Source organism: Arachis hypogaea, chromosome 9 (genome assembly GCF_003086295.3).
Source record: "Arachis hypogaea cultivar Tifrunner chromosome 9, arahy.Tifrunner.gnm2.J5K5, whole genome shotgun sequence".
Taxonomy (NCBI): Eukaryota; Viridiplantae; Streptophyta; class Magnoliopsida; order Fabales; family Fabaceae; genus Arachis; species Arachis hypogaea.
In genome coordinates, this window is record NC_092044.1 from 109,801,807 (window position 1) to 109,873,485 (window position 71,679).

Sequence of the window (71,679 nt, forward strand, 5' to 3'; positions counted from 1 at the left end):
TACCAAATCTTACCCCATTTTTGTGAAGATCTCAGCCACAGCATACTTTTTGTTTTCTTTTTCTTGCCATAATTACAATGGTCTTGTTACTAGCTTCTTCTTCTTTCTGGTAGCTTGTAAAAGCTTCCATATTTTTCTGAGAAGTGACCAAAGAGAAGAGAGAGTAAAGAAAAAAAATTTGAACAATAATCAATGTAGCAAAGAAAGAGAATTAAAATGAATTAAGTTTCCCACTTCCCTTTGCTGAGTAGCGTGCCTCATTAAAACAATTCATTAAATCAATTGCTATTTCCCTCTCATGGTTCCAATGCAATTAATGTTAGTCAAAGAAATTTGAAATCCACCACATGATAGAAATGAGATCCCTTGAAAGCATGAAGCAAAACATTTATTTTCTCTCTTTTCTTCATTTTGGACCAAGCTAGTTGATTTCCAACCAAAATTTAAATTGGGCTAATAATAATGATTAAAGAATCTGGCCCAATAACAAAATATTGATTCAGTCATAACACTTAAACATTTTAAACAAGGCTGAATGTTTATATTTACATTGGGCTTGCAATTTTTCTTTTCTTTTCGGCCCAATAGCAAAATCTGCACAGCAAAATTATTTTAATTAACATATATGAATTGAAATTAAATTAATAATTTTTTAATTAATTGTTTTAATAATATTTGTTCATCATTATATTAAATTAAAATTTTCCAAACTCATTATATATATAAATTAGAATTTTCCAAACTCATTATATATATTTATATATATATATTGTCTATAAAATCATTCTCTTTTTATATTTTTAAGAAGTGTTCTAAATCCTATGATCGATCATGACATATATCGCTACTCTAGGTTTGGGAATATATAGTTGAATAATCGCAAATATTAATGGTTTTAAAAAAAAAACTTTGCAAAATTGAAATTTTAAAAAATAGATTGTTCTTAACAACATTTGTTAATAATGGTATAAAGGCACTATTTAAAAAAAAAAAGTTAATACATTTATATTATACAAAAATTCAAAATTCATTTAATAAGCTAAATATTTTAAGTGAATCCTTTTATATTGATTGACCTTACACTGTATACAACTATATATGTTGGTAGGGGTCACACAAGGAGCATCCAACGATTCCTGTATGTTTCGATTTCGTCCTTCTTCAATTCCAAGCTTCGTCTAAAAGTAGGTGAAAAAATCTTTCAAGAGATAGTGATACCATTAGGACCTCTAAGAATCAAAACCTAGTGATGAGAACAATTATCAACCCAACTTTTCCTTATTTTTATTTCCATATATATAAAAGAAAAGGAATTGCTTTAGATGAGTATATCCAAGGCATAATCCAAGATGCCGTTTTCTTTTGTGGTTAGCCCTAAGGTTGCATTGGTGCCTATAAAACTTTGGAGGTGTGTGTATATATAACTGACTAACCAAGAGCGAGCATGCATTGGCATGTTTGAAGAAGTGCCATTAATTATTATATTAAGCAATTCACTCGTAGGGCAAATCTCTATTGGCAGGTTATATATTATATATTGCTGCTGATAATTAATTTTATCTCAGTAATTAATTATTTTGCCAAAGGAGAGCTGCCCTGTGAGTGTTTAGCTTAGACATTTTCTTCTTTTCTATATGCATATGCAACCATTTCAAAAGGTATATCTGAGTTTTTTCTCTTTCTCTTTTTTAATTTTAATATATATAACTAACTATAAACTAGGAAAATAGGTTTTAGGGTTTAGGAAAATCATATATTATTTCTTTATATATATTATTTTTGGAAATGCCATATTAAAGTGTTGCAATGGTTTTATCATATTTTTTTTAAAGTTTAAAATACCAAAAAACTTGTTATATTTCGTTTTCATCATTTTGATTTTTTTACGAATAAGAAATCTTATTATGTAAATTAAATCCCAAACCCTATATAATTGGAATTGAAGAAAACAAAAACCTGATAAATTATTGTATCTAGGTCATAATTAGCGTAGTTGTTTACCTCAGCATTGCTTATAGTCGTCCAAGTAGCCATTCTCAAAGAGTTTCGACCATAACTTGTCTAAGTGTTTGGATTTGTAAGTTTAGTATTTGAATAGATAAATTGAACTAACCCATCTATCCATTATGGTTGTTAGGAGAATTATATTATTAATTAGGGAAAAAAAGTTGTTTAAGTAAATAAATATAAAATAATATTATTAACAATTTATGATATATTATTTTTAAGAAGATAGTTTTAATATATTAGAAAACTTTTTCATTCACATTAGAAAAAGAGCAATTTTAATCAAAATTTAAATTAGTCTTGATTATGGAGTATACAATGTCAAAGATGTAACCATTAATGGTAATAATAGAACTCAAAGTAAAAAGTGCACAGCAGTTATCAATAATAACAATAGAGTGTCAAGGATTAACAAATGAGGAAACGATTACTAATTATTTTAGTTTGAAAATTAGTGAAGATATTATTGGAGTAACTCACGTGACATTAGATTAGTTTATAAAGAGAATTTCAGATAAATATTGTAATGAGTTTAATTTTTTTTTTTTTTGAGAATCACTATTTACAAATTTAAAAATATTTTTAGTTTTTTTGACATCTCAGAGTAATTGGGAATATAAAGTAATTCTTTTGAAGTCTGAATTCAAATTATAAACTGACTTTTCTTGGAGTGGAAGGGTGGAACTTCTGCTTGTTGGGAAGGCAAGAGTGTGAAGTAATTCAAAATAAGATTGAACGTATTATATATTTGTGGCTGAGTAAGTCACTTGTATATATATTGTGTAACTTTCTTTTTTTTTTTTTTGTATCTTTTTCTGTTTTGATTTTGACAGAGTCTTGCTAGTTATTATTCCGGTTTGTTGGAGTAGTGATAGTTTTGTTGGAGAAATTGTTGGAAAGAGTCTCCGCCAGTTATATCTAGTTCGAGGTTATTGTGGTTGTGGGCCAGAATTTGAGTAATAGGTCATACTTTATTTTCTATTTTTAATTAAAAATTTTTATTTTTATGTTTATTTATTTTTTTTTATCTTCTTCTTCACTCTTTAGTTTTTACATTTTATTTTGTTTTTGACACCTTACATTATTTTATCTTTAAATTTTACTTCAAAAACTACAATTGAGACATTAAGATACTCATCGAAAGAATTGTTTTTACTCTTTGAAATAAGATTATGAAACAAAATTTAGAATTTGTTAATTTATTTATTGTTAACAATAAAACAAAAAATCGAATAAAATACTAGTAAAGACTCATATACAATTATCTTTATATAAAATTGATAATTAAAAATAGTTAGATACGATAATTTAATTAAATATATTAAATTATTTAACAGTTTTTAACTATTATTAACTATATCTCAATTGTTGATTGAAAGAAAAACTACGATGTCGAAGAAGAAAATGAAGATTGTGAAGACAATACATGGATGGAACCATTTAACCAAGACGTCCCCATAGTTCATATAGTATCACCCGAGGACAAATTCTTTCTAAAAGTCTGCACTTTGTTAATCAAGTTTTTGAGCATTATTTCTAATGTAATATAAAAAAAAAAAAACATTTTTTCTAGCTTTTAACTAATGTGGCTGTGCAACATACATTTTGTTTATCAATTATGAGGTCAGGTTAAGTAACCTGATTAATAGTAATGATGACTAAAATTGTTGATTAATATAAATTAAAATTACTAGTCTTAGCTTAAGCATTTTAGTGTGTGCCTTCATTTTATATGCATTAATAAGCTATAATTTATCAAGCTGCTTTAATTTTCTCTAATAAGGCAATAACACCATTATTAGCCAAGCTTCATTCTGTGTCCCAATTTTGACAATCTTAGCTCTAGCCTCTATGCATTACAATTCCCTTTATGAGACAAATTCATATATGATAAAAGAATAAATATTATTAAGGACACAAGAAAAAGAGAGATCATTAGCCAGCGGCAGTTATAATTGGAAGGTGAGGATAGGACGGATATCCATATATTCCATACCATATGCCATACCTCCAACTCCAACGCAATAAAGCAATATAATGGTTTATGAGTTTATTAGTCATAGGGCATGCATCTCCTCTCTAACTTCATACACTATTGTTTTAGCTTAGTATATCAACTAGCTCCACGTTAAACACGTGTATACTACGCGCGTATAGTTAAGCAATATTAAGGTAAGTGCATGTGTCTTGAGCACCGATAGTCCAATAATATATGTATGTGCATGAATATTTTATCCGGTGATACTACAGTACAAATATTTTTGTAACCAAGCCTAATTAATTAGATACAAACTTAGCAAAAAAAAAAAACGCATATATGTCACTATTTTTTTATCTCCGCATTTTTTTAGCATAATTTTTTTCTAGAAAACATAAAAATTTATTAATATATCATAAAAAATTTTGTACATAATACAACAATTTTTCATATAGCATAAATTTATCAATTTAGCACATAAATATTTGCACATAGCATATGAATTTTTTACATAACACATGAACTTTTGTTACGAATATATTTTGTTGATAGCATGAGTCAATATTTTAAGTATGTGTGCATCAAAATTTTTATATTATGCACTAAAATTTATGTGTTATGTATAATTTATTAGTTAAATGTTAATATTGTGAGCATGTGTTTTTTTAAAATTTTTTGTGTTGTTTATATTGTATTGTACATCAAAATTTATGTGATGTGTATTAAAATTTTTGTACTTTAGTTTTTAACGTAAAAAATGAAGACCACACAAAAACGATGATGATGATAATAAAAGAAGATGAGAAAGAAAAAGAAAGAAAAAAATCGAAGAAATTAAACAACAACGAACAATAGCAACAGCAACGATAACGGTGATAAAGGAAGCAACAACGAGATTGATAAAATAAACAAAAGACAACAATAACAAATTAAAAGATGAGGATAAGAGAAGAAGAGAGAAAAAAAAAGCAGCAAAAAAAAATAGCAATGCCACGGTATATATGAAAGAGAAAAAACGCGCAATAATCTTAGTTAAAAGCTTATTTAAAAAAACACTTAACATCTCGTTTTATTATATTTTATATATAAATAAAAACTTTAGTTGTAATAATAACATTAATAATTGTACGCACATATGTGACACATTGTTGTTTTTTAAATACAAAAGTAAAACACAGTTGGTAATTTACTGTACTTGACCTAACTGCTGACTCATTATCTAAGAATGCAACCTAACTTGACTATTGAGTTCCTAATTACAATTACAATGTTGGCCATACTATTTCCACATTCCATGGTACTCCATGGTACTCCACAAATAAATCATGGAATCTTGTAGTTCTTTGTTGCTTGCATGGCTCTTCTTTATTTCTAAACTACTATTTCATCGCACCTAGATTTAATGTGAACAAATGACTCTGATATTGATGTGATTTAGCTCAAGTATGTATGACTATGTCACTTCCTTAGTTGTCACTAGTGTCATATGAAATATTCATAACTCTAATTGTTTTTAATTGAGTTATCATTCAATCGATTGTTTTGAAAAACCAATCGATTGAATTTCAAGGAAACATGATTCGGAAGCCATGGACGAACGTAATGAGATCAAAGTTAATTTTTTAATCAATTGGAATTATTAGGATGAATGGAAGATATAATTGGTTGTTATTTTTGTATTTGATTGTTAATAAATATAATAGATAATTGATAAAATAATAATTTATAAAATAAAAAATTATTTTTATAATTAAATAAAATATATGAAGTTGATTTGTAATTAAAATTAGTTCAAGTACTACGTAGTAATTGATAAAAAAACTTTAAAAACATATTTTTTTACTTAGACCACTAAATGGTCCAAAAGTTTCTCGACCACCGAATTCTGTGCCTAGTAATTTACTGTACTTGACCATAGCTGTTGACTCATTATCTAAGAATGCAACCTAAGACGCTTGTTCCATTCCTTCTTGGCATCTTCTCAAGAAAGAGTATTTGGACTTGACTATTGAGTTCCTAACTTCCTAGAGTGTTAGCGCAATACAATCACGTAACTAACTGCTTACAACTATAATTTATTAGCGTTTTTTAATTTGTCATCAGCTAATAAAGTAATAAAAAAATATAAGTAAATAATAAAAATATTAAATAATATAAATAATAAATATATTGGATGTGCAATTTATTAGGTGTGCGAATAATTATTTTAATATTAAAATTTAGGTAAATAATTTAGAGTGTAGTATATTTTATTTAAACTTAGCCAATTTTACAATTTATTATTCATGTTGTTCAAAAAAGTCATTAGTTATTTAACATAATTTGTAAGTAATAATGTTTAATAATGATGCACAATTTATTGGTTTCAATAAGCTAATAATAACAACACAGATAAACAACCAGAAACTAATATTCTAAGAGAACAACGTTCGTTCTCTACATCAAGCTAAATTGTTCCAATTAGAACAACACCATCAAATTTCGTTCCTACTTGAGATTTTATAGATGTTCATGGGTTTAAATAAATAACAAACTAATAAATTTACAACAATAATAATAATAATGTGTTTACGAGATTTGTTTGTTGAACCACATACGCAATAATAATAAAAGGGCATGAAATAATCATACATGCATGATGAAAACTATTAAAAGAAATTAGAGTTGCCGTATCTAGTTGTAAATGCATTAAAAAAATACATAATAAAAAGGTATACCCAGGTCCACGCGAAATCAATTTTTTCAAGGCAATCTTATACATAAAAGGTAATTAAAATAAAAATATTTATAAATAATTAATTAATAAGTGTTATTTGTATATTATCAATAAAAAAAATATAGGTAGACAATGAAAATACTAAACAATGTAAACAATGAATATATCGGATGTTTAATTCACTAGGTGTGCAGATGGTTATCCTAATATTAAGATTTATGTGGATAATTCGGGGTGTAGTGTGTTTTTACTTTATGGAAAAGTGCTAGATAAACAATAATCATCTTGAACAACATGAACAACCACCAATCAAATAAAAATATACTATACCTCCAAATTAACAATCTAAATCTTAATATTAAAATAACCATCCATACACCTAGTGAAATGAACATCAAATATATCTATTGTTCAAATTATTTAATATTTTTATTGTCTACCTATACTTTTTATTTATTTTATTAGGCTAATTTTAGAACCCATTATTAACATTATTTAGGGTACCTATGCTTTATGAATTGAAAAGACACTTCCCTCAAATTAAAGGCGTAATGATACATAAAGAAAAAAAAATTACAAAACTTGCTGAAACAGAAATATGAAAAGCAAGCGATAACACAAGCATAAAAGAAAATTAAAGATGGTATATGAAGGGGCCATGTCACTTTATCAACAATGACATGACTAAAGATCTCATAATTTTTGCTGCCTCAGTTTTTTTCTCCCTCTCCACTTCTGTTCTTTTAAACTTTTATTATCATTATTATTAGGAGGTTCCAAAATGGGGGTTGAATGGACCAATAATAAAGTTCTCTGACCCTTGGGTGAAAGGAATCATCATTTATATATTATGAGCATCAAATTCAAATCTGATCTGATGAAAGGAAATAGCATTTGTGAGTGGATATCCATAGCATAAGCCTCAGTCCTATTCAAGCATATGCCAAACCTCTTTTTACTAGTTTGGTTTATTCCATCCTTCAGAGTTGAGTTCTAAGCAAAGCTTGCAGTATAAAAAGATAGAGTGCTCAAAGCTCAAGGAGGCAACTGCTTCACCATCAGTAAGCAAATCAGCAATAGGGCACCTCTTCACTGGCATGTATAAGTATAATATACTAATTCTTCAAGTATTTCTACGGTCACATACATAACATGCCAAAGGAGAGTTGCCCTGTTGCTGCTTTAGCTTAAAATAATCTCAAAATGCTAATCTTTACATTTATATATGTACTTAAGGTAAGTTCTCTTGTGCCATTATTAGGACATGCAGTTAAATTCTATCAAGTGTCTTTAATTTTGCAACTTGCATACCGAAATCTTTTGCTTGTGCCAATGTGGTATGTTCTTTAATCTTTATCTGCCATTATTGTTTTCTGAGAAACAGGTGCTCTTTCTTTCTGTTGCGTGCCTTTCATCGTTTGTAACGAAATATGTAGCATTATAAGTCATTATTTTTGGATAAATTAAATAGGTGGGCGTTTTTTACAATCACTTTAATCCAAGTGGCTTTTTAGACAAGTCAATAATAGACCACATTTTTTTTTATCAAAGATATATTCCATTGCATAAAATGTTGCAATTACAATTTTAACCATGGGCCAATAACAGCATCTAAGAGATTTTATTACGAGGCCTCAATGCAATAATATAATGTAACAAAATCACCTCAACACGTGGTGGAGATGTATGTATGTATGTTAATTATCCTTATGCCGTTGAAGTTGATGAGGGTTAGGTGGGTAAGCAACTAAGCATGAGGATAAAGAAAAGAAGAAAAAGGTGAAAATGAAAAACCAACTATAAGATGAACAAGAGACATATAATTCATAAATAATAATAATAATAAAATATGATTAAACATGAGAAGCGAGTGCCCTGCATGGCCCAGTTTGGATTCTCTCTACATTTGAAACTTGGGCAATACTCACATATAGAGCAAACATATAAATAGCATATAGAGTGTTAGTATGTTTGGTGATAAAATTTTATTTTATTTTTTAAAAAAAAAAGTGATGGGATTCATGTAATTAACATCACTCATTCAGTCATTCTTGCTCTCTATTTGTGTTCTCTGAATAATTTTACTAGGTCTAATATTGCAGGTTACTGTAAGATTTTCTGATATCATCAAAGGTAGAAAAGGATTCAGATAGAAAGAGTGTAGAAAAGTAGTAGTATAAATAATTATGAAGAACAAGAAAAGAAATAGTGTGAGAAATCAAGAGGAGAAAGTCTAGGGGTCAACACTTTTATTGAAATCTGACCAAGATTTAACCATTAAAAGGAAAATGATTAATCCTATATTATTAAATGTCATCTCACACCATTAAAAATATGATGATAGGTAATTAATAACTAAACATCACAAATTCTGCCGGTCCCTAAAACTCTTCATCAGTACAGAGGAATTATCAATGTAATAGTCGCAACTGAATAAATGAATATATTGAATAAGAGTGTATGACTATAACAGAAATAACGTTGGTATTCGAGAGGCCATTTTTCTTTACAATTCTCACTTTAGTCTTTTTCTATCTAAAATCAATGCTCATTACTTCTGTAACTAACTCTCCAAATTTGTAACTAACTCCTTAAATTTACGGAGCCTTTTTTATTCCTTTTCTCCTATATGTATATTTATGGTGATCCTGAACTTCTTGGCGGTCGGAGTTTGTCATAGTTAACTACACACCATACTACTTTAATTTATTTGGATTCGGACCCCGTTTTTCTTTTCCTTCAAAAAATATGACAACATTAACTATATCATACTATTATTGTTACCATTGTTATTGTTTCAGCTGCATAAAAGCAGTAAGATTTTTTCTCCATGATATATATACATTAGGCTGTCATGAATATTTATTTTTTTTTTTTTTTTTTTTTTTGGTCTTGATGAATATTTATTTCAAACACAGAGGATATGCAAGCTTACACTAATTTCTCACATAATTATTGGATTTTAGCTATTAAGACCAAGGCCCCGATCTGAAAAGCTTCTTGTCTCTTGGAGATGAAGTCATGAAGAAACATTACTCACGTGCAATTTTCTTTTTCGTCAAAACGAACCATATTTCAAGTGTAATAAACGGCTTTTTTAAAGCCCATAATGGGCCAATCCATGTATGAATAACTGTACTCTATTAGGCCCATTCATTCCAGAATTTTTGGGTCTATGATTTTGGAAAAGCCCCTGTTCCTTCATGTAAATGTTGTTCAGTGTATTAGGCCCAGGAAAGAAATAAGGTGTCAAGATGCAAAATCAATCGGACCAAAAGTAAGATGCAAAAGAAACAAAAATCAATTAACGGTAATGCCATTTGGACTCAAAGTAGTTCTGCCATTTGGACTCAAAGTAGTTCTATCTCCTTTTTAAAAGGTTATAACCAAAATTTTTGAGCCCATATTATATTTCACATTTATTTACATTAATGATATATTACTGTTTTCATAAAAGAAGAGCTCTTTTGCTAAAACAAAAATTGAATTCCTCGAGATAGTCTTTGAAGATGGATTTTTCAACCAAGAGATCATATTGCCAAAGAATTAATCAATTTTCTGATGAAAACATGACGGTCAAACAAGTCCAACAATTTTTGAGAATTTGCAACTACATCAGAGACTTTATCTCAGATGTGACCAAACACAACAGCCAATTGTCAAAATTCCTGAAAAAGAAGTCTCCCATCATGGGAACTTGAGCAAACCACAGCTGTCAAAATCCTAAAGAGGATAGCACAAGACCTCCCTCCTTTAAAGATTTCCAACACAGAAAAAAGAATATTGCAGACAGATGTTAGTGATGAATTCTGGGGAGTTGTGCTACTTGAAGAAATTGATGGGACAAGACACTACTGTGTGCATGCTAGTAAACAATTCAAAAAATCTGAAAAACATTACCATGCCACTTACAAAGAGATTCTCGCTGTTAAACGAGGGATAGAAAAGTTCAATTTTCACCTCAGTTCTTATCATTTCACTGTGGAGATGAATAAGACCTCTTTCCCATCAATGTTGAAAATCAAGAAAAAGATCCTACCAGACTTTCAACTTTTGCAGTAAAAGACTGATTTTCTCGCTGTAAATTCGAAGTGAGACACATAAAGGGACACCAAAACACACTTGCTGATTTTCTCTCCAGACCCACCAAAGAACCAATCCCAAAACCAATCCATTACATCTGCACCATGAGTACACACAATCCTTCATACACAATTCTATTCCCTGATTGTCCGCTCCACAGAAGCCTATACAAAAGAAAGATTGGACCTTTTTCCCTCAAAGCAAGACCCCAGACAGAATTTCAAATAAATTGTCTAACCAGACAAACTTTGTTTTACTGGCTACACCAGCTCTTTATCATAACCCAAATCTATCCAAACCCAAGATACTTCAACATGGATACCCCTTTCTGTACTATACCAATAATCCAAGGACCTATACCAGAGGAAATGATGTGGTACATTTGGACTCTGTCTTCTTTATATACATGTGCCATCATAGTGCCAATTTTTCCTATATACCATATCCTGTGTAACCGCACCCAAGCACAATCTCATCTAGTCCGATTATTCTCCATGTATGCCCCACTTGATGCATGGAGAGGAATGTTATATAACATGTTCGACCGGTACCAACTGTGAGATAAATTTTCTTAGGCAAAACGAAAATTCTGTTGTTTTGTCACCTTACAGAGGAATTATTTTACTGGGAGAGACTCACACACCATGAACATGGTTGATATTGTTGGATATTCTACCATATGGTCCATAGATGAAAAGATAGTTCTAAATGCCTTGGCCAAATACCTTTGTCAACTTTGACAACATGGACTATATAAAGAAAGAGATGTAGTCGAAGGACTCCCATTTCAAACAGATGTTCTGCCAATAACTCTCCAAGAGTTCTAGTCCAGATTCATAATTTCAGGACTAATCAATCAATTTGAAAATACTCTTTTTATGCTCCAAGAAACCAGTCCAACACGTCTAGACATATCCCAAACAGAAATTCTGAAAAAGATCTGAATTCTGAAGATCTAAATGGAAGAATATATGCTTTACCACCAAATCCAACCAGAATTGATACAGGGATACCCAATGATGCTGAAGGCTCATACTCAGACCCATATGACCCGGACATGTAAGATGTCCAAGATCCTAATGAAGGAAACACTGAAGACCCATTTACCTATCTACAAGATCTGGATATGGATCTTAGAGCTATCAAATTGGTTTCTGATGAGACATCATCCTTCTCAAATGGTGATAGGACCCTTCCAGAAGACTATTTCAAACCGTCCCTTTATTAGGACAATGTCTCCACTATGTATAATTATTGAGTGCACTAAAATAAAGTGATCTCTGTCACATGTCTAAGAAAAGCCAGAAAGAGATAAGGCTTATCCTTATCCTCCAGCTGATATTGTATGATAGGTTTGTTTAGATTACGTAAGATATTGCTGCTATCTAGAGACTTTTATAAAAGGAGGAGCTCACCTCAATTGTAATCAGATCTCAATGAACATTATAATATATCCACTTTTTCTATCTTACAAAATGTTCTAAATTTTCTTTTTTTTTCTCTGAAAGCTTAGCTAGTGTTATTTTCTTCTTTCTCAATCTAGTGCTATAAAGTATGCTCTAAGCTTGCCTCTGCAGAAGATCCTGTTCATCAGAAAATAGCATGGATAGGATTCACAAGAATTTCTCATAGTGAAAAAGGGACTTAATGTTATAATACTGAGTTTTGTTCAGATCCTTTAATCTCACTCGTTAAAATGATTGTAAAGAGTGACTGGAATAAGCATATAATGTATTATGTCATTGTCATCCTGAAGTACTAGAGATCCACCATATATATATATATATATATTCAAACAAATTTTGTCCAAAACAAAAAATGAAATTCAAACCTAAAAGAAGGAAGCCCAGAATCTATAATTGCCAATTGGGCATGCACTTTTTTCCCTGGGTTCCCCTCCCCACACATTTTTCCTAACCATTATTTGCATTGAGCTATTTGTCACGGAAAATTTTAGAAGGTTAAATTTAACAGTGTTTGTATAGTTTTCTAGAGTGTTTGAGAATACTCTAGATGGTTCCGGAACGTTCTAGAATATCCTAGAAGGTTCCGGAATACTCTAGAAGGTTCTAGAAGACTCTGGAAGGTCATAGAGTATTCTAGAAGAGTATAGATGTATATAGAAGTATAAAGAGTGGTATGGAATAATCTAGAAACATTTAGAGAGTTGTGGTAGGATAGATATTTGTAAAGAAGGTTCTGGATGATTAATCTGGACCGTTGATTAGATTTAATCCTAACCATCTATTGAGGAGGTGGATGGCTATAAATAGGGGTGAGAGTTAGAGTTTGGGGGTGTGTGAATCATTTGTAACAAACACTTGAGTAATAAAGTGTTCTTCCACCAAAGCTTCCTTTCTCTTGTGTTCTTAGCTTTCTTGCTAAGTATTGAGGGTTAGGCTGACTTGGTCTTAGCTCAAGAGGTTGAGTAAGTCCGAGTGCCGGCACGGTAGCGTTGGAGTGTGTCCAAGGCCGTGACAATTTGGTATCCGAGCAAGGTTCGAGAGGGAGCACAAGTGGTTTGTGGGTATGGCTTCAAATATCACCATGGAGCATGTTGAGTCACAAAGGGGAAGGGATACTATTCCTTCTCAATGGGGAGGCAAGAAGGTACGTTCTTCAAGTGAGCCTAGAGGTAAGGACTCTAACTTCTTAGAAGAAAGAGTTTCTATGTTGGAAAATGTTCTATCCTCTATGGATGAGCGGTTCCAAAGGATGGAACATGACAAGGAGACCCTCGAGGCTCACGTGTTAGGAGAACTAGATGCTTTCAAAGAAAGCATGCTCCAAATCGAAGAGAAGTTTGAGAATTCCTTGAAGCTATTTGAGGAAGTTCGAGTTTGGTTCGAGGAGGCAAAATCTCGACCAACCATTATAAGGGAGACGACAAAGATTGATCTCCCCAAGCCAAAGGAATTCAAGGGCGTAAGGGACGCTCGCGAGGTGGAGAACTTCCTATGGCAAATGGAGATGTACTTCGAAGGCCAAGGGGTGGTCGAAGAAGCAATAAAGGTACGCACTGCAGCTCTCTACCTTTCTGATAATGCTACTTTGTGGTGGAGGAGAAAGTGCGTAGATATGGAAAAGGGTACTTGCAACATAGCCACATGGGAAGATTTCAAAAGGGAATTGAAAAGACAATTCTTCCCTGAGAATGTGGTTTATGAAGCAAGGAAGAAGTTGAGGGAGTTGAAGCACAAGAGTACAATTAGTGACTACGTAAAGGAGTTCACTACTCTCACGCTTCAAATCCCCAACTTAGCATCAGAGGATGCATTGTTCTTCTTCATTGATGGACTCCAACCTTGGGCAAAGCAAGAACTACAAAGAAGGAATGTTAAGGATGTCGATGAGGCCATCGTGGTGGCCAAATCACTCACTGAGTATCATAGGGGAGACTCTAAACCCAAGTCTTCCTCCAATCCTAGTTCTGCTAAAGGTGGGGGAGACAAGGGGAAGAGTTTCTCAATCAAGAAGGAAGGAAAATACTCTTCAAAGAAAGAGTACGAGGAAAAGAAGAAGGCTTTCGTGCCCAAAGGAGGATGCTTCGTGTGCAAGGGACCACACCAAATGAAGGACTGTCCCAAGCTAGGGACTCTGGCATCTATCGCCGAGGAACGAGAGGCCCAAACTCAAGTAATTGAGTGTGTTGGATCTATCCAACACATAAATGCTATGAAGGCCAAAGAGGCAAGCACTGCAGAAAAGAAAGGCTTGATGTGTGTCAAAGCCTTTATCAATGAAAAACCCGTCATGGCTATGATCGACACTGGTGCTACACACAACTTCATCACGCCTGATGAAGCAAAGAGGCTTGGGTTGAAGATCACCGAAAAGAATGGTTGGTTCAAACCCGTGAATACCAAGGGTGAACCCCTTAAGGGAGTAGCAAAAGGGGTTGAGATGACTCTTGGTTCTTGGAAAGGCCTTGTGGATTTCTCAGTAGCACACATGGACGATTTTAAAATAGTCATCGGGCTCGATTTGCAAAGGAAGGCAAATATAATACCTATGCCATACTACGACGTAGTATGTGTCATGGAGAAAGGGTCTCCATGCATGGTCCCTACAGTATCTAAAGTTGGAGGACCACCGATACTCTCTGCTATGCAACTCAAGAAAGGGTTCAAGAAGGGAGAGATTACATATTTGGCTCTATTACAAGAGGAGTCAACATCTGAAAGAGAAGACGTTCCTCCCAAAATCAAGGAAGTCCTTGAAAAAAATAAGGATGTGATGCCTTCCGAGTTGCCAAAACAACTACCACCTAGGAGGAAGGTGGACCACAAGAGTGAATTGGAGTTAGGAGCAAAACCGCCTATCTCAAAACCATACAGGATGGGGGCCATTTCTATGGCTGAAGGAGATATTGTGCATACCATCAAGGAAGGGTTGCATCACGATCCACTAGCCAAGAAGTTGGTGGAGTTGGCTAGAGAAGGTAAGACCAAAAGATTTTGGTTAGAAAATGACCTTCTCTACACAAAAGGGAGAAGATTATACGTTCCTAAGTGGGAAAATCTGAGAAGGAAGTTGGTAAGAGAATGCCACGACACCAAGTGGGCTGGTCACCAAGGTCAGCGAAGGACCTTGGCACTCATTGAATCTTCTTATTATTGGCCTCAAATGAGAGATGAAGTGGAGAGCTATGTGAAGACTTGTCTTGTGTGCCAACAAGATAAGATTGAAAACAAGACACCAAGCGGGTTGTTGGAACCGCTGCCTCCATCAGAGCGACCGTGGGAAAGTGTATCTCTAGATTTCATCTCTGCCTTACCGAAGTCCGACGGGTTTGGATCTATTCTTGTGGTAGTTGATCGATTTTCGAAGTATGCTACCTTTATACCTGCCCCTACTGACTGCACTGCAGAGGAAGCAGCACGACTATTCTTCAAGAATGTGGTGAAGTACTGGGGATTGCCTAAAAGCATCATTAGTGATCGAGATCCACGCTTCACAGGACGACTATGGACAGAGCTGTTCAAACTACTTGGGTCAGAGCTTCATTTCTCAACAAGCTTCCATCCTCAAACCGATGGGCAGACTGAGAGAGTGAATGCTTTACTTGAGTGTTACTTGAGGCATTTTGTAAGCGCTAATCAGAAGGATTGGACAAAACTCCTAGACATTGCTCAATTCTCATACAATCTGCAAAGGAGTGAGTCTACAGGGAAGAGCCCATTCGAGATTGTGACTGGACAATAGCCGCTTACACCTCACTCTCTTTCTTCCTCTTACTCAGGGAAGAGCCCTGGAGCTTATCATATGATTAAGTCATGGGAAGAACAAGCAGATGTCACTCGTTCTTACCTCGACAAAGCTGCCAAGAAGATGAAGAAATGGGCAGATAAGAAGAGGAGGCATGCAAGCTATCAAGTGGGAGACAAGGTAATGATCAAACTTCTTCCACAACAATTCAAAGCCTTTCGCAAGGTTCATAAGGGCTTAATGCGCAAATACGAAGGGCCATTTGAGATCATTGGACGTGTTGGGGAGGTTGCTTACAAAGTACAACTTCCTCCCTCTATGAAGAGTCACCCGGTCTTCCATGTGAGTATGCTTAAACCATATCATGGAGACCAAGACGAACCGAGTAGAGGTGACTCAAGTCGCGCTCCGCCTGTGGTAATTAGATCATTTGATAAAGAAATCGAAGAGATCTTAGCTAATCGCATCGTGCGACGAAGAGGGGTGCCACCAAGTATCCAATACTTGATCAAGTGGAAAGGGCTCCCGATAACCGAAGCTAGCTGGGAAACTCGCGAAGATCTGTGGCAATTCCAAGAACACCTAGAGCACTATCATGAACAGAACGCGACGAGGACGTCTGCGCATTAGGTGGGGGAGAATGTCACAGAAAATTTTAGAAGGTTAAATTTAACAGTGTTTGTATAGTTTTCTAGAGTGTTTGAGAATACTCTAGATGGTTCCGGAACGTTCTAGAATATCCTAGAAGGTTCCGGAATACTCTAGAAGGTTCTAGAAGACTCTGGAAGGTCATAGAGTATTCTAGAAGAGTATAGATGTATATAGAAGTATAAAGAGTGGTATGGAATAATCTAGAAACATTTAGAGAGTTGTGGTAGGATAGATATTTGTAAAGAAGGTTCTGGATGATTAATCTGGACCGTTGATTAGATTTAATCCTAACCATCTATTGAGGAGGTGGATGGCTATAAATAGGGGTGAGAGTTAGAGTTTGGAGGTGTGTGAATCATTTGTAACAAACACTTGAGTAATAAAGTGTTCTTCCACCAAAGCTTCCTTTCTCTTGTGTTCTCTTGTGTTCTTAGCTTTCTTGCTAAGTATTGAGGGTTAGGCTGACTTGGTCTTAGTTCAAGAGGTTGAGTAAGTCCGAGTGCCAGCACGGTAGCGTTGGAGTGTGTCCAAGGCCGTGACATATTGCTTGCAGCTTTGCTTTTTCATCATCAATCAATTGTAGTTACTTTAATGACGGTCAATGTTCACTTTGTTCTTTTTCCAATAAAGGACCCTCCTCATCATAAGCATGCCTCACATTTATATTGGTCGTTGAGCCCTTTGTCCTCACATACTTAGCTTCACCTCAACAAATCAAATCATATAGTAATGCAACCTTTCATACTCACTAAATTATTGGAAATTATTTTATTGTAATGGTCAAGTTCAACTTAAGAAAACATTAGTTTATAAAATGTAGTAGTAATCACCACAATTCCACAAACTTTGAAGGTCAAGTAATGTTGCTGCCACAATCATGGAACTTTTATATATTATATATTCTTTTTTATTGATCAACACTTAAGCATTAAGCAAAGGTTGGAGTGACTCTGCAAATATTGAGAAGAATTCTAAATTAAAGAGGCTTTTGTAACGATATTGCCGCCTCAAATGACGACCATTCTGTCCTCCACTCAGCTCTTGCTTTTAACTACTTGGCTCCACCACCACCCCCTTCCAAACCTACAATTTTATCGTGTTTAATCTGTCATTAGACCGAAAATCATAGCAAATAAACTTGTTGCAGCCTTTTGAAATGTTTGTGCCTTTCTAACTTAAAGAATTACTTTGGTGACTTTGGAGATATAGTAATTAACATTATAGGTCAGGTCAGTAGCATTATACAAAATATAATATATAATGTATAAAATCTTGTTCACTTTCTAATAGTTTATGTAAATAACTAAATATTAGTATTCACTTTCAAACAGAGGAGCTAAGTTCTTCTTTCTTTGTTTCTTTAATTAACTTACTAAGAAATCTCCCAAAGAAAACATCACACTATTTAGTATTCACCCCAATTAGACGGCATAGATTTGATTGATTGGGAAGTGTGGGACACAATATTAAAACAAGCCAACTTGGCAAACTATGAAAAGACACAGTCTAAGTTGTACTGCTGACCCTGTCATTGTGTTCATACATCATCACCCTTTCACCCCCACATTAACACACATAATTATAAAACCATCATACACGCACATTATGAAATTTATCCATGACTATGTTACTTATAGAGAGAGCATCAATATATTCAATAATGCAGCAGAGTTGTCAACAAATTCCTATATATAAACAAGAGTTGTTTGTGAAGTGCGGAGAAGGAAGAAAAACACCAGAACATGCCTTCACTTGGCAAAAATGAGATCTCACAAACATGCCCTCATGGCTATGGATGTTGTCCTACCTCATTGTTCAACTCATCATCACCATCACCACTGCCATCTCAAAAGATAACAACATCAACAACAGCAACAAGCAAACCGAGAAACAGCTCTTCAGAGTGCCGTCACAGTTTTGCAGCAACAACAACATCTTCCATCTTTCCAAACACAAAGTTCACTAACCATGAGTCTCTTCCATCTCTGCAAGAATCATTAGGTGAATTCAACAGAGTTTACCCTCAATACTCAGAGACTGAGATAGTTGATCGTGTGAGAGCCAAGGAATACTACCATCTCTCTTTTTCCAACCACACTTGCCTTGATTACATTGGTATTGGCCTTTTCTCATATTACCAACGCCAACAACACCATGATGCTTCAAGAACCCAGGTTGCATCTTCTTCAACTCCTCAATCTCCACCCCAATATTCAGATATTCCCTTCTTTAGCATATCTTACAAGACTGGGAATCTGAAGACTCTATTGCTTCATGGAGGGAAGGAGTCAGAATTTGAGTCAGCAATGAGGAGGAGAATGATGAGGTTCCTTAACATTTCTGAGAATGATTACTTCATGGTTTTCACAGCAAACAGAACATCAGCTTTCAAGCTTGTGGCAGAATCATACCCTTTCCAATCAAGAAAGAAGCTTTTGACAGTTTATGACTATGAGAGTGAGGCAGTGGAAGCAATGATTAGTTGCTCAGAGAAAAGAGGAGCCACGGCTATGTCAGCAGAGTTCTCATGGCCAAGGCTCAGAATTCAATCAGAGAAACTGAGGAAGATGATTGTTAGCAAGAGGAAGAAAAAAGGAAGAGGGCTCTTTGTGTTCCCACTTCATTCAAGAGTAACAGGAGCAAGGTATCCTTATTTGTGGATGAGCATAGCACAAGAGAATGGATGGCATGTTTTGATTGATGCATGTGCCTTAGGGCCAAAGGACATGGATAGCTTTGGCCTCTCTCTCTTTAGGCCAGACTTTCTTGTTTGTTCTTTCTACAAGGTCTTTGGAGACAATCCAACTGGCTATGGTTGTCTTTTTGTCAAGAAATCTGCTATTTCCATTCTTGAACCTTCCACTTGTGCTGGAATTGTGAACCTTGTACCGGAAAGGAGGTTACTTCAGCAGCTATCAGAGGATTCTTCAGTTGAACAAAAACCAACATCTATCTTACAAGATCAAGAGTTATCTTCTTTGACTTCCTTCTCTGGTAGGATAGAAACCACACAATCTACAAAAGTTGAAGCAGAAGAACCATCCGAGCTTCAGATAACAGAGGTACCTATAGAAGTAAAAGCTCAGGAAGAAGCAGTTGAGATACTTGAGAATAAGAATGTTAGAGACAGTGAAAATGGGAGCTTTAAAATTGAATGCAGGTGTTTGGATCAGGTGGATTCTTTAGGATTGGTTCTAATCACTAACAGGACAAGGTACCTGATAAATTGGTTGGTAAACTCAATGTTGAAGCTTAAGCACCCCAACACACAAGGAGGGGTTCCCCTGGTCAAGATTTATGGCCCAAAGATAAAATTTGATAGGGGACCTGCTTTGGCTTTCAATGTGTTTGATTGGAAAGGTGAAAAGATTGAGCCAGTCCTTGTGCAAAAGCTTGCTGATAGAAGCAATATATCTCTGAGCTATGGATTCCTTCATCATATCTGGTTTGCAGATAAATATGCAGAAGAGAAGGGAAGAGTACTACAGACCAAAGAAGGAAGAAGCCAAGGAGTGAATGCTTCCAACAAGAAGAAAGACAGAGACAACTTAGGAGTAACTGTGGTTACTGCTGCATTGAGCTTCTTGGCTAATTTTGAAGACATGTACAAACTCTGGGCTTTTGTTGCTAAGTTCCTTGATGCAGATTTTGTGGAAAAGGAGAGATGGAGATACACATCTCTCAATCAGAAAACCGTTCAAGTTCTAATTCCATAAACTTCATGTTTTTTTTCCCCTTCTGGATTTTGGATCAAATAAGATTTCATGTTGTTATGAACCCAAAAGCTTTAAAGTCAATACTCTGTTGATGTTGATATTCTCCAAAGAATCAATGGTGATACAAGACAAAACAGATTCGATCAAATCAGGAAGTGTGAAAGGACAAGGACAGAAACAAAGTAATGTCTTTCGATGTGTTTGTGTAATACACGTCCCTTTGAAAGGTTTGAATATTATAATAATATTAATGTAAAATAATGTCCAAGTATTTTTTTGTTTGAAGTTTGAACTTTGAACTGTTGACCGCATTGCAAGAGCTAAGAATCCAAATATAAGAATATATGCTTAGCACGTCGTTATATTAAATCTGTTTTCATTTCAATGGTCACAGCAGGAACAAAATTCTAGATAGTATTATATTACGAAGGAGTTATGATTTATGAATGACTTTTAATATCTTATTTATTTATTTATTTATTTATTTCAAGTAGTCTTGGATTCACATTTCCATGCATTATTCAGAAATATCAATGACGGCTAAGAATTTTTTTTCCAAGCAAGTCTTTTTAAATTTTCTACGACTCATGATGTGCTATCCACGAAAAAAGTCTGCAACATTAGTGTATTATATTTTCTCTTGCGTACACAGTTATGAACTTATGATAGTCAGTTGATTTTATTATAATCATAATCATGATATACACACCTAAACTTTATAATTCTTCCAAGAAAAATACGACTTGTGGAAAAACCGAAAAAGACGAGCCAAATAGCAGAAACCCCTGATTTTGTTACTTAATTTTTGGTAGAAATAAATTCATGGACCCCACCAGTTTTCGTTGTCAAAATTCCATTGGTTAAATACCATACACAAAGTCTATAGTCTATACAAGTGATGACAACAAATAATCAATTATGGTGATTCCTTAGTATTTTTCAATGGAAAAAAATTAATAATAAAAAATATGCATATTTCTTAAACACAATTAAGTAAAAATTAAATATTAATATTTTTATTTAATTCTAAATTCCTAATAGTCACAGGCTCTCCTAGGATTTTATTGCACCGCCTCCATGGTTACACCTTTCTTTGTCTTTTCTTCGTCAAACTCTTTTCCATCTTCTTCTATTTTTTTTTCTTAATTTCTTTTCCATTTAACTCCCTAATTTTCGTTTTCTCTTCCAATTCATTGCTCTTTTAATTCATTCCATTTTCTAATTCACTCATTCCATATATCTTATGTTTCTTTGGAATCATTAAATACCAATTCTGATTTTCTCTACACCATGAGCAACAAATCAGAGACTCAGAACCCTCATATAATTGCTATGAAAGTGGAGGGTGCCAGCCTTCAAGTGGCACCCAAAGAAATATGAAACTGCTCTCGTAGAATTGTCGAGGTTTGGGGAGACCCCTGACAATCCACAATCTTAAAGGGATTTGCAAATCCTACTCCCCCGAGGTTGGTTTTATCTGTGAAACAAAAAATCAATCTCGACAAGTTGAAGGAGAACTAAGATCTTGTGGTTTCAAGGAATGGTTTATTGTAGATCCGGATGGATTATCAAGGGGTTTGGCAATGGCATGGAGGGATGGTTGCACTGTTCAGATTTTACAACATGGTAGATTTTTCATTGCGGCATCAGTTCTGACAGCTGGTTCTAATGATCCCTATGGTGTTCTAGGTGTTTATCTCAGTTCAAATGATCAACATAGAATGACTCAATTTGCTGAATTAACTTCAGTCACCCAACAGTTCGATGGTAAGGTTGTGTTAATGGGGGATTTAAATGCCATTTCTAATCAATTGGAGAAAGAAGGTGGGGTGCTAAATCTCCTTCTTCTATTGAAACCTTTAATAGTTTTATTGATGATAATTTCCTGATTGATATTGGTATGGTCGGAAGACCATTCACTTGGTCAAATAGACGGAGGGGTGATGAGTTGATACAGGAAAGACTGGACCGATTCCTGGTAGGAGTTGATTGGCAGCAACTCTATCACAATGCAACGGTTCTTAGACTGTCAGAATCAGGCTCGGATCATGCCCCTCTTCTCCTAGACTCTAATCCGAGAACTGAGAGATCTAAACGCCGATTCAATTCCAAGAAAGATGGTGTTCCAATGATGAAATACGCCAGATTGTTAGAGAGGTTTGGCATGAACAGATTGATGGTTCAGCCATGTATATCCTAGCTCAAAAAATAAAGCGTTGTCGGCATAAGATTGTCAAATGACAGCAAGAACACAGATCTAATTCGAAGGTGGAGATTGATTTACTACAGTCGAAATTAGAGGAACTTCGTTTAGCAGGAATTCATGGAGGCGACATCATTTCAGAAATAGAGGACAAACTTAAAAAAACATTGCAAAATGAGGAATCTTATTGGAAAGATAAGTCTAGAGTCAAATGGCTCAAATCTGGTGATCAGAATACAGCTTTCTTCCATCAGAAATTTAGCAATCGAACCCGAAGGAATAGAATTTGGCAACTAACTGGCAATGATGGTGAAGTGGTTACTTCAAATACTGGTATTGCTTCTATGGCTAAATCTTATTTCAAGGACATCTTTTCCTCCACTTGTCATGAGAACCCTGAACCTCTGTTTACTGATTTTGAACCTAAGGTTACAGCTCACATGAACCGTAGGCTTCAAAGACCAGTGATTATGGAGGAAGTGAAACGCGCAACATTTAGTATTCATCCTCAAAGTGCTCCAGGAGATGATGGTATGACAGCAAAATTTTTTCAAAGCTTCTGGAACATACTTAGTGGTGATGTGTTTCGAGCAGTTAAGAGCTTCTTTTCTGGGGGCAGAATCTTGAAGGGTTTTAACCACACTCAGATCTGTCTTATTCCCAAGATTTCTGATGCTAAAGATATGACTCAGGTAAGACCAATAAGCCTATCTTCAGTCTTTTACAAGATTATCTCCAAAGTATTTGTACATAGGCTTCAGAGTATGATGAATAGACTAATTAGCCCTACGCAGAGTGCTTTTATTAAAGGCAGATTAATCTCTGATAATATCATAATTGCTCACGAGTGTATGCATTACTTGAAGAACAAAAAAAGGGGTCTCGAAAATGAAATGGCGCTAAAATTAGAAATGAGTAAGGCATATGATAGGGTGGAATGGCACTTTCTTTGGTTTATATTGGAGAAGTTTGGTTTTGACTCTCGATGGATCATGTGGATTCGAGAATTAGTGACAACTGTTTCTTATTCTGTTATTGTGGAAGGACAACCTTATGGTTTCTTCAAACCAAATAGAGGTATTCGACAAGGAGATTCTCTATCCCCCTATCTTTTTCTTTTTTGTGCAGAAGGTCTCTCCTTCTTGCTACACAAGGCAGAACAAAATAGACTAATTCAAGGTTTTCAGATACATAGGCGATGTCCCAAGGTCAACCACCTCCCGTTTGCTGATGATTCCATTTTATTCTGTAAGGCTAATCCTGAAGCATGTTCAAATATCCTGCATTTATTGAATTCTTATGAAAGCATCAGTGGCCAGAGGGTAAATCTTAATAAATCTGCTGTATTCTTTAGCCATAACACTCCGTCCACTACTCGTACACTACTGGCTAACTCTATGAATATTAATCATATTGGGGCTCAGGATAAATACCTTGATTTGCCTTCTACAGTCTTTAAATCGAAAAATGCTTCTTTTTGTATGATCAAAGAAAAGGTTCGAAAAAGAATCCAAGGGTGGAAGCGCAATCTTCTTTCGTCAGGTGGTAGACACATATTGCTTAAGGCAGAGGGATAAGCTATTCCTATTTATACATTGTCTTGCTTCAAGTTGCCTGATGGTTTAATTTCGGAAATTCACTCTCTACTTTCTCAGTTCTGGTGGGGACAAAAAGGTTCTGAAAGGAGGATGGCTTGGATTAGCTGGGACACTATGACTCGCTCACGAAAAGAAGGAGGCCTTGGATTTAAAGATCTCAGAATCCAAAATCTGGCGCTTTTAGGCAAACAGTTTTGGCGACTTGTAACACAGCCTACTTCCTTATTATCCAAAATCTTAAGAGGTAAATACTTTAGCAATGGTAATGCTATAACGGCAGAAATTGGAGTCTTACCTTCTTGGGGATGGAGGAGCATACTGGAAGGCCGAAAGATTGTTGAAAAAGGTCTTAATTGGGCTGTGGGTACTGGTGAGGATATCCGAACCTTTGAGGATCCTTGGCTGCCTCCTCCGTATCCTTTAATGATTTCTGACATGCCAAATAGACAGGCTATTTCTGAGTTATTTCCAAGAGTTAAAGATCTAATTACTGAAGATAGAAATTGGAATCAGAATCTCATTCAAGAACTATTTCACCAAGACGTTGCAAACAGGATTTTGTTAGTTAAAATTCAGCAGAGTAGGGACAAATTTTGCAATGGAATTTGAACAAATCCAAGCAATATGATACAGCTTCAGGTTACAGAATTGGCTATTTATTTTACCATCCGCCTCTGGAGCTTTGCCCTAATTATATGCAACAGAAAAAGCCGTGGATTGATCTATGGAAGTTGAACTTGCCTCACAAAATTAAGCTATTTATTTGGAAAGCTCTCCATGGCCGACTTCCGGTGCTTGCTCAGATTCATCACCGCATCCCATCTATATCACCAATATGCCCTTGCTGTCATGAAGCAACGGAAACAGTCACTCATTGTTTGATCGATTGCTCTAGAATTAAAGACGTATGGTCTCAGAGTTATCTTCGTGACTGTCTTCCCCCTCAGAGTTCTAACGACTTTTGGACATGGTGGACTGCATCAACAGAGATACTTAACCCGTTGAAGAATGCTGACCGTAATCCTCAATTGCTTGCCATCATTTGCTGGAACTGCTGGAAAGCTCGCAACCAGTTGATTTTTGAAGGTTCTACTTCTATGCCGTCTGCCATTCTAGCAAGCTCTGTCAAGTTGCTCCGTGAAATCCAAAGAACTCCCAGTTTAGGTCGTCATCTCCATGAGACAAGCTCTTAGGTGCCTTCAATTTGATTTATCACTATTTCTTCCTTAAGATTTTTCTTCGTTTTTCGACCACGCACCGTTGGATGAATACCTTCAGTGTAGTGTTTTTGGGAACTCCCCACCTTTTATTATGCTGTCCTGCTTTTGGACATCATTGTATTTCATTTTTTAATAATTAATGAAATATAACCTATTATCTTTGGAAAAAAAAAATAGTCACAGACAACTTCCATTCAGTAGAAATAATTTTAAAGAGCAAATTTAAAAGGCTAGTATTTTTATTAAAATTTGATCAGTATTTAATTATTAAAAAATAAATAATTTTATATCATTAGATAAAATTTCATCTTAATAATAATTAATTAATAATTACAAACTTATAATTCACAAAACTTATTAACTCCTAGTACTCCTCAACTTAAAATTATAAAAGATTGCAATAGCATTACTATTTTTTTTAATGGACCTCGTGTATATAACTCCGAATCCATGTTCTTAGTTAGTAAGCTAACCCATATAATCATACATACTATATGTATAGCGAATTTGTTGGTCGAATGACTAGCTTATTCGTTCACTTAAATAAATGTTGGGAGTTTAAATTTCGTCTTATGCATATAGCAACTTATTAATTAGTAGCAGATTCTTAAGTAGCGTTTGGTAGAGAGACAGAGTTTGATGTAAAGTGAAAGACAAAAATTAAAATAAGAATAAAACTCTAATTTAATTTGTACAAAAGATAAAATTAAAATTAATTAATTGAAATGATGATATTTTAAGTATAAAATATTATTAAAATTTTAGTCTCTATCTCTAAAAATTTCAATTCCCTATATTCTTAATTTTTAAAAGTATTGAACCAATAAATATAATATTAAATTTTAATTTTCTAATTTATATCTCAATAATTTAAAATAAACGCTATCTTAAATACTCTTTATTAGTCGATTAACTTAAGTGTATAAGCCAAAGAGGCAAACTAGACAAAAATCATCTGTGTCGAAAAAAAGTCAGCAGATCTTGACATGCGAAAAACATAGTACTCAGTACTCACATAACAACGGGATGGGGGTATTTAATTATCAATGGGTATTTTTACTTTTAGACAATCACTCATTCAGTATACTTTTGGATGTGATGATAACTTCTATTCTGAATTTCTGATCTATCACAATTACCATCTCATCTAATAATAATGGTAGAATGATTGTTAAAATAAAGTAATATAAAATTAACATCAAATTGATCGAAGAAATTAACTCAACAAAATATATACCTCATTAAGTTATTATTCATTAGTAAGAAAATATTACCATAATATAATAGAAGAGATAGCAAGGAGTCAAGGACTCTAAAACACAACTTGGGTTTATGTATCAACATACAAGCTAATCATGCAAGATGTAACGAGGAGATATTTACAATAATTAGCTATACAACAAATAATACTGGTATTAGAATAATCTGCATTGTTTCTTCTTATATAACTAACAGTCATAGCATAGTATTAGTAGGTACGTCCACTTTCACTCTTTCCACTACATACACTATATATATGGACTATGAAGTATCAGCATTATTGTTCCCCACTACTATCCAGCATTACTGGATGAATAATATAAGCAATAAGATCTTTTTTTTTTTTAAGAACACCGTACCACTGCATTGAAAAATAAATAAATAAAGAAAAAGAGAATTGTATCGTGAACTTCTGTTTTTTTTTCCCTTAAACACGAAACAGCTCTTTCAACAACCATGTTGTAAAATTTATGAAAATCAGTGATTTCTTTTTTATATAGTAACTGTCTCCTTCGTTTGTAAGTTTTTTGACAATTTAAAGACAGAATGATAATAAGTTTTTCTTTTAAATTATTAGTCAAAATAACATATTAAATAAACACTTTCAGCAGAAATTTTAAGTAATTAAAATAATAAAAAACAAAAATTGACCGAATAAATTAAGCAAATAAAATATAAAATCGTAACATAATTGGTATCATAAAATCATGTGATCTAATAAGATGTTAGGTAGTAATATAAAAAATTTAAAAATTAAATTAAGATTTTAGTTATTTTGGAAATAATAAATTATATTTGACTAGTATTTTGTAAAAAAGAAAAAGATTAATTTTAAGATAAAAAAAATCTTCTTAAGATCATGAACATTAATTACTCGAATATACATATATTCAATTTGTTTTTTTATAAAAAAAAAATCATTGAAAGTAAGAAAGTCTTGACTCTTATCTTATCTCATTATCCTTCAAAAATATATCTAAATCTGTTTCTAGTTTTTACTGCATGTTAAACATCCAATAAAATAGGAAATATTCTCTGTACCCAAACCATATGGTTAAATTTTTGGTACACTACCCATAAAATGAACTTAAATATAGATGTTATAAACTTATATTACACAATTAAAAAAAAAAAGTGAGAGATATGATTTATATATTTAACCTTATTCTTAATCTCGGGTGTTTGTTCATTTTTGAATGTTTTGTTCAATGGAAAAATGAGTATCTAAAATATGCACGCGCACAAAAGTATATTGGCAAATTGGCAAATTGTTACAAATGGCCAGCAAGGGCCACAGGCAAAGTGGATTCGCAGTAAATCTAAGTTCACTACGTGGCAGAATGTAGAGGCTCAGATCATAAGTAGAGCAATTTCAGCCGTTGATTGTAATTGACTGTGGAAATAAATACAAGCTAACCGAGTATGAGGGACCCTCACTACCATTCGGATAAGTGGGGTTCTCAACTTCTCATCCGTTGCTATTTGCTAGGGTTTGTTTTTTCTCTCTCTGTTCCTTGTTGTCCCCAATTTCATTATTTTAATTATTTTTTAATTATACCTCAAAAAAGTCTCTCTTCTAATTTTCAATCAGTCTTTGTAATCCTTTTGCAGTGCCAGAAAGCTTCAAACCGCAGTCAACGTATCAAGAGAAGAAGAAGAAGAAGAAGAAGTAGAAGAGTACGTCCTCATAACGTGTTTTGATTTCACTCTGCCTAAAGTGTTTGTAAATTAGTAATGTTTTTCGATCGAAATTTCTGGGTTCTCGAATTATTGACTTTGATTTTCTTTTTTCGTTATTTTTTCACTCAGGATGGAAGCGAATCATGGCGGTTTCAGCGAAGAACCGAACGACACTCAAAGCGCCGACGTATCACCCTCTGAGAAAACGCCAATAGCGAAAGCGCCGGAACCTAGGTTCCCGGAGCCGGTACCTCCGTCTCCGGTGACGGTTCCTATGAAGGAGGAGCTCGCGGACTCCGAGAAGAGCCTTGAGGAGCGTCTCCAGGTGGCGATTGTTCCCACGCCGGTGGCAAGGAGGCCGTCGAAGGACCGCCACACGAAGGTAGAGGGGCGGGGCCGGAGAATCCGGATGCCGGCGACGTGCGCCGCCAGGATCTTCCAGCTGACACGGGAGTTAGGCCACAAGTCCGACGGGGAAACAATACGGTGGCTGCTGGAACAGGCTGAGCCGGCCATCATCGAGGCCACCGGTACAGGAACGATCCCGGCAATCGCGGTTTCGGTGGGTGGCACACTCAAGATCCCAACGACGTCGACGGCGACGCCACAAGGCGAAGAAGAGGCGTCGAGAAAACGAAGAAGAAGGGCATCGAACAGCGAGTTCATTGATGTGAATGAAGAACAACAATCCTCAGTGTCTTCGGGTCTCGCACCAATCACACAAACCGCATACGGCGCTAGTTCTAGTGGTGGTGGACTCGTTCCAATGTGGACTATTGGTGGCGGCGGTGGTGGTTCTAATGGTCCTTTTTTCATGTTCCCAAATGCTGCTGCTACTTCTTCCGGGGATGGTGTTGCGAACCATCCTCATTATTGGGCTTTTCCAGCGAATGCGGCGCCGTATTTCAACGTTCAAGCTCGGCCTATTTCGGGGTTTGTTGCGGCTGAGCAATTAGGCCATGTGGTAGTGCAGCAGCCGCAGCCGCAGCCGCCGCCGCCGCCGCCTAGTTGTTGTTCTTCTAATGGCTCTGCTAACTCTTGTTCTACTCTGGCTCCTAGTTTGAGCTCTGGAACCAGTGCTACTAATAATGGCTCTACTTCTACTTCTAGTGCTGCCACTCAGATGCTTAGGGATTTCTCTTTGGAGATTTACGACAAGAAAGAGTTGCAATTCTTGGCTTGCTCTTCCTCTTCTTCTGCCGTTGCTGAAGCTAAGTTGGAACAACCACCACCTCAGACTCTCAGTTCTAAGCCTTCAAACTGAAGAGAATATAGGCCTTTTTGTTTTTAAGGTTTTTTAGGAAGAAAATGGACAGGGGCAGTTTTGTGCAACCTGGGTTTTTGTTTGTTTTGGTTAATGGAACACATTCTTCAAAATTCAAGCTTTTATTTTGCAATTTCCATTCGATTTCATCCCTTTCATTTGTTGCTCTTGTTATTGGGAAGCACGAGGAGTGAGAAAAGAAATGATCCGAAAGTGGGGGCCCACTTTGCACGTGCGTGGTGGCTTATCCAGTAACTCGTGAGTTTGTGTGTGTGAGGTTCCCACCCACAAATTAATCGTTGCCTAAGCAAAGCAGTAAGCATTTTAAGCTTAAGGGGTACTGTACTGTTGTTACACGGGAATGGGATCATTAGTGTTAGGTAATCGCCAAATAATTTTGTAAAATCTCCCATTGCCATAGCGGCATCAAGTCTAACTTGTAACTTGTCACGTGAGGTTGTATCCGCACGTGTTGTTTGGGTGGGGAAAGAGAGGTGGTCCGTGGAGAATTGTGAGTGGTTCAAGTTGGGCCACGGGAGATTTACTCATGTGATTGCTGAGCTTTAGGCACGTGTCCCTATGATCTTATGGGGCCCACTTCTTCGTGGAACCAGCCTGGCCCTCACTAAACGTGTCAATTTCTATTTTCTCCCATAACCTTCTTGCCTGGTCCACACGTGGACCCCTTGCTTTCCTACCTACATATAATGCATCTCCTACCCCTACAATTAGGAATAAAATTATACTTGGTTAAAAAATTCATCTGCTAAGAACTATTTCCATTTATGGATAGCCAAAAGAATAGCACTAGACAGCATCATGTAATGTAAGGTATACATGAGTCGGGCCTGAATTTGTTTTAATTTAGATTCGATTTAAAATATAAATCAGGTCTAATTTTTAGATCTTAACCCAATTTTAAATTCGATAAAATTTATGTAGCGTTGAACCAAGTAAAAATCGGATGAAAATCGAGTCTTTAACATATAAAAATCACCTAATTTCTAACTATTATTTCACAATTTACATAGTAAAATTTATTTAAAAAATATAACAAGAACCAATCATTCTCTAAAATTAAAGTATAATCATAACCAATACTAACATTGTCTAATAACATCAAATATTTAAATCAATACAAATAACACTATTATGCATTGGTCTAAAGTCTTATGTATTTTAAATATAAAATATTAACTTATAATCTTATAATGACTAATAACACAAAATATTAAAGTTTACAATATTTAAATTTCACATAAGAATAGCTATTATCTATCACTAATAACACAAAATATTAATTGTGTATAATGACCGGGCTACCAAATCAAATTCGGGTAACCTGAGCTATGACTCGAACCTGACCCGAAATAATGACTAGATCTATTTTTGAGACCCTTACTCAATTCTAAACCCAATAAAATCACACTAAATTAGCGCCTAAAATATTTAAAATTAGACCGGCTCATCGGATCAGACTGAGCCATGTACACCCTTAATCTCATGTATCGTCCCAAAAGAAACACAATGTATCATCGCTCTTTTACTTTTCTTGTCGTCATTGGATCACCATATTTTTGGTCATGGAATCGCAACTTATAACTGTCGTTTGTGTTTGTACATTGTGGGCCGGACCACGGGACTTTTTGTTGCAGGGATGGACTCAAACAACGAATAAAGTTTTACACTCGGAGCCATAGAGCTATCATGCCCCAAGAAAGAAGAACGGCTCAAAGCGTTATACGACGCAAAAGATAAAAATACAAACAAACATGATGTTACCAGTGCTCCATTTCATTTGGGCAATTCTATAATGAAAAAAAAGTTGCGCAGAGTTAATAAAGAGAAGTGTATGATTTATTTTAAAAAACTAATAAAAATAAAATTACATATTCCTTTGCATAAATGTCTAACTATCTATTAAAGAAAGCTTCGTCTCTTTATTATTTTTTCTCTTCATCGTAACACTCGTAGCTTTCTTCCAATTGTCCCATGCAATATAAGAGATTGTTCTAGTGAAAAGAGATGAGATACTCATGTTTTGGTAAATTAAAAACACGTTTGAACAATATTCCCTTTGATTAATTTTTTGATCACCCGAAAATTAGATGAATAGAAGCTTCCCCACCTCAAATAAAAGAGGCACAATACGGTTAGTACAGAATCTCATTGTACTCATTCCTCATCATCTTTACAACGTAACAAAACTAACCTGAAAGGTATACACCAACAGAACAATATTAGGGATGCTCTCTATTACCTAACACTGCATTTTGTACTTTTTGGCGCTACACCTGAATGAGAAAAAAAAAAAAACATTCTTAAAAGGAACATAAAACCATCACAACAACCACTTTATAATAACAGTTTATTAACATAGCCCTTTGGCAATCAAATATTTGTTGATTACAGAATAACTGATACATTAGTCCTTAAAATAAAAACATGAGTCAAAATTCTGTACTTGAAGGCTAACATTCCAACTTTGAGTGACTTCAAAGTACTAGCATTAATTCTACGTTAAGCATGTGTTCTGCTAAGCTAGAATGCTAGACCCTTCACTTCAATTCTATATATACTCCACATCATTTCATGAAGTTCTCATCCAATCATCAACTTTCAGTTAATCAGTTGTTTAGTTTAGTATCTATTATTATCATCATCTCGCATTCAATAGATATGGCTCCGGCCCCAGCAAAGTTCATCTTCTTTCCAATCATTTTCTTCCTCTTGAATTCACTTTCATTATCCAAGGCTGAACTCCAAGCAGATTACTATGACCAAACATGTCCACAATTGGAGAAAATCATTGCAGACACTGTTCTCAATGCTTCAAAGCATGACCCCAAAGTCCCAGCTCGTATCTTGAGGATGTTCTTCCATGACTGTTTCATAAGGGTATTATATTATATCTCTCATTCTCTCACTCAAACTCAGATAATGTTCTTCCTTTTGTGATTAATATTTTCATGATTCCATTTTCAACTATAGGGATGTGATGCATCAATACTTCTGGACTCAACTCCTACTAACAAAGCAGAGAAAGATGGCCCTCCAAATATCTCGGTTCGATCATTTTATGTGATCGATGATGCTAAGGCCAAGCTTGAGAAGGCTTGCCCACACACAGTTTCCTGTGCTGACATAATTGCCATTGCAGCTAGAGATGTTGTAACCATGGTAACTCCTAAGCCTTCAACCTAATTTAGAAATATGCTAAAATTTTATAATTACATAGTACCTAAGCCTTCAATCTTGATAATTTCACTTGCTATGACAGTCTGGAGGTCCATATTGGAAGGTACTAAAAGGAAGGAAAGATGGAAAGGTTTCAAAGGCATCTGATACCAGCAACTTACCTGCACCATTCTTCAATGTCAGCCAACTCATTCAAAGCTTTGCTAAGAGAGGTTTAGGAGTGAAAGACATGGTGACTTTATCTGGTGGCCACACCCTAGGCTTCTCACATTGTTCTTCCTTTGCAGCTCGCCTTCGCAATTTTAGTTCAGTGCATGACATTGATCCACGCATGAACACCGAGTTTGCAGTAGGCCTAAGAAAGCAGTGCCCAAAGCCAAACAACAATGGTGATGCAGGGCAGTTGTTGGACTCGACAGCTTCGGTTTTTGATAATGATTATTTCAGACAACTGTTGGCAGGAAAAGGTGTGTTCTCTTCCGACCAATCACTGGTTGATGATTCCAGGACTAGATGGATTGTTGAAGCATTTGCCAGAGACCAGAGTTTGTTCTTCAAAGAGTTTGCAACTTCGATGCTGAAACTTGGAAATGCAAGAGGTTCTGGAGATGGAGAAGTGAGACTTAAGTGCAGGTTCAAGAACTAAGAAAGAGAGATTCGAGATCAATTCTCATAATTTTATTTTATTTTCAATCCTTTGCCACCTCTTTTGATATTTACAGTATTGTCATTATGATCTTGTAACTACCCTTACTCAAATAAATGTGAGTATACATATATTACCTATTGTATGAATGGACCAAAAGAAAATGGAAGAAGAAAACATCCTTCATCTGTGCAAGCCGTCTTGAAGTTAATTTTAGTGGAATTTCAAATATGAAAGAATTACCATAAGTTTCCATACATAATGACTTGCCAACATTGAACATCAAGATGATACAACATTTTTGTGTGTGATGAGTTAAACAAAAGAAAGACTATAAGAAAAGAATACACCAGATTAATGGTTACAAGGGAAACCGTTGTGTTTAAGCAAATACTACATCAGACCGAAACACATATTTGACCCCCTTAGTGACATTTCTGGCTTCATGTAATAAGCATTTATCTCCATGAATATGCAGGAGTGCCATCCCTTCAGTAGGAGACACCTGCAAAATTGATATTGTATCAACACCAAAAGCTTGTAACCATATTCAAAATAAGCAGTTGGTAGAAAATCAACCTCAAACTCAAACTTATTTTAGTGAAAACGAAATATTCTCAACTCATTGCGCTAAAATAAAATCAGTAATTTACCTCGGCTACAATGCTATTTCTTGAACCATAGAAGACTGTTTCTCCTCCAACTAAAGGATCAACAGAAGAATCTGTGGGGTTGCTGGAATTATTTTTGGACTTTGGCTTAAGGTCACCAGGTCCACCACTTAAATACACTAGCAAAGTATAATGAGTGCGTTTCCCATCTCCAAGATCAACACTTTCATCAATATGTCGACCAAAACGTTGACCAACCTTGTACCTGAAATACAGAAGTGCATGTTCATCAGTGAAGGCATGCATTTAGAGTGTCTACATTTTTTCTAATAACCAAATTTGAAGTCACATGAGTTATCCATTTCATGAAGATGATATGAAAGAAAATACCATGCCCCAAGAAGCAAGAAAAATATCCTCTAGACTAATACAAACATCTATGCTAGCAACATTTGTGTCCAGGCCATAGGAAAACAGTAAAAGACACTAACCGGTAGAATCTAATATTCGGATTAAGGCCTATGGCGACCTTCCCTCGTATTCTTAGGTCAGAAAACAATTTGCGAAGTCCAGAGTCCCAAATTGTATCTGCAAGGACAGGATCATTCACTGAGATTCGATCATTATCTCTATAAGCTTCACCTTTGGTTGGACCCAAACTCCCTTGATGAGCAAAACCAATTGCCTCCGCAGCTTTAACGAATGCCTTTGATTCAGCAGAGGAGAAAAAATTCTGGACCTGAATTCTTAAACCAAAAAAACTATTACAATAAGCATTACAATGAGAGCAATGTAAACAAGCAATGGACACAATTCAAAAAAGATGGCCTAACACTTATTCTGACACTGTTCAATTTGTTACCTTGAGAACAATGTAAAGCAATACTCAAAATTCTGGACCTGGATTCTTAATTATAGAATTTAGCAATTTACAGCTCTTAACCCTTCTATACTAAAAAAAACAGAGATAAACAGTCACGGAGTATAAACGAGGTTCCTCTAAGAATAGTTAATAAGACTCAGTTTAAAATTTCAGCTAAATATGAAGCCATCATCAATAATCCAAAGGTAGTAAAAAGACAAGGGGGTAAACTAAGTATAATATGATGGAAGCTAGCACAAGCCAATAAAGTGGCAAAAGGACTGATTTTTCTTTTCATCCCAATTCTGATATAAGGTTGTAGTTGTAGAAGTGATGCATTAAGCATAACCAAGCCAAAATTTGCAACTTTTAACGAAAACAAATCAAGAGAGGAAGTGGGCAAGTGTTAACACATGAATTGGCATTCCCATGATTAATGTTTCATAAAAACCGAGTCAAACAAGAGCTGCAAATGAATTAGAAAGAAAGAGAAGGATGGAATTTGTCACCGTGAAGAGATCAAAATCTCGGAAGCGGGTAATCTGAAGATTCTTTTTGGGTTTGATGGGAGGCCAATTTGACGAAGGTTTCTTAGAATCCGTCTCCTTGCTGTCTCCCATTTTTCTCTTCATCGAACGCCAATGTTTCTGTCTTCTGTCTTCTATCTCTCTATGCTGTCTGTGACTCTGGGCTCATGTGGCCCAAATATTTTTTGGTCTTGGTTTGGCCCAATTTATATTTAGTCCTAAGAAGCCCAATAACACTGTATAGTCCAATACTAAGAAACATGTTTCCACTAATTTATTAAAAAATAAATATTATTTTAGTCTCTAATATTTAAAATATTTTATTTTGTCTTATTTTAATTTTTTAGTCAAATTAATTATTCTAAAAAAATTAATGGATAAACTATGGTTTTTGTTTTTTAAGAAAATTATCTTAACGTATTTATTTTTATTCTTAAAATTTAAAAGTGTGGAGGTGATAGTGGTAGTACAATGTTAGTGTCAGCATTGTAAAGGTGGGTTGAAAGAGAATTAGAAAGATGAGGAATGGAGGTAAAATTATCCAATATAAAATAAAAATATTAATTTTACTTTAAATGCTAAAATAAAATTAAATGAAATGACGAGTAAATATTAAAAATAATTTAAAAATATTTGTAAATTAAAAAGTATAAGTTACTTAAAATTGAATGGCTCCTCTAAAATGCAATATATATTCTTTTGGCAGGAGTTGATGTTACTTTTTTGGGGTACGACAAAAATAGAAAAGGAATAAGGAAGCTAAAGTAGTGTTCGTATCCAGAATCCAGAAGGTAAAGCAAGAAGGAAGAAAACTAAACATGTTTTTGTGGCTCAAAATTAACAGGAATAAGTTTCCAACGACAATTGAAGAATCTCCAGAAAGCAAGCTAGAGTTAGGGTTTCAGCTCAAATACCTTTCTTTGTTTCTTATTCACCCTCACTTCCTCATCCCTTTGATCTACCTTCTGATCTTCTACACAGTACTTACTAGCTAGCTATTGTAAGATCCATTTGGAGTTTGTGGATATATCAACTTTTGTTCATTTTCTTTAATTTGTTGTTTGTTTTGCTTTGCTTTTCTTTAATAATATCTCTGCATATTCATTCCAGCTTTGTAATATAATATAGACGTTTTCTCGTAATAAATATAATATTTTTGTTCCGTACTCCGCTATAGCTAGCTAGGGCTTGAGAAGAATGAAGGGTAATTTGTTGGTGCAGGAGGATCTCGATCGAGATGGTGAGGGGAAAGACTGAGATGAAGAGAATAGAGAATGAATGTAACCGAAAAGTGACGTTTTCAAAGCGCAGAAATGGTCTTTTAAAGAAAGCTCATGAGTTATCTGTTCTCTGTGATGCTCAAGTTGGAGTCATAATATTCTCCCAAAAGGGAACCTTATTTGAGTTCTCATCAACTTCTTCTCAGTAAGTCTTCATCCTTCAACCTATTTTACTTTAATTTTCCTTACTCTCAATTCTCCTATGGACTCATACAACTGTATCTGTACTTTTAATTTCTGTAATTATTAATTAATCGCTCTTATCAACTTCTATTGTTACCTAATTATTAGCTTGCTAATGCTAGATGCCTAGCCTAGCTTGCTGCCTCTAAAACCACAAGTTTTATATATGCCATTTTTCATTCCCTTCAAAGTATTATAAATCTTGATATTTCATTGGTTTTAGTGGCGGATTTTAATTATATAAATTATTAAAATTGTAATCAACGGTATTTTTAGAGTATTTGATAATTTAATAATGTTTAAAAGATAATAAAAAATTAGTTTAAATAATTTAAATTTTTTATTTATATTTATCATTTATTACAATTTTTTATATAATTATGAATATTATATATATAAAATTATAGATATTATATTATATAAATAATTTTAAATATTCTCTATCTAGCATTATTTTGATAATCTTTCTCATCTTTGTACACACTCATAGTCACTGAAGGATCCACCCCACCCTTTGAGATAGTATTATCTGGTGGCTAATTAAAGGACTTAACCTACGTACAATTATCTATATATATTTGATTGTATCATCAATCTTCGTTGCCACTTTAATATACTATTTTACAGGATCGCTCAGTTATATTTGTATTTTTTAATGATTATTTTAGAATAATTGTAAAAATAATTGTTTAGAGTAATGTGATAGATAATACATATGATTTAATAAATGTATAAAACTCTTTTAGAACGTTATTACTATATTAAAATTAAATTCTTGAAATAATATTTTGAAGGTATTGAAGTCCTTAATTTCTTCCATTTCCTTAACCAAGTAATGATTAAGGAAATCTACAACCTCTAAACTCTATATCCATAAAGCTATATGTTTGGACAATTGTGTTTGTTGTCTAAATTAGCTATATGTTTCAACTAACTGATGTGAAGTATATGATTTTAAATTCTCACATAGTATATGTTATTGTTTCTTAATTATACTTCAGCATTTCAAAGATATTGGAACGCTACCAGGAATATACCGGAGTGTTTCCACCCAACAAGTTAAGAGAGGATTATATCCAGGTTTGGATTAAAATAGTAATGGAAAAATTGTTACTTTTAGTCTTTTACTTTCTGATGATGACATGTGCTAACTTCTAAGGATGAAAATCATTTATTAGCCTCCAAACATTAGTACTTATACATGTCTGCGCTGTGTTTTTATGTCTTTGTTTAACGTTACAAATGATAAATCCTGGAATTTGAATTATTTATTTATTTATCGTATGTTGAAACCTTTTTTTTTATTTTCTCTTTTAGAGTCAAGTTTCTCTTAATTATAGTAAAATTTATACATTACTAGCTAGTCACTAGATCATTTTACTATTTTGCGTGCAGAAACTCAAGTTTGACTCCGCAAGCATGGAAGAAAAAATTGAGATCCTTGAACTGTCTAGAAGGTCACTTCTACTATTTTGTCCTATTATAATTAGCTTTTCAAAATGTAATTTAATCTTAACATTATATTTTTTTTATTCAATTTATTTTTGAAATTATATTCTGTAACTTTATAAATTGAATTAAACATTTTAATAGAGACAAAAGCTAAATTAATTCTTGCTTACAATCTCTACGATGAAATATATACTAAATGATGTCTCTTTGTTTGTTCTTTTTAAATTTGTTCTCTTACTACTTTTAGATAATAATCCAGTCGACATTTGTAAAGAAGATGAATCTATTTAAGTTTTAAAAATTAGAGGATAAATTAAACTTGGAGTTGTTTTGTTAGTTATTGCTTGAATGTGTTAGGAAGATGCTGGGACACTGCTTGAGCAGTGGCGGAGCTTAGTTCAGACAAGGGGGGGCCATGGCCCCCCCAAACTTTTTATAAAAAATTTAGTAGTACTTTTTCAGAAGATAAAAAATAGTTCAATTGACTTAAATACTTTACTATGACTTAAAGTATCTAATAAATTCAATAAACAACACTCTCTCTATCTTTAAGTTCAAATATAAAAAATAGATATTTTTATTTATTTAATTTAATATTATTTTATATTTTACTATTTATTTAATTTAATTTTTTATATAATAAAAAATAATAGAATATTCAATAAGTATTAATATTATTGTATTTGTATAAATTGATAAAAAAAATTCAATAAATATTATAAATTTTAATATTTGTCCTTCTAACTTCTTCTTTACATATTTTACAAATTTTTATATAAAATAATAATGAAAAATCAAAGAATTGATACATTTTTTAAGAGAAAGACTAATATTTAAGAAGGAGAACATATAACTTTTACAATATCAACACCTGTAGATAGTTCTTCTACTTTAATAAATCACAAAGAAAGTGAGATATAACTTTCAAAAGTTCAAAAAATTACATCTGATGACTTTAACTGACGCATGAGCAAGTAGAGTTAGTAGGTTAATTATATTAGTTAATTGTAATAAGGGAATATAAGTCCCATATTGTTTAGGATAGTGAACTTTGTGTTATATTTTAGTCCCACATCGTCCGAGTCATGAAGGCTTTTCCTTCCCCTACTAGTATAAATAACTCATGTACCTTTTATTTATGAAATTGAGTTGAAGTTGATTTTCGAATATGAAATAAGCTGTGTGTTTATTTTTCTCTAGACTCTTTGAGAGTAAGAGGTGCATCCTTGGCTTGGCCGACCAATGTGAGTTTATGGCTATTTTCACCATAGTGGGGTTACTAACCTCGCCAAGATTGGTGAATCTAAACTATGTCACCATAGTGGGGTTGTTAACCTCGCTAAGATTGGTATTCCAAGCGACGTTAACCTCGCCAAGATTGGTATCCCAAGCAACGTCCCGGCGTCAGTTTGGTATCAGAGCAAGGTCGGTCCTTGTGGCCTTCACCTTGCTTTAGTGGAATTTTATTTGATTTGTGGGTGTAGGTTTTTGGCATGGATTCGCCAATGAAATCTTTTTGGTGTGGATAGTAGAGTTAGTAGGTTAATTATATTAGTTAATTGTAATAAGGGAATACAAGTCCCATATTGTTTAAGATAGTGAATTTTGTGTTATGAATTAGTCCCACATCGTCCAAGTTATGAAGGCTTTTCCTTCTCCCACTAGTATAAATAACTCATGTACCTTTTATTTATGAAATAGAGTTGAAGTTGATTTTTGAATATGAAATAAGCTGTGTGCTTATTTTCCTCTAGGCTCTTTGAGAGTAAGAGGTGCATCCTTGGCTTGGCCAACTAAGATGGGTTTATGGCTATTTTCACCATAGTGGGGTTGCTAACCTCGCCAAGATTGGTGAATCTAAACTATGTCACCATAGTGGGGTTGTTAACCTCGCCAAGATTGGTGATCCAAGCGACGTCCTGGCGTCATTAACCTTAACTTTTTGGAACGAGATCTTGAAAAACGGCTTTAAATTTGGCAATATCACCCAAACCAGAGAGATGAGATTAGACGAGCTTATCTTAAATGGGGTTCATATTAAAAATATTTTGACAATTATTTTCTATCTGGCCCCCCCAAAATTTTGTTTCAAGTTCCGCCACTGTGCTTGAGTTCTTGTTCTTTTGATGAACTCCAACAAATGGAGGACAAGCTCCATACAAGTTTGCAATGTATCCGTCTGAGAAAGGTAAATGAGCAAATTGAGTTACCATCTAATAGCTAGAATTTTGATTTAATTTTTAAAATTTTTTAATATTATAATTTTAAATAAGTTTATTGATTTTATGAAAGAAGTGTGTTAGGAGGTTAGTAGATTTTGTAATTTATAGTCATTAATTAGTTATCAATAGTATTTTTAATAGTGTGAGATTTTATCTAATAGTAAAGAATTACTCATTTTTCTTTTATTGGCGTGGTCAAATTTTAATAAAAGTGTTGTCCTCCTAAACTTTTTCTTTTATAAAATTTATAATAAGTCTGACAATTTTATGTTTTAGGTTCTTAATTTATTTTTTTATTTTACGTAAGATCTCAATTTTCTCTGTCTATTCATTCATAAGATAATAAAATAAAAAATACTAATATCTTTATATATTATTAAATTGTTGGTCTTCTTTTATTTATTTCACCAGACTCAACTATTTAAGGAGCAAATTGAGCAACTACAGAGCAAGGTAACTACTTTTTAGCTAAATGCTACAAATTAATTGGAAACTCTTAGGTACTAAATATATAGACTTGGCAGATTAATGCCTGGCATATTTTTCAGGAGAGAAACTTGCTCAAAGAAAATGTCCGGTTAAGTGCAATGGTGAGAGCCTTTAATAATTAGTGTATGATTAATTATTTTGATAAGTTACAGCACTGCACCAAATTAAAACCACAAAATAAAAGGCTATTATATTAGCATATAATACATATACAATTAGGTCTGCACGACACATGTACATCAAATTGAATCAGCTATTTATAGATTTGGATCTTTTAAAGTTTGAATTTTATTTTAGAGAGTAAAGTGTGATCTTCAACCCTTAAATAGTTTTTTTATATTTATTCTTGGTTTCACTTATGAAATAAATAGTGAGAAATCACACTTTACTCTTTAAAGTAAAATTCAAACTTTAGAGGATCTAAATCCACTATTTATACGTTTAAATATAAAATATACATAAAAAATAAATAAAATAACACATATATATCGATTATGTTATGTACACATCAAAATCAATCACTAAAATCAGTTAATATAAAATATATATTGGAATATAAATACGCATTAAAAATAAATTAAGAGCAATGCTAGGGGGTTAGCAATTTTTGTGATTGTTAGTCATCAACTAGCCATCAATGATGATTTGATGGTGTGAGATTGGTGTGAGATTTCATCCAATGGCTCACCTTTTTCTGCTGGTTACATGCTGGCCAAAATTCAACAAAACTGCTGGTCCCTAGACTTTTCCATAAATTAAACCACATATATATTTATACACAAATATATTAGTGGTTGATTTTAGTGACGTACTTTAGTATAGAAATAGCATTTTTGTATTTATATACAGGGACTTTTGGATCCTATTTATAGGTGGGATTCTCTTTTGAAGTTATTATACAGGTATATATAGTTTCCTTTTTCTATATACTACAATTAAAAACTGTGAAAATATTGTGTAACATAAAATGAGTGCAAGAACACAGGATTATTTTGTCACAAGTGTTAGCTATATATCTCCTTATGAATATATTCATAAACTATTATATTGTTTTGATGGCAGTGCATGGAAAAACCATTGAAGCACATAGAAGAGGAAGCAACAGAAACAACTCATCACACTTTGGATGTGGAGACTGATCTATTTATTGGGCTTCCAAAGCAGTATGCTGATCATAATCAAATATATACATAGTATTATTAACACTTCCCATTTATTTTTTTCTCAACTGGATAAATGCTGATCCTACTAGATAGGCTTCTTTAACTACTTTTTGTTCTTGGAAACAGTCATATGTATGGAATAATGATGATGAACGGACTGAAAACATTAATAATGGAGTCAAGCATATATACATTAATAATAATGATGATGATGGTGATGAAGATATTCATTTTTCAATATTGAATCATGGCAAAGTCTTCATAAATATATAATTGGATGCCATTGAAACCCATAAAGATGCATGGCAAACTATTCTATTTTATGGAGTTTTCCATAACAGTACAAATAATTCAAAATCTGTCCAAAAGTCCAAAAAATGTTTTATATTTTTTAATTTGCCACCATATCTACTAATATTTACAATTTTCTTTTCTTACTTTCTTTCCTTTTTTAGCATCAGAAGTCACCGTATATTGCATGGGTATATCTGTTTATTTGATCTGGTGGCCCAATTTATGCTTTCAACTTTATTGTCGAAGTGGCCCAATTATGTTTGGACTAAAACTCAAAATGAAGAGTTTAGTTTTTATTGTAACAAAAAATAGCTTTGTTTTTTATCTGCTAAGTTGTAACTCTTAGTCACTTTATTAATAATTTTTTAAATATAAATATATGTATTATTTAATTTATTTTTAATATATATTTTATATTGATAATTAATTTTGTATTTGATTTTTTATGTAGACGACTATACGTGTAAGATGATTATTTCTTCTTTCTATTGAAAGTGTAACAAAAATAAAACACAATTATTTTTATATTATGAAGAGAAAAAATATTGGCATGAATTCTGTTACGTTGGGTAACTGGAGATTATAGGGTTGGACTCTTGATGTTGGTCCGAACGTCTTGAGGAGATGATCTCCGACTTAGATAGCGCCTGGGAGCTATCGTCCGATTTGTGTGCGTGAAGGAATGGAGGGTGGTACCTGTAAAGACACTTTGATGCCTAAGTTAGCAAAGGATTTACCGCAGGTTTAAGTGTATTGGAATTTAGAGATACCTGAAGGGTTGTCAGTGTATTTATAGTGGTGAACCAATAACCACCGTTGGAGTAGTTCCACCTTTTAAGGTGGGTAACCGTCCCTTTATCTTAGGGAAGTTGAGACATGGCTCCTTGAAGTGGTTTGAGAGATTTTAGGGGCAGTTACTTATTTAAATAAGTGTTATCAGTCAGCTATCCTTCGATCCCGACTTCTTTGGAGTGGAGCCTATGTTAAATCCGACCTCTTTGGAGGAGGTCGGTTATCAGCGAAGGCTAATCTTGGGATTGAGCCTTTTTAGCTTATTTGGATTTGAGCCTTAATGTTGGGTTAGGGTATGAACAGTGCCCCTACTCAAATCCGATCTCTTTTACTTACGAGTTGGGCTAGAGTATTTGAACTCAGGCTTATAACCGACGTGATTTGGGAACCGACGTGATTTTTGAAACCGACTTGATTTAAATTTATCAACAGTCGCGTCTAATCAAACGTCGCGTCCGTTAGAGGTTGCGTATTTATGTGTGGGGAGCACTTACATTAATAACAGTGCGTTTCTTTAATGATTGCGTCGATTTACCTTTCTGCCCCTGGTGTGTTTATAAATAAGTTTCCCTCTCTTTCTTTGTTTCCTTTCTGAAAACTTTTTGCTTACACTCTCTGTTTGAAAGAAAGCTTTTCCTTCTTCGAGTGTTTTAGTCGCCGCCGCGCCTTCTTCCTTTCGCAAACAAAGGTCGATTCTTTTTTTTTTTCTCCTCTTTTATTATTAAATGTTCTATTTTGCATTTTTATAGGAGTTTTTTGCGTGCGAGTCTAACTGTAGGCCTAATGACTCTGTTTTATTGAGGGGCTTGCTTTAGCCTTTTAGAGGTTCTGTGTATGATCCTTTTTCATTTTTTTTGTAGGTCTTTGTCGCCTTTTCACCTACTTTTTACCGAAAAAGATGTATTCTCATGTCTCTAAATGGGTAGATGTTACTGTTCTTAGGGAAGAACCCCTAGTGGATACCAACTGTCTCTCCGAACTTCGCATTCATAATAGGATTTGCCTCTTAGAGAAGGATGAGCCTAAGTACGAGTTGTTGCCCCCGGGTCCTGAAGACCGGGTTTGTTTTGGGAGCGCTACCGATGTTGACCCTCATTTCTTCTTTATGTATGAGAGCCTTTTTACTCATCTGGCGGGTTTTTTACCTTTTTCTGACTTTGAGATAGAGATTTTAAACCATTGCCGAGTTGCTCCTACTCAACTCCACCCCAATTCTTGGGGTTTAATGAAAATTTATCAACTTGTTAATCGAGAGCTGGACTTTTCGACCTCTTTGAAGATCTTTTTCTATCTCTTTCATATGACCAAGCCCTTCAGTGGGCAAAATAATAAGCAACAATAGATTTCTTTTCGGGCCATTCAAGGTCGAAAAGTTTTCTCTATTTTTGATGAATCTTTTCATAATTTTAAAAACTTTTTCTTCAAAATTCGAGCCGTAGAGGGCCACCATCCCTTTTTTCTGGATGAAAATTCTTCTCCCCGCTTTTCTCTTTACTGGTTAGAGGCCTCTCCTATGAATAAGTATGGCCTGGATGAGGTTGAGGAGGCTCTTGTGGGGTTCTTCCGAGAAGTTTGGGAAAGGGCCCCTAATCTGGATACGAAGAAGTTTCTTCAGGGGTCTCTGAGTTTCGTGCGGACCCAATTAGGTAGCTTTGTTGTTGATTTTGATAATTTCTGACTTACGATCTCCTAACTTGTTGTCTTCTGACTTGTGATCTAGCTTTTTGTTTTTTCTTTGCAGAGATGGTGAAGAAAAGTTCCAGCTCTTCCTACCAGAAGGTCCAGGATGCTAAGAGGAGGTCTCGAGCTCGGGTTGATGCCGCGAGGGCTGCAGGCACTCTTCCTCATCATCCTCCTCCTGATCTGGGGACCTCTTCTCATCCCATTTTGGTATCTTCTTCTTCTGCTTCTTCTCTTCCTCCTCTCATTCGTCCGGCCCGATCTTCCCCTGAAACCGAGAAGAAGAAGCATAAGACTTCTGGCCCTTCTGTTGGGGATTCTAATTTTGATGGTCCCAAATTCATTCGGAATCACATCTTTTCTCATACTCAAATTGATATGGATGATGTCTCCATTCGAAACCATCTTAATATTATGGTTCAGGAGAGTGTTCGGGCTGCTGGGTGTGCACAATACTTCTTGATATTTTTGAAAAGACTCCCCTTAACTCTTTGGGTTCTACCCAAAAGGTTGATAAGTTAGAGGGGAGGATATTCCTTTATCAAGAGGAACAGAAGAGGCTTAATAAGGAGGCCGACGAACTGAAGGAGGAGAAGACCCAGCTCCAGGAGAGGGAGAAGAGGTTGATGGGGCAGTGTGCCATGGTAGAGGGTCTTAAGGAGAAGGCGGAGAAAAACTATATCCGGCTCTTCGGGGAGAACCTCGACCTGAAGAAGGAGCTGAAAAGAGGTCGGGAGGCTTATCAGGATATGGAGGACTCCGTGGCAGAGGGATCGGAGATAGTCTGGAGGGTTTTCAAGGAACAGGTAGGAGTTATTGCTCCTGGCCTGGACCTTTCTCCTCTTGATCCTGATAAGATTGTTGTGGATGGGGCTATTGTTTCTCCTACCCGACCTGAGACTGACTCCAACTTGAAGACTCGTGGGCAGAGGTTAACAGAGTCTCCTCCTCGTGGGGAGCAGCAAGATGGATACCTGCCGAGTTCTTCAGAGGCTCCTGCTCAAGATCCCGAAGAGACTGCTCCGTCCTCCCCTGCTGCTGACCCGAACTCCTTTCCTGCTGGTGATTCCAATCATTCTTCTACTTAATTTGAGCTATTTTGGGGCCGGCTTGTGGGCTCCTTTTCTGAACAATTTATTATTTTTCTTTTGTGGTGGTTTGTTCGTTAACTTTTCTAGTCTTTTATGGCCGTTAACAAAAAATGTGTTTTAATTTTTACCCCTTTTTTGGATGAGGTGTTTAAGATTAATTTGGCATGTTCATGCTTTCTGCAATTTTTCTTTCATTAGGTTTTTCAAAAAACCCCTCTTGATCTTTTTGTTTTTGAGAAAACCTTCTTATCTGGGCAGTCTGTGCCTTGTCTAAGTTGTTTTTTGATTTTCAAAGACTTAAGACGGCTTCTACCTTTGTTTTTTTATGGTTTTCTCTTATCTCTTTTTGTTATTCCTCACGAAATCAAATTTTGAATTGTTCATAACTTAAGGTTATTTTCGCGATGCATTTTGATTCTTCCTCAGTTTTTCGGACTTATTAGTCGTAACGTTTCCGAGTTATCATAATCTGCTTTTATAACCTCTTTATGCTGATTTGTACCTCGTCGTTTTATCCTGTCGACCACGTAGGTCAGGCATGGGATTTTCATGTTTTGTCGAACTTAAGTCGGCACGTTTCGTAGAAAAAAATGATAATAACTTAATGAAATTTACAAAGAGATGTAGAAAAGATCTTTATTTATTTGGTAAAAGGTACTTTTTGCTACTAAGAGTTTAGAAATTGTTTCCCCTTAGCCTTCACTTTGATGCCTTGTTAAAACCCCCTTCAGGAAAACCCTTCTTTTCGGGAAAAAACCATGAAGTCGGAAAAAAGAGTACATCAGGGAGTGAAGTTTGCTTTTAACTATAGTACATTTTTATATTACAAACATGCCACGACCTAGGTAATTCGGTGCCGTTCAAGTCGATCACCTTGTAGTAGCCTTTTCCTAGGACCTCCCTAATTTTGTACGACCCTTTCCAGTTGGCAGCAAGCTTTCCATCCCCAGACTTGTTAACTCCAATGTTGTTTCAAATCAAGACCAAGTCGTCTGGAATGAAGCTTCTTCGAATGACTTTCTTGTTAGATCTGGTCTTCATCCTTTGTTTCAACGTTGCTTCTCTTATTTGGGCTTGTTCTCGGATTTCAGGGAGTAGCTCTAGCTCTTCCATTGAAAGTGTAACAAAAATAAAACACAATTATTTCTATATTATGAAGGGAAAAAATATTGGCATGGATCCTGTTACATTGGGTAACCGGAGATTATAGGGTTGGACTCTTGATGTTGGTCCGAACGTCTGGAGGAGACTATCTCCGACTTAGATAGCGCCTGGGAGCTATCGTCCGATTTGTGTGCGTGAAGGAATGGAGGTGGTACCTGCAAAGACACTCTGATGCCTAAGTTAGCAAAGGATTTACCGCAGGTTTAAGTGTATTGGAACTTAGAGATACCTGAGGGGTTGTCAGTGTATTTATAGTGGTGAACCAATAACCACCGTTAGAGTAGTTCTACCTTTTAAGGTGGGTAACCGTCCTTTTATCTTAAGAAAGTTGAGATATAGCTCCTTGAAGTGAGTTGAGAGATTTTATGGATAGTTATTTATTTGAATAAGTGTTATCTGTCAGCTATCCTTCGATCCCGACTTCTTTGGAGTGGAGCTTGTATTAAATCCGACCTCTTTAGAGGAGGTCAATTGTCAGCGAACGCCAATCTTAAAATTGAGCGTTTTTAGCTTATTTAAATTTGGACCTTAATATTGAATGAAGTATAAACAAGTCCTTTTTTATTTAAATTTTAGGTGCTTCAAGAAAATCACAAAATAAAAATAATCAAATTATTTTTCCGAAACACACTTATTTCATTGATTGAAAACCATTGAAGCTACTAATTAATAGTGTAGTACAAGGCATTGATGTTTAACTGTATAGCGATGGAATCTATCTGCTTCCTTCAGAAAATCCATAATTATTTCTGCCAAAAACGTGCAATAGAGTACATGCTAGCTAGTATGTGCCGTGATCTTTGGGTTATTTCAATTTCAGTGGGTACTCTCATTTTACACTATGAATGAAGCAACATAATCCATAATGTAATGAGAGGATTAAGTATTATATTCCACTACTGGATAATAATAATATATTTGCGTTACATACATCAGTATTCCTTACATATATGTAACAATAATAACCCCTTGCTTGTCACTTTGTCCATAGTGGTAAGAATGGAATTTGCATTGCATCCATTATTGCTGAAATGTGTCTGTACCTTTTCCTAATAAGCTTCAATTTTATTCATGTTTATGGCAGTGCATGGGACGATATAGACACACACAAAGCAGAACCAGAAACAGCATTAATTCACACTTTAAGTAGCCACTATTTAAATGTGGAGACACATTTATTTATTGGAATGCCAACACATGATATAATCTCAATGTTTGCCTCAAAAATTTAATCTATTATTTATTATACATTACTAATTTTACAATTAAAATATGCCACGTATCATTCGCTTACTCCCCAATTAAAATTAAATATTAAAAAGTTCTTCGCTCTCTCCTCTCCATTTCTTTATCTCTTTCATTCTTTCGCCGCTTTATCTTTCTTATGTATTATTATTGATAACTAATTACAAATTTAATAATCAAATAATGTACAATATGATATTCTCTAATTATATTTAAATTAAATTAAAATTAAAATATAACTATATTATATATTACTAACTAACACTCTCTCGTTAAAATTAAGAGAAAATATTTTATTCTAAAATTAATAAACGTTCTTCCTACATTCTCTTATCTATCGTTCTTCATTTTCTATTTCTCTCTATTCATCACAATCTATATATAATTTATAATTTACATTAGTAATTTGACAAATCAAAATGTGTCACTAAATATTTTTTTATTATAATTAAAATAAAATCTTTTCTTCCAAAATTAACAAATTCTCTCTCTTTTCTCCCATTCTCTATTTTTCTCTACCTTTTTGTTCTACAAAAAATAAAATTAACAACATAATATAATTCAAATAAAATATTATATATATATATATATGAATATTTTAGAAGGCTTAGAGAAGGGGGTTGAATATATGACCTTCTTTAACTTTAATAAAATAACCCTTTAATACAAATTTTCAGTCTGATTCTGTTTGAACTCAGCAGCGAAAAATTTATAAGACAATTTTATTTTGTCTCATGAATATCAGAAAATAGAACAGAGAAGGAAAGAGAGAAGCTGACACCATCATGTATCCTAGTTCAGTTGCTTTGTGCAATGCAACCTACATCCAGTCTCTACCACAACAGTAGTAAAATTTTCACTATAGTTAAAGTATTACATACACGAATTCCACAGGATTGACACAATCCTTTCACTCTCAAGTTCTAACATAACTTGACTTGGTTATGCTAATACCTAACTCTTCACTCTTAGTGCTCATCCAACTAAGAAAGGAGTACCTCACTGGTACAAGATACAAGACACAGAATCAACCTAAAGAAATTTGAAATCACTTTAGGCTTTTCACTCAAGTATATCACTCTGCCTCTTTCCACTCTTAGGCTTTTACTTGAACTCTCTCATTCTGCCTTTTACCTCAAGAAATTACTAAAAGATAAACATTAAAAAGAAAATTACAATCTGTAAAACATGAAGGAGATTAATGTTTCAATAGCCTCTTTGCTATGTGATGAACTAGATTTACTTGCCTCTGATTTAATTCATCATTCTGGCGGAATACTCCTTTGACTAGGAAGCATTGTCCAAGTTGATGAACTTCTTCAGAGAACTCTTCTCAGAACATAAACCTCAAAACACTGGTTATCTCTCCTTGGCTTCAGAATGATGAAAAATCTTCTTTTGTATCTCCTTGCATGTTGCTTAGTTTCTCTCTCCTATGTCAATCTTCGAGCTGTGTGCTTCACCAACTTACTTTTTCACTTTCTTCCATTAATCCTCAAATTAGAAACTTTGGTTCTGACCTTCTTTCTTGACCGAAAGCCTCAGGATACCAAAGAAAAATATTTTCAATGGTAAACCTAAATCTGAACCCTTGAAATACTACTTGATCTCCAAGACACAAATTTGACCATAGATTTGCAGCAGAGCTTAACAGAGATTACTTTCTTCATTTATCCCAATTTGAAGTGGTAGAGAGTTGGAAAAGAGGAGAGGAAAGTAATATGCATGCAAGAGAAAATAAGTTACCTTTGACCTCTGCCTTAGCCTAAGATGGATTGATTTTGGTGATTAGACCTCAACCTTTTGCTTAACATTTCTCTTTCTTTTCTTCTTTGATGAATACTTAGGAACGACGTTCTCTCTCTTTCTTCTCTGAATTCTGACCGAAGAGAAAAGTGAACGTTGCTTTACTGGAAGCAAATTGGAGGGATTGGCTTAAGAGATGAATTCAGACTTGGGTTGGTTCTTTTCTAGTTTAGCCCATTTATTAAATTCCTTGCTTTGTTTTTTTTGGGCTTTCATTGTTTTGACAACCCACCAGCAGATTCTATTTGTTTCATATTGGGCTGCTGCAATAATGAATTTTAGCCTGTAATACTGTTGAGTAAAGAAATTAACTAACATAATGGATGATGACAAATATTAGATTATTGGGCTAATCACCCAATTAGTTTTGATTATTTTGGTTGAGTGATGCAGGCAAAAAATTAATATATAGCAGCAGCCCAATACAAATCAAGCTGAATCTATTCTAGTGGGTCACAAAAATAATAGAAGCCCAAAAATGATGAATAGAAAGCAAACGGGTTGAACTTGAAAAGAACCAACCCAAGCCCGATTTGTTATCACTCAAGGCTGATGCCTCCAATTTGCTTTCACCAAAAGTAACGTTCACATTTTTTCCTCTTGGTAAGAAATTAGAGAAGTGAGAGACAGCTTAGTTCCTAAGCTATTCACAAAAGAAGAAAGAAAAAGAATGTTAAGTAAGAAAGGTTGAGGTCTAATCAACCAAATCAAACCAAATCAAGCTAAGGCAGAGATAAAAGGTAACACATTTCCTATTGCATGCATATTGCTTTCTTCTCTTCTTCCCAATTCTCTGCCAGTCCGAAATGGGATACATGGGAAAGATGATCTCTGTTCAATACTGCTATGTATCTACGGTCATAAGTGTGTCTTGGGGACTAAGTTGTATTTCAATGGCTAAGATATGAGTTTATCATTGAAAATATTTGTTTCTGCTGTCCTATGAATTTCGGTCAACAAAGAAGGGTCAGAACAAAAGTTCCTATTTTGAGGATTAACTGAAAAAATGAGATAGTGAGTTGGTGAAGCACACAGCTCGAGGGTTGACATTGGAAGAGAGCACCTCAGCAACATGCAAGGAGATACAAAAAGAAAAATTTTGTTTCTGCTGAAGCAAGGAGAGATAACCAGTGTTCTTGAGGTTTATGTTCTGAGAAGAGTTCTCTGAAGAGGTTTATCTACTTGGACAGTACTTCCTAGTCAAAGGGACATTCCGCCAGAATGAGAAACTGAATCAGAGGCAAGCAAATATGGTTTATCACATAGCAAAAAGGCTGTTGAAGCATCAATCTCCTTCATATTTTACAGATTGTAATTTTCTTTTTAATGTGTATCTTTCTGTAATTTTTTGAGGTAAAAAGCTGAATGAGAGAGTCATTGAAAGAGCCTAAGAGTGGAAAGAGGCAGAGAGATACACATGAGTGAAAAGTTTAGAGTTATTTCAGATTTCTTTAGGTTGAGTCTATATCTTGTATCTTGTACTTATAAGGTATCCCTTTCTTAGTTGGATTAGCACTAAGAGTGAAGAGTTAGGTATTAGTATAACCAAGTCAATTTAGGTTAGAACTTGAGTGTGAGAGGATTGTGTCAATCCTTTGAAATTGATGTATGTAATACTTTAACTATAGTGGAAATTCCACCACTGTTGTGGTGGAGATTGGATGTAGGTTGCATTGCACAAGGCAATCGAACCAGGATACATGATGGTGTCAGCTTCTCTCTTCCTTGCTCTGTTCTATTTTCATGAGACAAAAATAATTTGTCTCATAAATTTTCCGCTACTGAGTTCAAACAGATTCAGATTGAAAGTTTGTTTTAAAAGGGTTATTTCATTAAAGTAAAAGAAGGTCATAGATTCAACATCCCTTTTCTAAGCCTTCTACAACCTTCAAACACTTAATCAGAAATAATCAACACTAATTAGGTAATTAGCCCAATAAAATAATGTTTGTCATCATCAATTAATTTAGTTAATTTCTTAACTCAACAACATATTTTTATTTAATTTTAAAATTTTACTATTTATCTTTCTAATTTATATTTTTATTTTTCTTTCTTCTTTAAATATTTATTATATATCATTTATAGAAAATACTAATATTGTGATTAAAAGTTAGAATCAAAATTCAATTGTCTTTTTTAAAAGGGAAAAAAATTGACTTAATTTTACAACTATCAATTTAACTTTTTAATGCTAATATCTAATTATATTTTTATATACATAGAGGAAAAAAATATTATTTTTAAATAATAAGTATAAAAATTACTTATTTTTATTTGTAAAACAGACTTAATACTTAATCAAATATAAAAATATACACGTTAAATTCTTTTAAATTTTAGATAACAAATATTAAAATTAATTATTAATAAAAAATTAAATTCTTTTACATGAAAATAATAACTAAAAATTTTATTATTTGATTTTTTTTATCTATAGAGACTTTGATCTTTTTAACTAGTAAGACTTTTATTCCATATAATTTTTTTATAAAAATAATTTAATTTTATAATCTTTTATATTATAATCTATAATATCAGAATAAAATTAACGTAATTTTAAAAAATTATATTCTTATAATATTATTACGAATAAAAATAGTAGTTGAATGCGATAAAAGTAATGTGATTACTTGAATGGAAATTAAGAGTAATGTGGGTCTCAAAGTTGTTACAATATTAAATTATTAATTATGTGAACTATGTCTATTCCTATGTTTGGATTCAAGAATAATTTCCTAAAGAAACTTCATATTCCTCCTGATATGCTTCTGCATTGCTTTTCTCTTTGTTTTCAATCATTTCTATAAGAGAAACAAAATTAAATTACTACGCAAAGCTACATAAATTTAATTTGTTCCTTTGCATGAACCAATTATTTATTACCATAGCCTTTTTGGCAGGTTTTAATTTTGCCTAGAGTAAAAGAATACATCTATAGATTATATTCACGTTTCAAAACAATTATTTTTTATATTGTTATTATTATCATTATTATTATCTCTTTGTCACTCACTTAGCTTGTTCCTCTCTAAGCTAAGGTTGAGTTTTAATTTGTATAGGATAAAATAGGGGGAGGTAAACGAAAACAAATTAATGGCATATATATATATATATATATATATATATATATTGGGTTTTATTTATGCAAAGAATATTGTGAGCAACAATATCATTTACATATATAATCATATACGACAGAAATTAAAATGGGGGTGAGTAAATTAATGAGTCTATACTAAGTGGGTGCCCCAGTCCTGTCTCTTATAATATTTTTGGATGATTTGCATGAACAAGGGATGGGGGGCCACTGCCACTATTCCATTATTTTTTTCTTTTTTTCCATACTTAATAATGGTTTTTCTTGAAAGATGGAAAATTTAAAGCGTAGCCATTTAATTTGCATTCTTTTTTGGTGTCTTTGTATATATTCTCTAAAAAAAGAAAAGCTTTATATTATGTAAAAATATGTATTGCGCCCTGTTGTTTAGGATGGGTTGCCCCATTATGGCCCTACCATTTTAATTAAAGTAATTATTAATATATATTTATTTACAAGTATAGGATACTAAAATATAAATATAAAACACAAAATTATATGTTTAACAAATATTACATATATATAAAGATATTAAATTACAATATTTTTATATTTTATTTTTAATATTTTTTTAATATTTTGTATTATTTTATTTTCAAAACTAAAGAGACGTTCCTTTTCCTAAAACTTATATTATGAAAGCTACTTAGCGCTTTCAATTTTCCTCAACTGTCAAATAAAATTGTGTTTATTTTTAAAACAGTAACAATAAAATCTTATCTTATTAAATAGAATCGACTATATGAATTAAGCGATATTATTATACTCTATATATGATGTAGATCTCCTCTAATCATTAGTCATTATTTCTAAAAACCAACTCGAAATTAAAAAAATGAATGCTGCTAAACACTTATTTACAAATCTATTTAGTAATTATATTTCAGGGTATAAATATAAAGACACTCACAAATACAATATTTTAGTATTTTGGATTTTTCAAATTCCCCTGCGGAAAAGGATAACTTCAACAGAAAAGTTCTACATACAAGCCATTAGGGCTTGTATGCTTTACAAGTTCATTAAGCAATAAACCCACAAAACGCGCTGCATGCCCTACGTCCAATACACACGTTATATAAAGATTCCGCGTATATGTAACTAACAAATTTAAAAGATTTGTTTCCTTCTTCGTTCTCTTTATCATTCTTCTTCTTCTCGTTCTTCTCTCCTTATTTCTAGATTTGTTTTCTTCTTCGTTCTTCTTCTCGTTCTTCTTCTTTTTGTTCTTCTCTCTTTCTAACTCTAGCTTTGTTTTCTATAGATTTTTGTTTACTGAAATCAAAGTTTGGATTCGTTTTGAAGATAATGGATGATTCAACCTCAGATTCTCAGGGGGAAGTGGATTATGAATTTGAATCTAACGAAGTTCCTGAGGTTTGATTTACATACGTTTACTCTGAATTTTGTTACAGTAATTTGTATAGCATTGTGTAGCTGAATAATTCGTGAATATTGACTGTGAGACTAACGCGTCAACATAAATCTGTGGATTGAATGTAATGTATTTGATTGATTATCTGAAATTTATAGCAGACGCTCGGATGTAGATCAGAGCTTTCTTTGGGTGTATTTGTTTCGGTAGTGTGGGTGTATTTACATTTATGGCTTTTTCTGTTATTTTAGCTGAGTTGTTGTCGTTCGGGTGTATTATATGAGACATGATTGGATGTGTTTTTAGTTTTCGTCATGGTGTATTCTGCAGCCTGTGTATTTACAGCTTATGGCTTTTATTGTCATTTTGGTTGAGTTGGTGCCGCTCGGGTGTATTATATTACCAATGATTGGGTGTATTTATAGTTTTTGACATGGTGTATTCTGCAGCCTCTCTCTGTTGTTGATGACCAGTTTATTCCGAATGTTGGAATGACCTTTACCACCCTTGAAGATGCTAGAAAATTTTACAGGAACAAGTATTTCGGAGATGTTATTTCATTTGACACTATATACAATACAAACAAGTAATAAACTGTCCCTTTTTATGATTCTAAATTAATGTGTTTTATGAATCTGCCACAGAGGTGTATATTGGGTGTTTTTTGGGTGTATACAAAGCATTTGTTGGGTGTACGTAATGATTTTCCATTCTGCACTATGGTAATTTGTTTCAGGTATAATTTGGTTTGTGGTTCTTTTGTTGGGGTGAATCACCACGGTCAGTCAACACTTCTCGGATGCTCTTTGATGAAAAACAAAGAAATTGAATCATTCAAATGGTTATTTCAATGTTGGCTTCGTTGCATGGGAGGAAATGCTCCGAAAGGATTTTTCGCCGATCAATGCGCATCAATGAAAAGGGCTTTAGAGGCCTGTATGCCAACAACAATTCACCGTTGGTGTATTTGGCACATCATGAAGAAGATTCCAAGCAAATTAAACGGGTACAAGGGACATGCAGAAATTGAACAAGAAATGAGCGAAGTTGTCTGGAACTCTCGTAGTAAAGACTCATTTGATAGGAATTGGAATGAATTTCTGCTGAATTTTGGTCTTGTGGACAACAAGTGGTTTTCAGGTAATGTTTGTTTAAAATCTGCAGCAGAAGTGTAAATTTAATTTTCTTCGGGTGTATTTATAGTCTGTGTTTGGGTGTATTCTGCAGATCTCTATGAAGACCGTCATATATGGGTTCCAATCTATCTGGATCACCACTTCTGGACAGGGATGAGAAGCACGCAAAGGATCTCTATGTTATAAAATACTGTTTATTTTTTTTACAATGGTTTAAGGGTTTTGGGTATTAGGGTTTAGGGTTTTATGATTTACGGGGTACGGGTTAGGGTTTAGGTTTTAAGTGTTTCGTGTTTACGGTTTTAGGGATAAAGCATCAAGGGGATAGATTTTTTGGTGTATATTCAACGTTCTTTGGGTGTAAAAAATGGCAAGTTATGGATGTATATTTAGTTTGATTTTTTTCCTTCATATTATAGTACCTGTAATTCATACATTTTGAATACAGCAAAGAGATTTTAATTATTGAAAGAAATTTTATAATAAACAGAACTATAATTGGAAAATTTTTACAGCATGTGTTCAATTTGTTACAGGACTATATAACATTTACATTAAACAGTGTCAATATCCTCAGAATCTATCTGACAATATGGACTCAATAAAAACGAGGATGGCTTGGACAGTCTTATTGCATTACTTTTCCTAATGACTTCAGCTTTGTCTAGATTCATGTCATGGAATAGAATCCTGAAAGCATATTCCACTCTAAAGTGGTCCATCTCGTCCTACAGTTAAAAAGAATATTCTGTTTAATCAACCATGTTAATTGAGAAATGTAATATAGAGTTATTTACTTTTTAAACACATTTACCTAGCTGACATTTATTTCATCTAAGCACACTTACATTTCTTCCAACTTGGTTTATGGCTGCCATTTTTTCTGAAATAAAAAATACACTCATATATATCAGCAGGATACACCCAAGGATATAAATAAGATACACCCATAGATATGAGTCAGATACACCCATAGATATCAGTCAGATATCACTCAAACATGCATTAATATACAAGGGCAAGCAACATTACAAGTTCAGGCAATATACACCCACGGACAATCAAATATTAGAACAGTGAAACTGTTGAATATATATTACAGTATATCAGTTCAGAAAAATACACCCATAGATATCAGCAAGATATACCCAAGGATATAAATAAGATACACCCATAGATATGAGTGAGATACACACATAGATATCATTCAGATATCACTCAAACATGCATTAATATACAAAGACAAGCAACATTACAAGGTCAAGTAATATACACCCATGGACAATCAAATATTAGAACAGTGCAACTATTGAATATATATTACAGTATATTAGTTCAGAAAAATACACCCATAGATATCAGCAAGATACACCTAAAGATATAAACAAGATACACCCATAGATATGAGTCAGATACACCCATAGATATCAGTCAGATATCACTCAAACAAGCATTAATATACAAGGACAAACAACATTACAAGGTCAAGTAATATACACCCATGGACAATCAAATATTAAAACAGTGCAACTGTTGAATATATTACAGTATATCAGTTCAGAAATATACACCCAACAAAGTATGTGATATACACCCAACAAGTTACTCCATATACACCCAGCAAATTACGCATTATATTCCAAACAATCAATTACCAGAAGAACTAGAAAAATAACTACAGTAATACTTAGAACAACTAAGAAGAACACTATAACCTAGAACCAAGAATAACAGTAAAACGTAGAACAAGTAGAATATTAAAAACTGTAAAATGAGACTTAGAACAAGAACAGTAAAACCTAGAAGAATGTAGAAAAACAATAAAACTTAGTTCTTCGTTTTCGAAATCTGAAAAATATAGAATATGAGTGAAATAGTAACATAACGTACCTTGAGTATTATAACTTCGTTTTTTCTTGAGATTCTTGATCGAGAGTTCTACGTTGTGTTGATGGAGAGTTCTGATCTTCGCGACAAGTGCTATCTCTGCAGTTTGGAATGTTGCTCGAAAATGGACGATTTGTGTTTTCTTTGAACGGGTTGGAGAAGTGAAAGAGTGCGCCATTAAGGAGTGCTATTTACGAAGAGAAACCGTTTGAGTGGGACGCGTGTAATTTACGCTCCATTCAAAGTGAGATGAGTGCGCGTGTGAATGATGTGTAGGTTGGAAACTTGTAAAACTTGTAGGGCCTTTTTGCTTGTATGTGTAGCAGGCCCGTAACTTCAAAATTGAAAGAACAGTTCCCTCTCTTCAGTGTGAAATAATAAAACTATGTAATAAGAGGGACATCATGATTCATGAATAATAAAAGAGGGAATCTGTTAAATTTTGGGCAGAAACTGAATCTTACAACATAACGGATTGACGTGTTGTATTCATAATCTACAACGCTAATCAACATAACGGATTGCAAGTTTAATTTAGTTTCGAAATAATTGTTAATTTATTAGAGATATTATTAGTTAAAATTATTTTAACCCAGAATCATGTTCTCGTGTCAGTCACCAACTCACCATGCTATATTCAATTATTTGAAGTTTATAGAAATGAATTGAAGCCTAGCATATATGTTAGGATGAGGCCATTATTGGCATGGCATTATTAAAGCATTTAAAAATGTGCTATGATTGTGAGTTCTAATTTGCTTTCATTCAAAGCATACAAAAAATTCTCTTTCAAAAGATGCATGAAACTAGTATGAGCATCAAACAACAAAGGCATAAATTGCTAATTACTGGATTAAAATTTTAAATCATTATCAACCAATAAATAATAGCTTTTTAAGTAAAGGATAGTTTTTTGGGATACTTTTAGCAAAAGAAACTACAGACTTGTGTTCTACCAAAAGTGTATGAAGCAGCCAAAGTCTTCCTTTTTCTATTAAGAATTTAAAACAAATGTGCCTATTAATTAGTGATTACTGAGATTTAATACACAACATGAAAATAGTTAAAACAAAATAAGTTGATTGTATGGTTACAAATTTGTGTTATTATGAACGTTCATAATGATTTCTTTCCATCAAGTTGAGTAGCATTTAATAATGAGAAAATATTTAGTTTGGTCTCTAAAATTACATTCGAGTCTTAATTTAGTCTTTAGAATTTTAATTGCCTCAATTTAGTTTCTAAATTTTTCAATTGATTTTGTGACGGAAGTCACCGCAGGACTAACGTGATTAAAATTTGAAAAATTTAGAGACTAAATTAAGGCAATTAAAATTTTAAAGACTAAATTGAAATTTGAGTGTAACTTTAAAGACCAAACTGAATATTTTCTCTTTAATAATTTTTGTGAAGTCGCAATTTCCAGTTAAATAATTTCGGAGCCAGAAAAAAAAATAAAGACATTGGGACCAGTCTATATAATGAATCAATCACTGAGAAACACAGCTATGGAAGATATATGGGAAACATATATAATGTAGTATCAATATAGGTAACAGAATCATTTGAACCAAAGATAGATAAATAGGGGATGTGTTTGTGGTCCCTTTTTACATGATTACATGTTGTAATATATAAGCTAAGGCAACCAAGATAACCTATGTGACATGAGTGTATGCCTTGGAGACGATAATAGGGTTACTTTTTTTAGTCATGGAACATAAATTTATAACACCACTACCCCAGAATATCAAACCGAATCTCCTAATTTTAAGTTAGTCTTTTTACCACAGTGAAAATATAAGAATTAATTATAAGAGTTTAATTTTAATGCATTACACAGTCGTGTAATCATAATCGTTTTTTTTTTTTTGAATGATCATTCATCGGGTAAACATAAAAGATAGTTATTTTTATTAACGTGGCATTATGTGATTGGACGATGTAAGTGTAAAACGGTTTTATGCATCAAAATTAAATTTTTAATTATAAAAGATATTCTTAAATATATGTTAAACCCTTTTATTTATAGCATATAGTAAAAAAATTAATTTAATTAATTCGTTCTAGAATTTAGATTATGATTGTCATATTTACTTTGTTCTTTTATGTATTTTTCTTTTTATGACGACTCTATTAAGATAATTTTCTCCAAAATTACTACTTTATAATTTTGTATTTTAAGTGTTTTAGGCTTACAGTTGATATAAAAATCCATTTTATATTTTTTGGTCAATGATGTCGTCTAATTCGACTGAATTTTATTTAAGGATTTGCTACTTGGTCAATGTGTTACTCATGCACAAGGTATGATTTAAATTTTTTGACACTTACTTAAACAGAAGAATGAATTGATTACTCGACCAAAAACTATGTTGGTTATTTGTTCTAAATTTAATTGTAATTTTATACAAATTTGTTTAGATTTTGTCTTGTGGGCTTGGACCAATTGGTGATTTTTAACCAAAGTGTTACCTAGTTAATGACAATGAGTGGGTAATTTTCTCAGCAGCTTAACCTGTCGGCATAGTTGCAAACAAAATTCACCGTGGTCACCAATTTTGATCCATTCACATGTTGTACAAAATTTAGGGGGGTCTCTATGATGGGTCCATTTTTATTTGTGTCTGAGATTCGTGTGAACAATGTTTAAGTTGAACACATGGGGTTAATAGAACAGATATCATCAATTCAATTATATATGCTTGCAATTGAATTGGACTGTAGCAGAGCTGAAAGGAACTGAAGGGAGGGACTTTTATTATTTATATGTGTGTTCATTGATTCAACAATTGAAAAAACAAATATTGGCATTAAATTTTGTTAGGTATTGTAAGAGAGGATCAGATGCATGGTACATAAATTGGGTGGAGAAGAAGCTTAAAATGAGTGGGTAAGCGAATGAAAGGTGTCATTTCTGACATTAATGCTCTGTCACCAAATTAAGACTTGGGTCAAATCCTTGTTATTTACTTCTTAGTGCAGCAAATATTATTACCGTGTAGTGCACCAATTTTACCCTATACTTGATGTATGTAAGATGTTTCTTAATTATTTTTAAAACCAGGCCAATTATTCTAATTATTAATTTATATATGAGAAATTTTATGAACCATCAGTTTTTAATAATTTTTATTATTATTTGGTCATAATAAATATTAAATTATTATTTATTTATATAAATTTTAAAAAATATAGATATAAATTATATTAATTTATGTGTATAAATTTTGATAATATATTTTTTATGTACAAACACATATAAATATGGATGTAAATTATTGCTTTAAATATTAGTCCAAAATTATGTGTATACATTTTAAAAAATATGAATACAAATTATACTGATTTATGTTTATAAATTTTAATAAATATAAGTGTAATATATATATTTTTAATGTATAAACACATATAAATATAAATATAAATAATAACAAAAATAATAAATTTTGATGATTTCATAACATTACTCTTCATATATTACAACTATTTATTAATATAAACATCAATCTTTTAAATTTGTAGTAGCACTTAAAATTAAATAATTTTTTGAAATCAGAAGGAGTATAATTTTTTTAGAAATATAATAAAATATCAAGTAGCTAGTTGTGTATTAATTAGAGCTGCAATAGCATGCTGATGGTAGCTAGAAATTGTCCTCATCCATATATATCAAGAATTGTGAGCCTTTATTTTCAGAAGGGGCCCTTCAGTTCAGAGATTTTAGATTTACGCACCTTTGTTGTTATATTATATCGTCTTTCTTCTTCTAGTCTAATGTATAAAGGAAAACATTATTATCTGAAAAGAAATATTTTATTTAGAGAAGTGTACGAAAAGCATAAAATATAATATACCAATTAAATAAGTATAATTGATCGTTGGAGTAGTTTGTCATCTCTGGATCAAATCTGAGTAACCATGTGTGGTTATTAACTTACTATTATAAGTCCCAAATTGGAAATTTTGTTTAAGAGTTCTGGAATTTGAGTTACTATTATAAATTCATAATAAAGAAAAATGAATTATTTCATGTGAGTTCTATCACTGTTAGTGAGTAATTAAGACTGTTGGATTCACTCAGAGTTAATTATTTTGAAGCTGAACTTATTCAATGGTTTAAGTTGGCTGATAGGAAATTAAAATAATAATAAAGAATATACATATTTTTGGTCAGTGTTGCTCTTTGTCTCTTACTTTCTTAACGTTGGAACACGTGTCTGAAAGTCATGCATGTTCAGAATATATAAGATACTACTTAGTATGAATATGATGATGAAATTACGAACAAGTAAAAGAACAGTATTAAGCAGTGGATCCCTCGAGCGTTATTATACTAATAATAATTAAGTCGTCGTACTATAAGTCTATAATTGTAGTATTTTAAATTAATTTCTGATATCAACCAAAAGTGACATTCATTAATTAGTTCATGTCAAATAAAGCCTTAGCTTAATTAAGAGGGAGTATTTTTTTTGAAACAAACGCGGCATGGTTGAAGTCACAGATCCCTAATACATTATTAAGCTTGTTGCATTAATTGCTTCAACCAGATGATAATAACGATCACCTCACATTTGTATACACGTACCAATCACGGGATTAACAACATATATATTCATATAAATATACCATCTAATTAATTAACAGCTGAAGAGAGATACTACTATAGTCTTTGGCTGCTAATTACAACTTGGGAGTGAGTGCATCAGAAAATACTATTATATACTATTTGAGAGAGAAATGCTTCTTGACTTGTCATACAGAATAAGAAATATATATAGGATCAATAATTTATTAAATTTTGTCAAACATATAATTAATAAAAAAAAGTTATTAGATAAAATTTTATACCAATTTCACACTATTAAAATTATTATTGATGATTATTTAATTACTACAAATCATAAAAATTGTTGATCCCTTATATATATATTAAGAGTGAAATATTTCATAATTCATATAGCATCAAGGAATTTATATTATTGAAAAATGAGGGGTTAATAGTACACAGAAAAGTAGAGTTGAAGGAAAAAGAAATTTGAAAAGGTGATGACGTACTTGTAGTTGTCTTAACAGATAGATATGCAAATGTGACCGTTTTTATAGATCCTTGGAAGGGATCCGGTTTTGTCGCTCATTAATCAGCCTGGCCTGCACCTGCATCATCATCATCATCATCATCATCATCATATATATGCCACCAAATACAAAACTCACAAGCTAATAAGCACCCTCTTTCTCTGCATGTCATTTTTGTTAGGATTTGGTTGAATTAGTCCCACATTGCTTAGGATAGCAAATGGAGTGGGTGGCCTAGGCTATAAATATGAGGCTAAGTTCTCCATTTGTTTTTGCACCAGTCAGAAACACTTTAAGCTTGTATCTGATTTTTCTTTTCCTCTGTACTCTTTGATTAGAGAGTGTTGTGAGGTGTAGTTAGATATTTGCTTTGAAAGAGTGTGGGTGTACTGGGGTGCCGGTGAGAGAAAGAAGTCTATGTGTTGTAACAATTTTCACATAGTGATATTCTCTGGTTGTCATTTGACAACGGCCGTGGTTTTTTCTCCGGTAATTGGAGTTTCCACGTTAAATTCTTGTGTTGTGATTGTGTCTATTTTATTTCTCTGTCAAAGGTGTTTTCTCAAGGGGGAATTGTGTCTTATTCCCAACAAGTGGTATCAGAGCTTCGGTTCGGTGGGATTTATTCTTAGTATGCTCTGTGGTTGCAGCCTAGTCTAATCTCTTTGGTTGCTGTTGTTGTTGCTGGAAGGCAGTGTGACTCTGTGAGAGTGCAGTTTGGAAAAGGTTCTGGCTAAGGAAAGACTTGGTATTTAAGTGTGTCCATTGTGACCCACCTCTCTTTCCTGGGGACCCTTCCTAGTGCACGGTCTACAGTTGAGTTATAATATTCCAGTATACGGTTGCAACAATGTCAGGATATTCAAGTGCTGTGAAGCTTGAAATAGAGAAATTTGATGGAAGAATCAATTTTGGCTTGTGGCAAGTACAAGTCAAGGATGTGTTGATACAATCAGGTTTGCACAAGGCGTTGAAGGAGAAGATCTCTGGTTGCTCTCTCTATGAGAGAAGATGATGTTCTCTAGAAGACAAGAAGTATCCTCATGGTATTACCGCACTGCCATGGATAAGGATGAGTTGTGGCAATCAGGTCCACAATTGCACACGGGCATTGGTTGGCGTTGAGATGCAAGGTGTGTGGCGGAGTTAGGTCGATGGCTGAAGAACTTCCAGGAAAAGCCAATTTGGAAGCTGCACCATGAATTTTCAGCAAGGTTTCGATCTGTACCAAGGCGAAATTCTTGGAGTGGTCTAATTCCAAGTGAGTATACTTTCATGGTGGAGTATGATAGTTCTCTGAACTATGATTGTCGGTATAGACAATGGCAGCAAAGAATTGTCGGTGTTGACAATGGAAGCTGAAGATGTGTGACTATTTCAATCAAGGTGGAGATTGTTAGGATTTGGTTGAATTAGTCCCACATTGCTTAGGATAGCAAATGGAGTGGGTGGCCTAGGCTATAAATATGAGGCTAAGTTCTCCATTTGTTTTTGCACCAGTCAGAAACACTTTAAGCTTGTATCTGATTTTTCTTTTCCTCTGTACTCTTTGATTAGAGAGTGTTGTGAGGTGTAGTTAGATATTTGCTTTGAAAGAGTGTGGGTGTACTGGGGTGCCGGTGAGAGAAAGAAGTCTATGTGTTGTAACAATTTTCACATAGTGATATTCTCTGGTTGTCATTTGACAACGGCCGTGGTTTTTTCTCCGGTAATTGGAGTTTCCACGTTAAATTCTTGTGTTGTGATTGTGTCTATTTTATTTCTCTGTCAAAGGTGTTTTCTCAAGGGGGAATTGTGTCTTATTCCCAACAATTTTCACTAGTTTGTTTTCAAAGATAAGAGAAGGAACAAGTTTAACCAATTATTATGGGGAAGGACTATTGGTGGTATTGGCCTGCTCCTGCATTTGGAAGGTCCTCTTCCTCCTCCACCTCCACCTCCACCTCCTCCTCCAAGGCTTCTACTTCTTCTGGTTGCATGTGTTCTCTCTTTCAAACCTTCCATTTCCATCCATTTCACTTTTCCATAAACCAACATCAACACAAGTCTCCCTCTTCCATCTCACAATGTCTCTCCAAAGGTACTATTACTATATATACATTCTATAATATACTATTGTCTCTGCATCTAACCCTCTATAAATCATCATCAGATGGTGCTCAAGGACCAAGGAATAGTTTGGAGTCACAACATGGTACTGCCTCCTCAAAAGAACAACAACATTTACAAATTCCGGTAACTTGTTAATTATTAGTTTAACTTGTCTATTTCATACATGTCACAAATTTTTACCAACTTTTAGAACTACTAACACAGTACCAATTCTTGAAAATACAGAAGAACATTCGAATCAAAACAAGCAGAAGCATGACAAGAACAAGATCAGGAAATTATTCGAGTGATTTCTCCTCGGAAATGAGCTTCTCTCCGGGAACCAAGACACCAACATTGGTTGCAAGATTGATGGGGCTTGATCTTCTTCCTGAAAACAACTCTTCCTCTCCTAATTCCTCCTCTTCTTCAACCCTCTCCACTCCAATAATTAATAACAAACATGGAAGAAGCAACAACAATAACAATAATCCACCAGTTCATCATAACCCTAAAGCAAGGCAGCAGCATCACCACATCCAAATAATGAGACACAGACACAGCACAGACAGCATAGGAACCATTCGTTCCTTGTCTGATACTCCAAGAAGATCAGATGTTGAGCATAGTAGACTCTCTTTGCAAATCAACAAGGAGAACATTGGGGTTGATGAGAACTACTTGGAAACCCCTCGCTTCTCATTTTCAAAGAGGAAATTTGATGAGAACAACAACAATAGTAGTAGCAGCAGAAGTCCAAGCCACTATGCAAGGCAAATTGTGAAGCAGGTTAAGGAAAGTGTAAACAGGAGAGTTGGGATAACTGACATAACCAACACTGTTAAGAACAGAGAGCAAGAATCTTCTGTGGTCCAACAAATCAGATTCAAGAAAGCTACAAAGACGAGTAGTAATGTGAATGTGAATGTGAATGTGATTGTGAATGAAGCTTGCAGCCCGGGGAAGCAGTCTCCAAGACTCAGCAGATTCGTTGACTCCAAACAGAATAACCCAAACAGCATCACAAAACCATCATCACCTCTTACCCCAAAAGATCAAAAGCCGTTATCATCGTCACCTACTACTACTCCACTTCCTATTGCTCACCAGATTGAAACACAATTAAGCTCAAAAGATGATTTGCAGAGCAAAAAGTCATCATCAGCTCCAAAATGCAAGAGAAGCAGGACTACTGAGAAGTTGGGATCAGGGGTGAATAGGACTACTGCTCCACAGACATCATCAATAAGAAAGAAGCAACAAGAGTCATTTGTTGCCTGTACACTCTCGCCAACAAGACCCAAGACCAAGAACAGATCAACTCATCCACTTTCAAGCAACCTTCTTCTCAATACAGCTCCAAATCTTCTCCCTGTCAAGACTCACCCTTCTCCTCTCCCAACTAAAATCCCCCAAAAACAGGTACCCCATTTATCAAATTGCAACACTTTAAATTTTAGTCCATCTCTTTTTTTTTTTTTTTTTTTTTCTAAACAAGTTTGTGTTTTTAAATATGTACATCTTTTTGGTACTTTAGTGCTAGCTTGTAAATCTATCTAACTATATTAAAACTTCGTCCTTTCCTTTTAATTTCGTCATCTATATGTTTGATTAATTAGATTTCTTTAATCATTCGTCACTAGTTAAATTAATTAATTATAGTTTGCGTGTGGATTAAGGTTTTTAACAACAATTAACCAAATATTGCAGCCATGTGATACTCAAGAACAAAAACGCAGCAGCGCACAGTTATCAAGTTATGCCCGCCAGAAGTACAAAAAAGATGCAATTCAAACACCCGCCACCGCCACAACCGCCGGCACCGCCACCACCGCAGCCGACGATCAAGGACCAGAATTTGAGTACATCACAAGCATACTAAGCCGCACGGGGTTGCGCAAAGCTACGTTACCCCAAATCCAATACCAATGGTTCTCTCTTTCCCACCCATTAGACCCTTCACTCTTTCACAACCTCGAGCATCATTACCCATCATCCAATCCCGACAAAGGTTGCATCTTTACGCAGAGGGACCAACTGGGTCCTCGCTGTAACCGGAGACTACTATTCGACTTGGTCGATGAACTGCTGTCGGAGATTCTGGCAAGACGAAAACAGGAGCGTGGGTTGTTGGTGGAGACTGTGTGGAGGAAGGTTCGGAGTTTCCCAGGCGCGAAGTGTGAGGTTCTGGAGGATATTGATGGGTTGATAGAAATGGAGGAGATGGAGAGGAAGGTGAAGGAGGAAAGAGAAGAAGGGTTGGTGATGGAGATTGGAAGGAGCATAATGGAGACGTTGGTGCATGAAACTGTTACCGTCTTCATGCTTTGAGACGCCGTCGTTTTGGACGGGAGACATGCGCCAGACGATGTCACATGGGGCCGTTTGGAGACCGTTCTAATCTTCACGTGATCAGATTCTCCCTCGCCTGGCCCATCCACTACCGCCGTCTAGATTTAATTCTTAAAATTTTTCGATTTTAAACAACTTAATTCGTTGTATAAAATTTTTAGTAGGTCGAATAGTTTTAAGATTTAAATCTGCGTTAAAATTTTATGTTCAAAATCCTAGGTGTTTAATTTCTTTTACTAACTAAGTGTAATCAAGTTGTTAAAATAAAATTCTATTCACTGCTATATTCAAAAGTTCGTTCTCTCTTTTAATGAACGTCTCACTTTCAAACGCTCCATTTTCTTTTTTCCATTTTTTGTTATATTAGGCTGCATTTTTATGCATCCTATTTAGAATTTTAGGTTAATTACATTTTGTTTTACAATTTTTTAACCTAAAACACAGTGTTTATGAAATTGAACATAAACTTTTGTTAAATATACAAATTTTCGATGACAATAAAAAATTATAGTTGAAATGAATTAAATTTGTGCGAATTAGATTTTTTTTTCCTCCATTAAACGTAATTGAGGAGTAGGTATAAATGACCTTTTTTAATGATTCTGACAAATTATTAGTGTGGGTTATTAGAATATTAATTTCGATTACTTGTATTATTGCTCTATGTTCAATATTTATGTGCTATTTGTATATATTTTTATTTTCAATTCTGATTATTTACGATGCTTTTAGTTTTTATTGTTCTGTAATAAATTAATGTTCTATAATTCTGATTTTTATTTTATATATGCGAATTTCTATACTATGCTAATAGAAATATGAGTAATGGTAAAATATTTTTGTGCTGCAATAAACCAAAATTTGTTTTTTATATGATTTTCACGGTAGTTATTTTAGAATTAATTTTTATATGATAATGATTAATATGTGCTAAAAGTTGAGATGATTTTTATCATTTTTAAAAAAAATTAAAAAAATCTATAAAAATAATATTAAACATACTAATTTTTCTATTAAAATAAGAAACTTAAATAGAAAAAAAAACTAACTCATTATATATATAGTAGATTACATATATATTGATGGTATATATAATAATATTTATTTATGCTAATAATAACATCCGAGGCTATATAACCTTAAAATTACAGTGACGAAATAAAATAAGTTGCGCTTAATGTTTCATAAAATTTGATTTAAATGAGATCACTGATCTTTTCCCGCATTTGAAGACATGAACAAGAGTTGTTAATCTTATATGAATCATACTATATATACTATATTTTTATATTTTAATTTACTGAAATTTGTTATAAAGTAATAAACGTATACAGATGCTGTTGTCGTACCTACCTAGAAGATTACGTAAGAGGATTATAAAAATTAAAAAGGCACATGCATGACGCTTACATCAGTTGAATGAACTACCTAGTGAGATAAGGAGTGGAATATGGTCAGAGAATCATCATATTGTATTTGGTTCTTGCTTCATGGAAGTTTGAGATTGTTATCTAGCGCAAGATTGCAATCATTTTCTTATTTATTAACTTCAATTAAAATGTATGTGTTTTTGCATGCAAACGTGAACTTCAATATATGCGAGAGTTTTACCCTTTTTCCTTTCCTTTTATTTCTTTCTTACTATTATTTTTTTAAATAACAAAATGAAGTAACATGCTAAAGTACAATACCTCCAAGAAGTTAGAGAAATTAGTATATATAAAATGTCTTGCATATATATATATATAATAAAGCTTAAAATGAATGAGTCTGTTTTTTCAATTTATGCATGCATGCATATGCGTTAGGAGAAGTGTTTATTTTATGCGTACCATATTCAACAGCGAGAAATATTTTCATGCTTTAATATATCAATAGCATCAAATGCTGTGTGCAGTAATTAACATGAATATGGCAGTTCTGATGCATAAACTATTAAGTATTTAGTACACTCTATAGAAAGAAGAAATAAGCGGGAGTGAAAATTCAAAAAGTTAATTAATAATTAAGTGACGTGGATTGTTTTTAACTAGCTATGGTGGAAAGTGGAAACAGGTAAAAAGATTGAGACCTTAGATGGGTGTGTCTGACCAATTTAACGATGTTTAGCTGCTTAGAGTAACACTTGTTTCGCTTATGGATCTGTTTGTTTCTGCGTGTCCTTCAAGGGTTTTGTGTTCTGAAATTGCTGACTCTTTGGCCCATGCATTGTCACAAATACCATATATATATGATTGATGATGCATTATTCAATTATTATTAATAATTAGATATGAGTCACTGATTGATGAGAAAAAAATGGGCTTGATATATGTAGGAAAAGGTGACACCCCTTAGCATAAAAGGAGAGGGAGAAAAAAAAAAGGTAGTGCAATATATTTATTAAAAGGGCAATCTTTTTTGTTATGGCCAAATGCAAATTCATTTATCACTACTCAAAATGTTAGCACTGATTCTAACGCCAGACAAGAAAAATGGGGGGCCACTACTACTGCCTCATGTTTCTTTCTTTCCTTCCATATTTTTCGAAAACGTAAATTGAAAGAAACATATGCATGGCAATGGCAAATCGCCAAATCCTACTTGGTTTATTTTCTTCAATTTTAGTTGGTATAATAAGTCATATCTTTTTGCTATTATAGCATAAGTTTCACCTTTATGTATTTTTTAATACAATATAAATACTAACATGCTAACTACTATTATTCTCCATCAATCATTATGTTGATGAATTAATTAAATCCAGCAGTTATATTCAAACAATAATAATCATGAGCTACTATATATCATCACTTAAATAAATTATATAAAAATATTTGATAACAAAAAAAAATTAATTAAAAAGAGTCAAAATTTACTTTATTTAGCATTCATAAATTATAATTCTCCATTACATTACATTACCGTAAATGATATGTATACGTTTAAAATCAAGTTTGTCCCTACTCTCTATATATGCAAATGTGACAACTACCATACAAGCTAATAAGCATGCTACTGATCTAGATGGAACCATAAACAATTATCATGCGCAAAGCGTACTCTTAACTTTAGATGTGACTGAACACCACATATATAATATGCGGTACGGTAATCATAAAGATAGATTCATAGCATCCGCATCATAATAATTGACTTAAGAATTAAACCAAAATTATACCAACCCTATAGGCTATATCAACACGTACGTTATATATATATAACATTTGGTTAAAGTCTTGGTTTACGATTTACACTTGTGAATAGGCAAATAATTTCTTACGCACGAAAATTTTCATTAATTCAATAATTGAAGTTCAATATTTCATTATACAGATCAATTTCATAAAATTTCATAAAATTTGGAATTAGTTTGATATATATATATATATATATATATATATATATATATATATATATATATATATATATATATATATATATATATATGTCATCATATCATAATATTTTATTTTTACACAACTTTAAAAATATAAGTAAATACGACTATTAAATCACATATCTATTGATATTCGAAATTTTTTTTAATTTGTTAAACTTTATTATTAAGATATTATAACATAATTCAACAGTTAGATTGATAAAATTTATTGCCTTTAAAAAATATTATTTGATAGTATAAATCAATAAAACTTAAAAGAAGCATGAAAATGATTCATCCGCTATGTATATGATTTCAAAATACAAAATATCATTGAATATATAGTATGTGAACAATAATGATATGTAGGATCATAATTCAAACGTGAAATTGATTGGGAGAAGAGGTTCATCAAGGAGGCTAGTGATTAAGCTAGTAGACTAGTACAAATAGAGGTACTACATCAATTTATGTAAGGTCCAATTCAAAATGTAAACAGTAGTGATCCTGATATTACTCGAAGAGAGGTACTGATAATATGAAGTAACTCCTACCAAACAAGGTCTCAGGTATTAAAAGTAGAGGTATTATGGTTGCAGTTGTAGGTGTAGGCCTAGGGTGAGGGCACTTGTTGCATGCCAGAAGATCATAATTGCAAGAAACTTGAGTAGAAATAGCAAGTTAATTCTTCTGTGCAACACTGCAAAGAAACTCAGTGGGAAACTTCATGATATAGAAAAGCAACCATGATACACGAATCCCTAAAACTGAGTTAGGTAATACGTATCAATGGCGAGAAGTATGGTATTTATACTCAGATCCTACCATTATTGTGTAAAAAAGTCTTGTCCCACCACTTTAGCAGGATTGCAGAGCTATTTGGAAGTAGGATTGTGGTATTCTTATTCGTATATCAACTGAGCATATTTACCATGCAATAATAGCCATGTTTTCATACAATCACACAAATCTAAAATTCTCCAGTAAAACAATTCCCATGCAGAAA

General features: G+C 33.6%; 6 protein-coding genes and 1 long non-coding RNA gene across 13 annotated transcripts; 6 read left to right on the forward strand and 1 right to left on the reverse strand.

Moving 5' to 3' along the window:
* The first annotated feature begins 7,307 nt into the window (after positions 1–7,307).
* On the forward strand, positions 7,308–10,056 carry LOC114924507 (uncharacterized). Its single transcript, XR_003811885.2, has 2 exons — positions 7,308–7,937; positions 9,668–10,056. It is a non-coding gene; the product is annotated as an uncharacterized lncRNA (long non-coding RNA).
* A 6,940-nt stretch (positions 10,057–16,996) lies between these two features.
* Positions 16,997–20,644, forward strand: LOC112711691 (uncharacterized). Its single transcript, XM_025764398.2, has one exon. The coding sequence runs from the start codon at positions 18,386–18,388 to the stop codon at positions 20,357–20,359; it is 1,974 nt and encodes a 657-aa protein (XP_025620183.1). The 5' UTR covers positions 16,997–18,385; the 3' UTR covers positions 20,360–20,644.
* A 7,300-nt stretch (positions 20,645–27,944) lies between these two features.
* LOC112711692 (transcription factor TCP19) lies at positions 27,945–29,697 on the forward strand. Its single transcript, XM_025764399.2, has 3 exons — positions 27,945–28,130; positions 28,252–28,317; positions 28,450–29,697. Exons 1-3 carry the CDS (start codon positions 28,063–28,065, stop codon positions 29,582–29,584), a joined length of 1,269 nt encoding a protein of 422 aa, XP_025620184.1. The 5' UTR covers positions 27,945–28,062; the 3' UTR covers positions 29,585–29,697.
* Positions 29,698–31,973: 2,276 nt separating this feature from the next.
* Positions 31,974–33,623, forward strand: LOC112711694 (peroxidase 66). Its single transcript, XM_025764402.3, has 3 exons — positions 31,974–32,482; positions 32,576–32,764; positions 32,865–33,623. The coding sequence occupies exons 1-3, from the start codon at positions 32,177–32,179 to the stop codon at positions 33,426–33,428; spliced, it is 1,059 nt and encodes a 352-aa protein (XP_025620187.1). The 5' UTR covers positions 31,974–32,176; the 3' UTR covers positions 33,429–33,623.
* Positions 33,624–33,629: 6 nt separating this feature from the next.
* Positions 33,630–35,604, reverse strand: LOC112711695 (uncharacterized). Its single transcript, XM_025764403.2, has 4 exons — positions 35,411–35,604; positions 34,531–34,778; positions 34,082–34,304; positions 33,630–33,933 (listed from the first exon to the last, which is right to left on the reverse strand). Exons 1-4 carry the CDS (start codon positions 35,531–35,533, stop codon positions 33,811–33,813), a joined length of 717 nt encoding a protein of 238 aa, XP_025620188.1. The 5' UTR covers positions 35,534–35,604; the 3' UTR covers positions 33,630–33,810.
* A 506-nt stretch (positions 35,605–36,110) lies between these two features.
* On the forward strand, positions 36,111–42,455 carry LOC112711696 (MADS-box protein AGL42). Of its 7 annotated transcripts, none has more exons than XM_072203463.1 (9): positions 36,111–36,219; positions 36,650–36,853; positions 37,893–37,971; positions 38,287–38,348; positions 38,701–38,716; positions 40,448–40,531; positions 40,977–41,018; positions 41,090–41,155; positions 42,117–42,455. In XM_072203463.1, the coding sequence occupies exons 2-9, from the start codon at positions 36,666–36,668 to the stop codon at positions 42,246–42,248; spliced, it is 669 nt and encodes a 222-aa protein (XP_072059564.1). In that variant the 5' UTR covers positions 36,111–36,219; positions 36,650–36,665; the 3' UTR covers positions 42,249–42,455. The 7 variants fall into 7 exon arrangements, 5 of the variants coding, with proteins under 5 accessions (XP_072059564.1, XP_072059560.1, XP_072059561.1 ...); XR_011866075.1 differs by having other exon boundaries at positions 36,123–36,320; positions 41,090–41,956; positions 42,117–42,246; XR_011866076.1 differs by having other exon boundaries at positions 36,123–36,320; positions 41,114–41,956; positions 42,117–42,246.
* Positions 42,456–64,591: 22,136 nt separating this feature from the next.
* Positions 64,592–67,596, forward strand: LOC112711697 (uncharacterized). Its single transcript, XM_025764405.3, has 4 exons — positions 64,592–64,949; positions 65,022–65,104; positions 65,207–66,382; positions 66,671–67,596. Exons 1-4 carry the CDS (start codon positions 64,736–64,738, stop codon positions 67,289–67,291), a joined length of 2,094 nt encoding a protein of 697 aa, XP_025620190.1. The 5' UTR covers positions 64,592–64,735; the 3' UTR covers positions 67,292–67,596.
* The last annotated feature ends 4,083 nt before the right edge of the window (positions 67,597–71,679 follow it).

Coding starts and splice junctions, on each gene's coding strand:
- LOC112711691 (XM_025764398.2), top strand. CDS start 18,386: ATGCCTTCACTTGGCAAAAATGAGATCTCACAAACATGCCCTCATGGC.
- LOC112711692 (XM_025764399.2), top strand. CDS start 28,063: ATGAGGGACCCTCACTACCATTCGGATAAGTGGGGTTCTCAACTTCTC. Junction 28,131..28,251: donor ATCCGTTGCTATTTGCTAGG/GTTTGTTTTTTC, acceptor ATCCTTTTGCAG/TGCCAGAAAGCTTCAAACCG. Junction 28,318..28,449: donor GAAGAAGAAGAAGTAGAAGA/GTACGTCCTCAT, acceptor TTTTTCACTCAG/GATGGAAGCGAATCATGGCG.
- LOC112711694 (XM_025764402.3), top strand. CDS start 32,177: ATGAAGTTCTCATCCAATCATCAACTTTCAGTTAATCAGTTGTTTAGT. Junction 32,483..32,575: donor TCCATGACTGTTTCATAAGG/GTATTATATTAT, acceptor TTTCAACTATAG/GGATGTGATGCATCAATACT. Junction 32,765..32,864: donor CTAGAGATGTTGTAACCATG/GTAACTCCTAAG, acceptor TTGCTATGACAG/TCTGGAGGTCCATATTGGAA.
- LOC112711695 (XM_025764403.2), bottom strand. CDS start 35,533: ATGAAGAGAAAAATGGGAGACAGCAAGGAGACGGATTCTAAGAAACCT. Junction 34,779..35,410: donor GAGATTTTGATCTCTTCACG/GTGACAAATTCC, acceptor TTAAGAATTCAG/GTCCAGAATTTTTTCTCCTC. Junction 34,305..34,530: donor CCGAATATTAGATTCTACCG/GTTAGTGTCTTT, acceptor TCTGTATTTCAG/GTACAAGGTTGGTCAACGTT.
- LOC112711696 (XM_072203459.1), top strand. CDS start 36,247: ATGTTTTTGTGGCTCAAAATTAACAGGAATAAGTTTCCAACGACAATT. Junction 36,854..37,892: donor TTCTCATCAACTTCTTCTCA/GTAAGTCTTCAT, acceptor ATTATACTTCAG/CATTTCAAAGATATTGGAAC. Junction 37,972..38,286: donor TAAGAGAGGATTATATCCAG/GTTTGGATTAAA, acceptor TTTTGCGTGCAG/AAACTCAAGTTTGACTCCGC.
- LOC112711697 (XM_025764405.3), top strand. CDS start 64,736: ATGGGGAAGGACTATTGGTGGTATTGGCCTGCTCCTGCATTTGGAAGG. Junction 64,950..65,021: donor CTCACAATGTCTCTCCAAAG/GTACTATTACTA, acceptor AATCATCATCAG/ATGGTGCTCAAGGACCAAGG. Junction 65,105..65,206: donor AACAACATTTACAAATTCCG/GTAACTTGTTAA, acceptor TTGAAAATACAG/AAGAACATTCGAATCAAAAC.